The sequence below is a fragment of the Calliphora vicina genome, chromosome 3, assembly GCF_958450345.1.
Source record: "Calliphora vicina chromosome 3, idCalVici1.1, whole genome shotgun sequence".
Lineage (NCBI taxonomy): Eukaryota > Metazoa > Arthropoda > Insecta > Diptera > Calliphoridae > Calliphora > Calliphora vicina.
Window position 1 is genome coordinate 46,726,723 of NC_088782.1, and position 72,089 is coordinate 46,798,811.

Consider the following 72,089-nt stretch of genomic DNA (forward strand, 5'->3'; position numbering starts at 1 on the left):
ACTATTACTGGTTCTTGTTTAAGTTTGTTGTGTGTTTCTGTCTATCGTAGAGTTTTCTATGTCCTTAAAAAAAATAGTGAGCCTGTGGCTCATAATGGCTACCGGCATAAACGGGCATTGTATTCAACAGCCAGGGCTGTAAGCAAAAAAAAAAAAAACACAAAAAATACAATAAAACGTGACCCGTTTTAAAGCAGAACCCACCGAAAAAAATGTTTTGGGATAGAAAAAAACGCAGCACTATTGTTTTTATGCTTATTTTGTAGTCATGTTTTTTATATATAAAAGAACGCTGAGTTGTTAGTTTTATTACTTACAACTACTGGCTTTATAGTGGCAAATAAAGTTTTCATGTAAAAATAACGAGTTGAATAATGTATGTTTTTTCCATTAAAAGGTTTCTTTTTTTTTGTAATATTAATAAACTGTGTGAATATTACTAAGGGTTGTAATGAATTTTAGTTGCTTTTTTTTGTTTGTAATTATTATTAATGACCAAAAGTGATTTTCTCTTGAGTTAAGTTAATGTAATTGATAATTTTGAGTTTAATTTTTTATTATTTTAAGTATGTATTAATCTGTTGAAATAATCCATTCCAAAATGGTTAGAAAACTCGATTTGTTATTTCATATTTCAATGCAAAGTTATGTGTTTATTCGGAGTGTTCAGTGAATCAAAGACTTTTTTATTGCAGACCCATTTTGCTTCTTCAGAAAAAGTAAAACGAAAAATTTCCTTCAGAATTGTTTTCTTCAGGGTGTAAAAGTACTCATTTTCTGTTAAGCTTCCAAAACATTTAATTTTTCTTCAGCCAAACTTTGGTAACTACAATCTATTATATCACTGAGTGTTATTTTTTGAGTCATGGAAAAAGACACTACGTTGTAAAAGACCAACAAAAAAGATCCGTGTGTCCCAGTTTTGTACAAAGTCATGCACTTTTTTTATGGGCCCTCAAAGATTTGGGGCCTCGGTGTCATTTTTGCAAAAAAAGTGATTATATTCTCAGGCTCATATCTTGCAAACAGTTCGGAATTTTTTCTCTGAGGTAAAGTTGTAGTCCTTGTCTAAGAAAACAAAAATTGTGAACATATAAAATCAAAACATGTAAAAAAGTAAGGTCGGTCAAGCCCAACCATATAATACCCTACACTAAGTAAAAGAGCAAAAACATTTTTCTTTTAAAATTTCAATAATTTATATTTTTGAGTGATTTTCGTAAGTGGGCCTTATATGGGAGCTATGACCAATTATGGACCGATCACCACTATGTTGAACTATGTTGAATTTTGTGAGTATACCAACATTTTTAAGCGATTTATGCACGTTAAAGTGATTTTCGGAAGCGGGTCTATATGTGAGCTATGACTAATTATGGACCGATCGTAACAAAATTTGGTGACATGAATTTTGTGTATATAAAACTTATTTGGAGCGGAATTTGTGGAGATACATATATAAATTAAACATTTATGACCGATAAAGTCCAATTTCGGGAGGACATTTGTATAGGGGCTAGGTGAAATAGTGGACCGATTTCAGCCAGTTTCAATAGGCTTCGCCCTTTCGCCGAAAGAATAATATGTACCAAATTTGATCGAAATATCTTCAAAATTGCGACCTGTACTCTGCGCACAAGGTTTACATGGACAGACAGCCAGCCAGCCAGACGGACGGACAGGCGGACATCGCACAGGTAGACATGTTATATATCAGTGGATAGAGGATTTTGTCTACTTTTCAAAAATGTATATAACTTTTGACAATTAAAAAATTCATGGAATCATTTTTTGAAAAATATGACAAAAAATGCTTATTATTGAATTTTGCATAGATACAAATTTTTTTTTTTTTTGTTTTTTGGCTATAATATCCATAATAGGGGCGGGATTATCTGAACCCTTTACAAGATAACTAAGAACTTATTGGGCCATCTAAAATAGGTTACTATATTTTGATGTCAAGTATGCGATTTGAGAATTTTTGCCCTAAATTTTAATTTTACATAAAAAATAGACATTTTTTCAATGGACCTGATCCCGTCGGTATCAAAAATTCTAAATATTTTTTTCATTTAAAATATTTGGCGTAAAGTTAGCTTTTCAAAAAGTACAAATTCATTATACATCCTCTTAGAAAATTTTATAATAAAAGTACGTTTTTCCCAAAAAAATTGCGAAAAATCGCTTTTTTATATTCAAATACAAAAAACTTTGAACTCAGTCATGATTTTTAAACACTTCTTTCTTTATTTGATATATAGATCTATTGTTAATCCTATAAAAGAAAAATGGATAAAATCGGAGAATATTTGGAACCGCGGTCGCCAAAAAACTGCTGTAGGGTGGGTAAAAATGTTGAAAATTAAATTTTCAAATGCGAATATCTCCTAAGCTATAAGAGATAATTAATAGCTTTTATATAGTGCTCGACGAGGAGATTCTGTATATGTAATTTCTTTTTAAATCGGAACACAAACGAAGAAATAGGATCATTTTAAAAATTGAACATACCCGAGGTGTCCTACTTTGGGAACCCCTGGTTCCGCTCTGGGTGGGGTCATGAGGTTTAAATTCAAAACTTAAATTCGACTACACTTCCTCTTTGCGCATGTGAAATTTCATTCAAATCGGTGTAAGGGTTTAGAAGTTACAGATTTATTTCCCTCTTTTTTATTCTCATACCACTGTGCATCGTTTAATCGACTCAGAAAGTGATTCTAAGTCGATCGGTATACTTTAAGGTGGGTGTTAGACTAATATTTTTGGGCGTTACAAACATCTGCACAAACGCATAATACCCTCCCCACTATGGTGGTGTAGGGTATAAAAACTTCATCTTCATCAAAAAAACTTTAAAAAATTCTCTATGAGGGCTACAACTTTGCCTCAGAGAGTAAATCAAAATTCCGAAATGTTTGCAAGATATGAGCCTGAGAAAATGATCACTTTTTTTGCAAAAATTACACTGAGGCCCCAAATATTTTGGGGCCCATAAAAAAAGTGCATGACTTTGGGTAAAACTGGGAGACACGAGTCTCTTTTGGACTTTTATCTTTTATTTTTTTCGTGTTGCACTGTGTATTTCTCCTTGATGAAACCTCTTGTCTAAACGAAAGTTTAAATGAAACTGATCATGACACTTTAAATAAACTCTCATTACACAAATCTTTTACCTGAGACAACAAATTGTACTGGGAATATGTTCCCATAAATTTCTTAAAGTTTTTTTTGTCCTTGTTGTTACGGCAAACGGAAGAGTATGAATATTTGTATAACTAATTAAAATAACAAAAGAAAAAGGATGATGATAACAAAAAAAAAAGAAAAAGGGCATTTGCATTATCATTAATAAACGATTTAGCATGAAGATGTTTGGTGGATTGTTTGCTTCCTTTTCTTCGTTAGCAGTTTTATTTTTGATTTTGACAAAGGAAGGAAATGTTTTTTTTGAACACACACAAAGTAAAAGGGTTTTTTTTATTGTCTAGTTTCTTCATAAAATGTTGAAAGTGTTATTTTCTTAAACAATTTTGTACATGACATGAAACAGCAGTTAAACAATTAAATTTTTTTTTGGAATATTTTTATTTTTATACAAAAAGAATGTGACAGGATAAGAAAACAAATGTCCCGTTTAATAAAATCCATTTTTTATCAATCGGGTGAAAGGAATAAAAAAAGAGCAGCTTTTAACAAAATGTGTGAGAAAATAAATTTGTATGAAAGAAATTATATTTTGAATATGCAAATTTTGAATTATGGAATATTAATAAGGATTTTTTTGGAAGGGAAGAGAAGTCAAAAAAAGTTTCCGTCATCAAATAAATATTTTAAATCAAAACATAAACTAGTTCATAAGATTTTTAACTGATTTTGTTAATTGATCATTGCTATGAATCTTGAAATGACAATATTTGAGAGTTTTGTTTGTAAGTGAAAGCTACAAACATCTATTAATCCCTTAAGCAGCTGTTAATAATGCAAAAAATTCAAAAAACAAACAATGAGAAATAAAACAATTTTCAACACTTTTTATTACTTTTGCAAATAAACAATGTGTAAAACACAAATAAATCAAAAATGAAAGTAATTTGCATAAATTTTGCATTAAAATAATAAAACTGGGCCTTAGAAAAGAAACAATGAACAAAAAGTAATTTAAACAAAACCAGGCATTACAAAATTTATTCATTGTATTTATTTGTGTGCAAATATCCTTTTTTCATTAACTATTCAAGGATACAAGGATAACAGTCAATTCATTCCCTAATCAAATTAGCAACAGTTGGGCAAAAATTATTGTGCACACACACTTTCACTTATAAACTCATGCAAACCTTGCAGTTTTGCAATTAACCCTGCAGTTTTACAAGTATACTAGGATGTTTGCAATAATTGCCAACAATTGGTTATGTTATACATCCCAGGTAATTTAATGTAAAGTTAATTGTCACTTTAGTGTCTCTAGGTAATCTAAAGTGTAGTCACTTTAATTTTTTTATAACCACCATCAACAAGATGGGAGATATATTGATTTTGTCATTCCAACACATCGAAATATTCATCACAGACCCACGGAGGTGTATATATTCTAGACCCTTTGCAATTCTGAGATGACCTAGGTATGTCCGGCAGTCTGTAACTTTGTCTGTCTGTTGAAAAGGAGCTGTTGATAAGGTTTGCTTGATCAATATCGGTCCATGATTTCACCTAGACCCCATACAAATGTTCCATCGGAATACTGTGTGATCATCATAAATATCTTGATTATGCGGCAGTCGTGATACAATTTTGCACAAATGCTTTCTAAGTACTCTGAAATTATGTTGTAAAGTATGGCGAAAATCGCGAAACATTTCTCCCTTGTCCGCATACAAGGTCCCCCAGAAAATCATGAACATTCATAAATATCATACAATAATCAATATCGTGATGAAATTGGACATAAACAAGTTTTATATGAACCTAAATCTTTCTACCAACTTTTGTGAGGATGAGTTCACAATTGATATATCAGAAAAATATTTTATTGTCACATATTGATAGTGGGTATACAAGATTCGACACAGCCGAATATAACACTCTTACTTGTTTGATACTCCACTTTAAAAGTTTGTTATTTTACTCACCAGAAGTAATCTATTCTATACACAATTTTCACTTAAAGTCACTTTGTAATCGAAAAAAAAAACTTTGACTTTATGGATAAAACAGTTTGTTAACTAAGACTTTTTGAATTCTTACATTAAAAGCCATAGCCGCTATATCGTTAAAGTTACATCTGTCGAATTGACTGTCATATCGACCCCTTAGCGCCAAATTATCGTAAGCGACAAAACACAAATTTTACAGGAGAAGGTTTTTTCGATTACAATTTTCAAATTTATACATAGAATTAAAAATTTTATGATGCGATATATTATAATTTTGTTCAAGCTATTTCTCTATAAAAATATTTATAACTTTTGACAAATAAACATTTTTTGAATGGACCTGGTCCCCTCGGTAACAAAAATTTTTAATTTTTTTTTCATTTAAAATATTTTATGAAAACTTAGCTTTTAGAAAGTATAAATTCTTTATACATCCTCTTAGAAATTTTTTGCGATAACTTAAAAAGAAAAAAAGTTATTTTTTCCCAAAAAATTTGCGAAAAATCGGCATTTCAAAATTTTTTTAATTCAAATGCATATAACTTTGGACTTAGTCATTATTTTTAAACAGTTCTTTTCTTGTTTGACACATACGTATGTTGTTAGTCCAATGAAGGAAAACTGGAGAAATTCGGAAAATATTTGGATACGCTGTTATCAAAAAACTGGAGTAGGTCGGGTAAAAATGTTGAAAATTTAATTTTCAAATGCGAATATCTCCTAAGGTATAAGAGACAATTGATAGCTATGACTAGTTCTTTTGTAGCACTCGATGAAAAGATTTTATGTGCGTAATTTTTTTGAAATCGGAACACAAACGAAGAAATAGAATCATTTTAAAAATGTAATATACCCGAGGTGTCCTACTTTGAGGACCCTTGGTCGCGGCCCTGGTGGGCCCATGAGGTCCACGTTCAGAACTTAAACTCGAGAACTCTTCTTTGTGCATGTGAAATTTCATTCAAACCAATCTAACCATTTAGAAGTTACAGTTTTATTTCCCTCTTTTTTGTCTATACCACTATGTGTCGCTTACGATAAAATTCATTTACTGTAAAATGTACACATCGACTTACGATAGAATCTTACCCCCTATAATTTTGAAGTTATTAACAATTTTGATATTCTGAGAACTCTAAAACATCAATCGGTTCATAAAATTTTAATTTTGGCTATAAAAAAAAAATTAGAAAATGTCGCTTACGATAATTTGACGCTAAGGGCTCGATATATTCAGTTTGTTTTGGCAAATCTCCATGGACGGATGTAGTTTTTATCAAAATGAGTGTTCTGTTCGGGCGCTTTGCCCATTTTACGGCGAGACCAATTTCTGGAAAAAGTCACTGTTTAGTGTGGTTTTTCGGCTGTCCGATGATGCCGGTCAATATTTATTTGAAAACGACGTTAACTAGGCTATCACCGACAACGGCAGTCGCTATAGGTCAATGAATTGGATGATATGGACACCAACAGCATAGGATGTCTTTGCGAGCCCCATACAATTCACGACACATTGGACATTCTATCCCATATCCCGTGGAGGTTATGTGAACTTTCTACCGATATCACTTGTAGGGTTTATTAAGTCGCAGATCTATGCGAATATGCCATAAACCACAGCGACCCTCAAAGTCAAAATAACCCATGTCATCGGTCAAATTCATACTGCACCACCCAGTGAATCCGGGGCGGATGTTATATTCCATACAGAACGAAATCGATATGCCTTTCATATGAATAAAAATTTCGATGTTATCTCACACACACTTTCTTTTATTTAAATTTAAAAAGAGGAAGCGTTTAATAAAAGATATTTTATATTTGTCAATGGGGCGTATGATTTATATTATTTTGACTAATTTTATAAAAACTCAATTTCAGTCGGGTAAAATTATAAAAAAGACTAATGGAATGTTTTACAAATATGTTAACAAGAGATTAGGGAATATCATTAGTAGATTTTAAAGAGTTATGAAAGGATTATTCAAAATATTGAACAAATCTTAACAAATGTTTTAAAAATTAATTAATTTCTAAAAAGTTTTGAAATATCCCAAAATTGAGATTTTTTAGTTTTTTGTCTATAATACCCATACCAGTGTCGGTGTTATCGGAACCCCTTACAAAATAAATAAGAACATGTTTGGCCATCTAAAATGGGTTACTGTATTTTGATATAGACTATGCGATTTTAGAATTTTTGCACTAAAGTTTAATTTTACGTAAAAAATGGTAATTTTTCGATGGACCTGGTTCCCTCGGCTTCAAACATTTAAACATTTTTTCCATTTGAAATATTTTATGTAAATTTAGTTTTTCCAAAAGTATAAATTCCTAATACATCTTCCAAGAAATGAAAAATGGAGAAAATCAGGAAATATTTGGATCCGTTGTTATCAAAAAACTGGAGTAGAGTTGGTAAAAATGTTAAAATATAATTTTCAAATGCGAATATCTCCTAAACTATAAGAGATAATTGATGGATACGACGACGTTTTTTTGTATTGCTCGATACGAAAAAATGTAATTTTAACATATGCACTTGATGTGTGCTAATTTGGGGACCCACGTCCGCGCCCCCGGTGGGCCCATGTGATCCATATTCAAAATTTAAACTCGACAGCACTTCATCTTAAAATGTAAACATTGACTTATGATAAAATCTTACCCCCTATATTTTTGAAGTTACTAACAATTTTGATATTCTGAGAACGCTAAAACATCAGTCGGTCCATAAAATTTTAATTTCTGCAATAAAAAAATTTAGAAAATGTCGCTTACGATAATTTGGCGCTAAGTGCTCGATATGAAATTTAATTTAAATTTCTAATGTTTAGTTCTTTTCAAGGTAAACAAGTAAGAAAGTATGGTCGGTCAAGCCCGACCATATAATTTTTCTTTTAAAATTTCAATAATTTATATTTTTGAGTGATTTTCGGAAGCGGGTCTATATGGGAGCTATGACTAATTATGGACCGATCGTAACAAAATTTGGTGGCATGAATTTTGTATATATAAAACTTATTTGGAGCGTAATTTGTGGAGATAAATTTATAAATTAAACATTTATGACCGATAAAGTCCAATTTGGGAAGGACATTTACATAGGGGCTAGGTGAAATAATGGACCGATTTCAGCCAGTTTCAATAGACTTGGTCCTTGGGCCGAAAAAATAATATGTACCAAATTTGATCGAAATATCTTCAAAATTGCGACCTGTACTATGCGCACAAGGTTTACATGGACTGCCAGCCAGTCCATGTTTTTTATACCCTACACTCCCCACTATGGTGGTGTAGGGTATAAAAAAGGTGTAATTTGCTCAAAGATTTAAACAATCGAATTTCGGTAATTTACACTGAAAATATAAAAATTGTATATGAATTTTGAGTTGTTCACGAGAAACCGATTATTGAATTGTCGCTATGTAACAAATAGGTGAGTTCCCTGAGAGAACAAGTACCTACAACTGTTACATTAAGGTGTGACGAATCTGGAAAAACCTTTTAAAAAATTATAAATATTTTTAGGTAAAAAAAATATTTTATAAAAATTTATTAGTGAAAAAAAATTTTTGTCATAAAATTTTTCTTTAATTTTTTTTTTAAAATTATTAAAAAACAATTTAGACAAAAAAATTTTTTGATGAAAAAAAATTCCGGTTAAAATTTTTTTTTCCGATTTTGACCCATTTGTAGGTCTGACTTACTAAGGGGTTTATACGTATCATTATTGTCTATATTAATGATTTAGTAATCCAGATATAGATAAAAATTGGTAAAAGAATCGAGGTTGTCCTGGATTTTCTTATATCTCAGCCATTTCTGGGCCGATTTTCTCGCTTTTAAATAGCAACATAACCGGGTCTATAGAGGATATATTGATGTATGAATAATCAGGCTATTAGGACTGATTAGTAACTGATTCTATGTAACCTATACGTTGACTACTTTGGACCAGCTATCAGCCTGTTACTTTGTAATCTATGTAGGGTCAATTGACTTCCGCCTAGGACAATGGTAGAATACGAAATCAGTGGTAGGCACTCCTAACCACCGGGATCTGAAAATGATTGGTTATGTACATGTAAACAACACGAATTTGAATTTTCTCTTTAAGAGTACCCAGAACTGCTGGGTACTCTTAGAATATGTAGATGTATTTATTATGTAAATGTTAACACTTTCACTTTAATAAACTGCGTGTTGTTTTTTTGTTTTTTTTTGAGCTGTGCAAAAAAAAATATTTAAACAATTTGCATAAAAGTTACAAAATTAACATAAACTGTTATTGTTTTCGCAACAATTTTAATGTTTCTCTGGAAAACTGTTATAGCAGAACTACAATAAATCTATTATCCTTTTCTACATCCTTTGTGTGCAATTGCGGCAACCACACACTGTGGCCTGACTTTTGTTGCAAAATTTTCATTTGAATGTGTTGTAATAATAAAAGTGTGAATGGTGTGTATTGTTTGTATTGTTATCAGTTTTAATTTTCCCTTTACAATGTTTTTTTTTTTTGGCAAATCAGGGTGTTGTTTACCATTGTTGCAAACATGTAAAGTTAAAAATAAAGGTGTTGATGTTTTGTAACATTTTGTATTTTAATTTTTGTTTGTTTGTTTGATTTCAGAAAAAGTTAAGATTTCCCTATTGTTTGATAACAACTGGAAACAATAGTTTATGTTTAGTTAAATAAGATAATTTATGTTAAGGATATAATCTGGGTTTAATTGAATATTTTAAATAAATTAGGAGCAAGTATGTACATTAGGGTGGCCCTTAATAAACGAAAGTTGGATTTTGGCCATTCTCACCCTCCAGTTTGGTGAACATTAGTAAAAAAATCATCCTGAAAAAATTGTAGGTAAATCGGTTGGGGATAAGACGTGCCGCAAGCCCTCTGAAGTTTTGAGATGCATCTATAAAAAGGGAAAAATGCATTTTTTTTCAGCTTTTGTAAAAATTTTGCCATTAAAAAATTACTTTTGTAATTTAATTTAAAAGAATCGAAATGTGTACGTAATTGTCGTTCTAATGAGACATAAAAAACAGAAATTGGTCAAAAAATGTTAAAGTTATTAAAAATTCGCCTGGCCATTAACGTGTCTCAGGCCACTAGAACAAGAAATGTAGGAACAAAATTAACATATTTTGATAAATACTAAAATAAAAGCTCATTTCCACTTAAAATATGTCCATATTTACTTGTATATGAGTTTTTGTCTTCGTAGGATTCCGTTAACCTATTCTTAGGTATGAACAAAAAAAATCAAAATTTTTTAACGGCAGTTTCAAAACTCCATTTTCAAATTTTTAAAAATTTTGTTAAACAAATTTCAGAATTTTTTGATCATCTCATTGGGATTTATTAAGAATATAATAGGGAATAAAAATGTGAAAAAATTATAAAAATATGTCTTATAGTTTTTCCGTACCTGCGATTTAAATTTTGAAATTTTCGAGAAAAACCAATTATTTGGCAATTTTTTGGCGAATGAGCTATATTTCCTTACTCTTATGAATTTTAAACAAAACTTATTCAGAATATTATAGTACAGATAATTCGAAATGTACTCTGAAACTTTTACTAAAATCGGAAAACGTTAAACCTTAAATCGTGAAGGTCAAAGGTCAAATTTTTCAATATTTGGAATTTTTCATGGAGAGATAGCGAAATATTATATACTTTTGGGCCGATTTTGATGAAACTTAAGAAAAATATAACATAAGCTCCAGGGTTTATAATAAGAGCACAAGAATGGAAATTAACGCTTAATGGCACTTGGGGTTAAAATGACACCAAACTTTTAAAATCATAATTTTTTTATAGTTTTAGAAGTTTGGTGCCATTTTAACACCAAGTGCTATATAGGGTTAATTTTAATTGTTCTCCTGTTTTTGTAAATACTAGGCTTTGTGTTATATTTTTGTTAAATTTCATCAAAATCGGCCCAAAAATATACAACATTTCGAACATTTCGAAATCTTTCCAAGAGAAATTCCAAATATTAAAAAATTTGACCTTTGACCTTCACGATTTAAGGTTCAACGTTTTCCGATTTTAGTAAAAGTTTCAGAGTATATTTATAATTATCTGTACTATAATATTGTGAATAAGTTTTGCTTAAAATTCATAAGAGTAAGGAAATATAGCTCATTCGCCAAAAAATTGCCAAATAATTGGTTTTTCTCGAAAATTTCAAAATTTAAATCGCAGGTACGGTAAAACTAGTGGAGGTATTTTCATATTTTTATTCCCTATTATATTCCTAATAAATCCCAATGAGATGATCAAACAATTCTGAAATTTGTTTAACAAAATTTTTAAAAATTTGAAAATGGAGTTTTGAAACTGCCGTTAAAATTTTTTATTTTTTTGTTCATACCTAAGAATAGGTTAACGGTATCCTACGAAGACAAAAACACATATACAAGTAAATATGGACATATTTTAAGTAAAAACGAGCTTTTATTTTAATATTTCTCAAAATATGTTAATTTTGTTCCTACATTTCTTGTTCTAGTTGCTGAGACACGTTAATGGCCTGTCGAATTTTTAATAACTTTAAAATTTTTTGACCAATTTCTGTTTTTTATGTCTCATTAGAACGACAATTACGTATACATTTCGATTCTTTTAAATTAAATTGCAATAGTAATTTTTTAATGGCAAAATTTTTACAAAAACTGAAAAAATGCATTTTTTCCCCTTGTAAATGCATCTCAAAACTTCAGAAGGCTTGCGGCACGTCTTATCCCCAACTGATTTACATAAAATTTTTTCAGGATGATTTTTTTACTAATGTTCACCAAACTGGGGGGTGAGAATGGCCAAAATCCAACTTTCGTTTACCAAGGGCCACCTTAATGTACATTAGAACGGATAACCAAAAAAAAGTTTGGTCACACTCTGAAAATTGATTTTTCTTCATTATAACCTGTATCAGTGGTCGGCAAAAATGGCATATGAATCGTGGTTTGTTCGTGTTTTGCTCCTGGTGGCTATGAGTATTAAAATATGTTTTTCTGCATTTATTCCTCATATTTTCAAATTGTTCAGAGTTGTATTCCCCTTTTGGATTTTCAATAAAATATGGACAATTCACTGCATTATTTTTTCTTATATATTTTAAATTTACATTTTTGTCAATATTTAATACTTGTACACATGTACGAAAGTACTTTTTTCCATTATGTTATTTATTTTTTTTCATGTTTAAACGCCATTTAATGTGTTGCTTGGTGCTAAAAGCATTTTCATTTCGTTTATTTTGCCGTGGCTGCTGCTGCTGCTACCGCTGCTGCTGATGTGTTGGTTCAAAAATTTTGAAAAATTAAGAAAATGCTGTTGTTTCTGTTTTTGATTGTCTTCAATTGCAGATGGCTTCGAGGGCGTTTTGTTTAAATAACGACTTGTCTTACGACAGTTTAATATTTTTTTTCTTTCATTTTTTTTTCATCTTAATTTTTTACGTCTTCTTCGTAATTTTTTTGTGTGTTCTTACTGCCATTAAAGTATGAGAAATAAAAATGGTATTTTTAATGTTTGAGGAATGAAACACAAGACAAGAAAAACCGACCATTTGGAGAATCAGACTTATTTTATGTGTGGATAAAAATTTATGATGCCAGACTGAGGAATAGCATAATTTTTGAAATTGAAATTGGAAAATTTAATAAGTTTCAACATTTCTATGTGGAAAACAGGAGCAGAGTACTAAAAAAAATTAATATTAACAAGTAATAGTGTTAAATTAGGCTGTGCCGGATCCTTCATACGCACCACCAAGAGTTTTATGGTTGTTTATTGCAGGGAAATTGGGTACCATTGGAATTGAAGCCGAGAATCCATGAAAGACGATTTCGCATGTGCGAAATGAAGTTTGAACGCTATAAAAGTAAATCATTTTTGCACCGAATCATTACTGAGAAATGGATACAATACGATAATCCGAAGCGTAACAGAACGTCCAACCAGCCGAATGTATAATGAAGTTTCGCCTCAACTGCCTTATAGTCCAGACCTTACACCGTCCGACAACTATTTGTAGTGAGAGAGCAGAACGCTCTCTCTGGAATACGTTCTTGGCCACCAAAGATGATCAGTTCTTTTGGCTCGGAATCCATATGTTGCCAGAATTATGGGAAAAGGTCATAGCTAACAATGGCCAATAGTTTGAATAAATTTAAATTGTACAAATGTTTCAAAACAAAAGCTACAAATTTGAAAAAATCCCGCATAAACAGAGCTTGTATTTTTATTAATGTCAGGCTCAATAAGTCCGTGAATTTTTGAGTTTCCCGCCTCTTAACTGAAAGGGCAAAACTGCTTCTGTATACAGCTCTTTGTCAGTTAACTCCTGTCAAAATCAGAATAATTTGCGTCATTTACCATCACTCAAACCAAGGCTAAACTTGATTTCTACTATGGGAACTCTAAATATTATGGGAAATCCCTCAATTTCAATGGAAAAAAATTGGTTTACAGAATTTCAAGCACGGTAGATGTCGAACGTTCTGGACGCCCATTTGAGTACTCTACAACCGAAACAATTGAACAAATAGCGATACGATGGTGTTGTCCGATTAAAGACTAAATGTGTGAGAGATTGTGGAAGCATCTCACCCGACTCATTGTTTTCAATTTTGAATGATCACTTGTGTATGAGAAAGCTTTCGGCAAGATGTGTTGCAGCGTTTGCTTACAATCGACACAAACGCAATCGTGTGATAACTTCGTAGGAGTGTTTGGCGTAGTTTAACAGCAATATGGATTTTTTGGTCCGTTTCGTAACCGTGGATGAAACGTGGATTTACCGCAAAACACCAGAGACCAAATAGCTGTCAAAGCGGTTAGTTTCTTGGTGTGAATCGGTGCCAAAGTATGCCAAGGTGGTTTTCTCAACCAATAAAGTCATGGGGAATATTATGCCAACTTATTGGGTAGTTTTGTGGGGTTCAGAAGTGGTGAGAATCATCGCCCTACTCCCGGATTTAGAACCGAGTGACTATAAATCTAATTTTTTGGAAATTATAAAAAAACTGGATATTGACAAAGTGTATAGAGCTCAAAGTGTGTCGAAAAATAAAATAATTTTTTTCCAAAAACATGTGTTTCATTCAAAAGTGCACGGACTTATACATATACAAAGAAAACCGCAAAACGTTTTTGAAAAATATCTAATTTTTTGGAGGTTGTCCGATTTTGCCCATTTTTAATACCAAAAATTTTAGCTTTTAGCAAAGAATATTTTATCACCCTACGTACTTTTCCCGACGCCCTATTTTATAAGGACCCAGAATATTTATTCTTTTTTGGTTCTACGACCAATATTTCGATATGTTTACCTTAGACTATGTAAATGAGCTAAATCATATTTCTCTTAAAATGTCAATCATTTGTTTTCGTAAGTGGGCCTTATATAGGACCAATTACGTACCGATCGTTATCACATTATGTCGTGTAATTTATTTCTATATAAAACCACTTTCTGTTAAATTTTATTGCATACCAACTTTATTAAGAGATTCATGCTTGTTAAATTGATTTACCGGAAGTTGGCCTTGTATGGGAGTAATATCCAATTATGGATCGAACTGTATTAAACATATTTGTGTTGATATTTTTCTGGATATCAATATTTTTGGGCGTTAAAAACACCAGCACAAACGCATAATACCCTCCCCACTAGGTGTAGGGTATAAAAATATTATCTTATATTCAATCAGTTCTAGGATACTTTCACGAACTAGAGATTTTACCTATTCTTTATGATGACAAATAGTACCGTAAATCCTTTTATATTACAAAGAGTCTATCTGATAGCACATACCGCTTACGAAGAGTCAGTTATATGACTATATAACTAGTTATTTGTACATGTACGCGTGCTAATTGACCTCAAATAACCGATTACCTTTAAACAAACTTTCCTCCGACAACTCTCCAAATCAAAATCTAGGTGGACAAAATTATGAAAATCGGTATATTCAGAATTTGAAAAAACTAAGTTTTTTCGAAAGCTGATAATCTGCTCTCTTCCCATACAAATGGGTTTTTCAATTGGACATTTCGTTTTCTCGACAGAAGCGCCAGAAGTTCAACAAATTTTGAATCATATTTTCGTTAATTTTTTTTAATATTTTACTGCTTTATTAAATTAGATATATCTCAATGGTTTTACCATATAGAAATTCATACTTCAAAACATAGATAAACATTGATATAGGCTTTTATTAAATGTATATCTTATATTTATGGACCTCTCCATTTTCCTATTATAGTCCTTTAAACTTGGTTCTCAAATATACTGATATTTTTTTTTTCTATGAATGTTATATAGCTTGCCAAAAAAAAAAGACCGTCGAAGTCCGTCCAATGACTATATACATCATTTAAAGAAACTTCTGGGGAATGTCTTTGTAAAAAAATTGTAGCCGCCGAAATACTTTTTTTATTTTTTACGGAATGGAATTTTTAGAAATATTTCTTTATTATTGATTTTTATATATCTAGACCCTACTGTAATTTGAAATATAGTAAATGAGGGTATTCATTCGACTAATAATCGTTCGATTAATCGAATAATTTCTTTCGAATAATTATTCGAGCAATTTAAAAATTGCCATTTTCGAATAACGAATAATTCGAACAATTTTATGTAGAATAATCGAATAAAACGAATAAATGTTCATATATATTTAAATTTATTAAATTGCTTAAAATTTGTTTTGCACAAAAATAGTATTGTTTCTGAAATTTAACAAATAACTAAAGACAAAGGGACTTTCGATCATTGTAGATGAGTGTTCCGATAGCTCCTTTTATAAATATATAAATATTACTGCAAGAAGTTACAATTCTAAAAACAAATTTTTGAAAATTTTTAACTTAGGACTTGAACCAATGAAAATAAAAGGTACGGAATAAAATATTTGAATCGAAATATTAGAAGAATTGCAATTAATAATCAAAATTTTAACTTAGATTAAAGTGGAGTTGAATGTGATGGAGAATGTGATTTTGAAACGGTCGTCGAAAGTGATATTGAGGATGACATTTATAATGATTACATTGAAATAGATGAAGGCCATGATCTTAAAATATATGTATATAAGTGATGTTATTAACCGCGTACGTAAGTATTGCAAAATATTTAATAAATCGAATAATAAACACAAATATTGCAAACTAACGTTTTGTTGCAAGAAAAGCATGGAGTTCGTCTTATACATGATTTTGAACATCGTTGAACATCTTTGTCTAACATGGTAATAAACTTTTTGCGTATTTGTAAATGCGTCAATCATGCACTGCCTGACTTCAAATTAGCCACGTTTTCTGACAATGATATCAAACTTTGGACAGCAACGATTCGGACGCGTTGATAGATAGAACTTGATGTATAATACAATATGTTATAAATAATTTAGAAATAGTGAATAATTAATTTACTAAAGAATAAGTTGATCAATTTAAAACCCGAACTAATGAATGACATAAAAAAGTTCTTAATACGTTTATATTGTGTTTGAATTCAGGATCATGTCCAACTAGCTCCCGATTGTTTGGGAGTTAATCTGATCAGAATATTTCTGTTGAAAACTTAATAATGAACTTTGTTTTTGAATGTTTTTTAACATTATCAGTACTTTAATTGTTAACTTTAACGTTATTTTTGTTTTTCTTTAACAATAAAATATTAAAAAACCTACATCAAAACTTCATTCTTTACTTTTTTAAAAAAATTTAATTATTTCATTAATTTTAAACGTGTGATCGAATTATTCGAACAAGTTAAAATCTCTTATTCGAATTATTCGTTTTATTCGAACAATACAAAAATCGAATAATTCGAATACCCTAGTAAATACAGATCTTTTTAAAAATTTAGTTTTAGAAAGACATAAAAAGTATTTTTTTTTTAATTATACCCTCCACCACCATAAGTGGTGAATGAGGGTATATATAGGTTTGTCATTCCGTGTGTAACATTGAGAAATATTCATCTGAGACCCAACAAAGTATATATATTATTGATACTTACGAAATTCTAAGACGATTGAGCCATGTCCGTCTGTCTGTCTGTCTGTGTAAAACACGCTCACATTCAAAATACGCAAACAAACTTAGTAGAGTTACAAGAAAAATGTTTATTATTGTCCTAAACAGTTTGGTATTGAAAATCAGCAAAATCGGTACAGTGGAACCAAAGTTATGAATTAAAATGTGGGACAACCTCAAAAAAAAAATTGATAATTTTCACATATTTTTAGACATTTTTTGTAAATATATTGCAGCTAATATCATAAAATTTTGCACTCGTTACTTTTATGACAAAAGGAGTAACTCTGGTGAAAATTATAAGAATCGGTTCAAAATTTCTCCTAGCCCCCATACAAATATCTTTCCGAAATATGGTTCTATGGTCTATAAATGCCTACAGAATAGAAATATCCATATAAAATTCAGCAAAAATAAGTTTCGTGGTAAAAGAAATTATATTACAAAATTTATCGTGGATCGGCCCATATTTGACCATAGCCCCCATATAAAGTACACTTCCGAAAATCTCTTAAATAAGCATAAATGTTTTATAAATGTCGCTATCAAGTTGAAATTCAACATAAATAATCCCCATATATACCAAAATCGCGGTACCTAATTCTATGAAGATCGGCCGATAATTGGTTATAGGTCCCATATAAGGACCACTTCCGAAGAACACAATAACCTACATAAATATCTAAAAAATATCAATATCAAAACAAAATTTCACACAGATCCGTAATTTATAATTAGAAATTATACTACAGGATTTTGTGAATATCGGTCCATATTTGACCATAGCTCCCATATATAGTCCACTTCCAAAAATCAGTTAAGTACATTATAAATACATTTATCATGCTAAAATTCAAAATGGAATTACGCACAGATCAGTAATTTGTATCCAGTAATCATACTTCTGGATTTTGTGAATATCGGTCCATATTTAACCATAGCTCCCATATAAGGTCCACTCCCGAAAATTACTAAAATCCTCATAAATTTCTTACAAATATAGTTATCAGGTTGAAATTCAAAACAAATTTATTCAATATATACGAAAGTCGATGTACCAAATTTTATGATGATAGGCCCATAATTGGTCATAACCTCCACATAAGAACCACTTCAGGAAAACAAATATCCATAAAAATCTATACTCAACCAAAATTTTACACCGATCAGTAATTTGTATCCAGGAATCGTACTACAAGATTTTTTAAATATTGGTCCATAATTCGGCATAGCTCCCATATAAGGTCCACTCTTGTTAATAGCGTTATTTATATGAAATTCTACAAAAATAGCTCTTAAATACTTAGGACCATAATAGGTCATAGCATCCATATATTAAACCAAAATAGTACACAGATCAGTAATTTGTATTCAAAAATCATAATACTGAATTTTGTGAATATTGGTCCATAATCGGCCACAGCTCTGATATAAATACATAAATATCACGTAAAAATATTTTATGACAATCGAATCATAATAGGTCATAGCTCCCACATATGTCCCACAACCAAATATTTTGAAATTTGTCTAAATATATTTGTATACTCTGTTTCTTCACTTAAGGTTAAAAAGGAAAAATGTTGATCCAAACGTATTAACTAATTATTAAGTATATAAATTGTTAAATTGCTGAATTAGATACAATTTTTTGTACATTTGAAATAAAATATCTTCTGCGTAAGCTAGGCTTTCTAACAATTGTTATATTATTTCAGTTTTTATACCATCATATTTAGGTGGAGGGTATTAAAGATTCGGCACGGCCGAATATAGTACTCTTACTTGTTTTTTATTAATGTTTTTTACATGTATATCTAGACCCTACTGTAACTTGAAAAAAAGTTTATGTTGATCTTTTAAAGATTTTTTTTGGCATCGGAGATACCAATTCTATATAAAAAGAATTTTGTCCACCTAGATTTTGATTTGGGACCCCAGTGTTCTGGTGGGAAAATTAACAAACTGAGAATTGACATTACGCTATGTTACATGGGATGTCAGTATACTTTAGCAAAAATAAATAAATTGTATGAGAATTATATCATCACAATTTGTATAAAACCGGTATGTACGAATTAAAGTTTAAAGTGACTACACTCTAGATTACTTAGAGGCACTTAAGTGACAATTGAATTCTCGCTAGATTACCTGGGATGTATAAAGTAACCAATTGACCCAAAATATATAAATTAGAGTCAGCCAAGTGGTGGGACATTAATGACAATTACTGTATATAAGGGATACATTGACTACTTGCATAACTGCTGGGATATGTCAATTAAATCGTGAATTAATATTTTTAAATCTGGTATCACTGCACTCAAATATACAAATATTTTATAGGATATTTAAATTGTACCGTTAATGACGTTGGACAAAACCAAAAAACAAGGCAACTACTTACACACATACAATGTACGTTAAATATTAGGATGTATGTATGTGTACTTAGCATTTCCAGGATGGGGTGTCTGATGTGGGTTGATTTCATTCTGGTTTTACGGCCATAAATTTGCTCGTTACCATGTTTATGTTTAATGTGTTTTTCTCTTAGATCTTAGTTTTCATCTGGTTTGTTTTGTTTTTTTTTTGTTGTGTTACTCATAATTTTCCTTATTGTAAAATTAAGTGATGAAGAGCAGGAGATGAGGCTGATGATGTCCATGTTCGACCATGTTGCTTTAAAGGACTTGGCTGTAGGAGTGTGAGTATTTTTGTTTTTTTGCTGGGCATTTTACTGTAATTAGATGTAACGGATATTGTAATTGGTGTTAAATTGCTTGGTGACTACATGTTAATACTTGTGGGCTAAAAAGAAATACACTGCTTCTGTTCTTGTTCTCTTTATTATTATTATTGTTGTTTTATTATTTGATTTTCATAATTGTTTTTCTTGTTTTCTTTCCAAAATTTTCTGGTAAATTTTCTTGTCGTGCTTCCAATTCATATTGTGTTTTTTATTTTAATGGTTTCCTTAAGGTTTCTGTTTGATTTTCACTAACTGCCAGTAATAATTATATTAATTTAGTGTAATAATTGTTTATTTACAACACGAATTATATTTATAAATACATTTTTTTTATTGAAAAGAAAAATTTGTAATTTACACAAACAAATTAAATACTTATTAAAGGCAGTTGGGTGGATATGCCTTAAAACCCAATAGGAAATGTAAAAAATAAATTGTTAATTTAAACAAAATTTTGTTTAAAATCATTTCTTTAAAAGTTGAATGACCTTTATTTAACATTCTTACACTCTCTCACCAACAATATTTGCATAAGTTTTACATCAAACAAGATTAATTAAATTCAATGAAAAGAACAGAACAGAACAGACTCCAAGAAAGAGTTTTTCCTTTCAAGTCTCTTGGTTGTTTTTTATCTCGACTTTCTAAAAAACCATAATTTTCTTCTACCTGTGAGTTTTCGACGTGACTATTTAAAATTCATAACATGTTCATGCGCTCAATTTCCTTTGATTTACAAAGTAATTACCAGATGAAAAACATGGTCAAATTGTTAAATATTTTAATATAGAGTGAAGGAGGGTGGTTAGAAAACTGAAATAAAAAGGAATAGTAGACATAGAAGGATTTATTCTTACACAAAATGCTGGGAAAGTTTGTTTTTGTGGTTATTGCTCAAAATATCTAAAGGAATAATTAGCAAGTGAAATTTAAGAAATACGAAATCATTGACTGAGAAAATAAACAGCAATGGCAAAGAGTAACAAAAATTACCCGTATTTAAATAAAGGGATAATTATTTATTTGAACTTGAAGAATATTTTATTTGAAGCTGAAATAATTCAAATTCTTGATAAATGCTTTGAAACCTTATAAAAGTTGTCAGTATAACGACATTATCTGTTAAAGCAGCTAACATATAGAAATATAACATTCTAGTATTGTCCGTTAAATAAGATAATTCATGAAACTACTAGAAGTTGACACTGTGTATATAAATGGTTGCAGCGGGTTGAAATCAGGCAGTTTATTGTAAGCGTTATTAGACTGATTTTACATCAACTGTATTAGCAGTGTATTGGTGTACATTTTAAAGTGTGTAATATATGTAAGTTTGTGTTTTAAAAGAGAGTGACTGTGTAAATTTAAGTAAATAACGAGTTGTTACAGAAAAGAATACGGGTTATTTAAAGGAAATAAACCACCGTTTTTAAAAGGTAAAAACGTAAAAATTGCTGTCAGAAGTGGGATTGCAAAATAAAAAGCATGCAGTTTGACTAGATTAAACTATAACAACTCAAGAAAGAATTGAGTAAGTTGGAGCTAGCGACAGCAAGTGACAAAGCAGAATTGCAAAAGAGGCTGATAGATGAATTCAAGTGGCTCTTATGAATTTGAGTATAAAGAATAGAAATGTAACCGTACAGCATGGATTTAAGCACAATGTTTGCTGCTATTGTGAAACAAATTTAAACAACTTCAAAAACCATGGAACTAAAATGTAATGAAGTTCAAGAAAATTCTAAAGCCTACAACGAGAAACTTTTAACTGAAGTCAAAGAAGAGTTTCAAGAAACTTTTAAAGTCAACAATGAGAAACTGTTATTTGAAATTGAAGCGAAATTTCAAGAAAATTCTAAAGCTATGGACGAGAAACTTCAAGAAATTTCTGAAATGATAAACAGCAGAGTGTGTGGCCACAAAGTATACAGAGGCGACAAGGCAAAAAAATATATTTGTCTCTTTCGCTCGAAACAATTTCAACTGGTTTGGTTTTGTGCTTATTTATATAGTTGTTTGTTTTAACGCACTGTCTGTATTAAACCGCAAATTTGTTTTCTCTTTCTATCGAAACAATTTCAAAAAAAGCTGATTATAGTGTTTTTGAACTGTCAAATTTGACACCTCTGTATACTTTGTGGAAAGTGGTCTAGAAAAACAATCCAGAGATGTTAAAAAGAAACAATCTGACTTAGCGAAAGGCATAGAAATACAAGCCAAAGATGTTGATACAAAACTGTCCGCCTTAGAGAGTGGCATAGAAACACAAGCTAAAAACTACATAATCTGGAAATGAAAATTAGTAATCCTCAATGATAAGAATTATTCCAGAAGCATCTAGTAGAATAAAGGCTCCTAGTTTTGATGGCCGCACCGTTGCCAAGAGAAATTTGTGGAAAAATAAAGATAAAGCTACAGAGCTGATTTTGGCCTCGAAAGTAAATGCAGCAGAAGTTTTGGAGTGCGTACCAATGAGCTGCTGGAATAATTATCTGCAACTTAGGTATGGTAACGAGCAAAATAAAGAAATATACCGAATGGAATTGCGTGGTAAAGTGCAGAAAGCCAATGAGACGATGCTGGACTTCGCGATGGATATTGAACGTCTAGTACTCATGTCTTATCCAGGCAAAACACATATGATGAAGTATTCATGAACTTGCTGTAAAACAAGCGGCACAAGAAACCGCCAAGATAATCTCCACACAGCAAAATATGCAAGGTGCCAGATCTTGAAGTTGTTGCTGAGAAGAGGAGAAATGTTGTGAACGCTGTTAAAGAGGCAGTTATGAATGAATTAGATGATATGCGTAACAGGGCAAAATTCCTCCAGCCGAGACATTTCTTCAGGTTTGGAAACAAGAAATAGTCAGTCGGGGCTAAATCCGGGGAATATGTTGGAAGACGGAGGATTTCGTAACCTAATTCATGGATTTTTACCTTGGAAACTGCACATGTGTGCCATATTACGGAGACTTCAACTCGACGTCCAGAACGTTCGGGATCTTCTGTACTTGTACGTCCACAACGAAATTCAGTAAACTACCTTTTACCATTGAAATTAATCAATGGCTGTCAAACACGAACTAATTGAAGCAGTTTGTTAAAATTTTGACAGCAGTCAACTTACAGATGCCTGTTGACAGATGGAGTGTTACCCTTTCAGTTAAGAGCCAAGAAATTCAAAAAGTCGCGTACTTATTGGCCCAACCTATTTGGCTATTGATTAAAAATCTAAGAAATTAAAGTCACCTATTTTTGGACTCGTACAAAATATTGATTTCAAATCTTTCTCGTGTGATCGGAAGGAACGTTTTCTAAACAAAAGAGTTAATTCTAGTGGAATTCGGCTTAAAATTGTTTCCGATATTTCTAAAATTTTAAATCGGAGAACACTATTTTGACAACACATAGCGCCGCTCCTGAAGAGTCTTTGGGTTCCCTCTTTAAACAATAAACTCGAATGCTCCTCTGTCATCCCTGAAGTGTCCTATTTTGACACACCATAGCGCCGCTGCTGAGGGGTCTTTCTCTGCTACCCCTCTGTGAAATTGCATATTAATATGATCAGCCCGTTAGGAATGACAGATTGATTTCCAAATTCTTTTAATTCTGCCCCACGGAGTAGTGCTCATATGTAACAAATTATACATGTAAAATGCATGAAAAAGTGAAACTACTAATTCTTTACATTATTTACATCATGTCAAAAGTATGCAAACATTGTCTAATTTCATTGCAACAGCTTTAAACGTATGAAAAGTTCTTAAATAAGATGAAATTTCAATTGTTTATATTACTAACATTGAGTTTACCTCACGTAAGTAATTGAAAATATTGGACAATTGTTTTGCAATTCTTTATACTTTATTTAGTGATGTAAAATGCTAAGAAAAGCGAACATAATAATTATTTATATCATGTAAACAATATGCTACAAATGTCTAATTTCGATACATATTCTTTACAATACTAGTCAAATTAGTATTAGAACCAGCCAGTCCTACTTGAACCTTTTCTCATTGTACCCATGTCTTGCAGTGATAGCTCTTGATTGTAGACATTATCCAGCTACTGATACATATGTCATATCTCTCGTCTACATCCCGTTGAATTGCCTTGGTTGTTAAGTTATCGACATTTTAGACATTGAGGTTTACACCATGTAAACAATTTAAAATATTAACTTTTTGTTTTTAGTTGTTATATGGTCAGATAAAATGCTTAGAAAAGTTAAATTACTAATTCTTTACATTATTTACATTATGTCAAGAATAAGTAAACAATGTATAATTTCCTTTAAATAGCTCAAACCGGATGAAAAATTCATAAACTAGATGAAATTTCAATTGTTTACATTATTAGCATTGAGTTTACATCATGTAAACAATTGAAAATATTGGACAATTGTTTTTCAGTCATACAAATGCTTGGAAAAGTGAAACTACATTATTTACATCATGTGAACAGTAGGTAAACAACAAATTATAGTTGGAAAAGTGAAAATACTAATTTTATACATTATTTACATCATGTCAACAGTAGGTAAACAACAAATTATACTTTGTCCCTAAGTAATAACTAATTTAAATCGCTATTTACAAGCGTGTTAGGTAAGCATTTTCTATAAATCAGCAGCTAAAAATAATGGGTTAAAATGACAAATGATTATATCGGCATTTTTCTATGTTTGCGTTCTTTAGTAAATATGTTATTCTGCACGTTTTGCATTTATGATACCTGAGGAACTACGTTCTTTAGGATACTTATCGTTTAATGTCAACTTGAAGATAAGTTTTTCTATTTTGAAAATCGGTAAAAAAAAAACTTGATGCAGACGTTCTTTAACACTTGGGAAATAGTCTTGGATTTTCCCTTTCCAAAACTATTTGCATATTTATTTTGAATAAACAGGAAGAATCTCTTAATTAATCATCCTGTAATAATAAACAGCATGCAAAAAAAAACGTGTCTAAATTATATAATTGTGATATCTTCTTCTAATAATTATAAATACATTTCCTAAAGTAAACAAATTATCAGATCCACTGGAATATGATGATGTCACAAGGAGCTATAATAAACAAACAACGCCCTCTATGAATGAGTAGTAAAACGAATTATTAAAATATTTCCAATTTTATGTGATTGAAATCTATTGGAATTGTATACCATCATACATGGCACACTCTAAAAATCAGCGATTGTATAAAGGAGAGAATGAGACGGAGAGAAGAGAGCACGTTACACAGATCCTGCCTGTTGTTACTACCTGACTAAGCATCCTTGTTAAATGTCGAATTTTTTCTATTATTAATGAAATTTTATTATAATACTCTCACTCTGCGCTCGTTATGTAGACTCTGTTTAACTTTCCATTTCAGTTCGTATGTTGTTGCTATTGTTGTATTGGATCCTTAAGGCCTTAAAATAGACTTCCAATGTTTAGTTCTTATTTTCTTTTTTTTCAGTTTTGACTACTTGAGGGTAAAGTTTTGTTGTTGCTGCTTTTGGTATTGCTGTGCGTATGCTTGAAATGTAAAAATATTCAAGCAAAATGTATTGATATGTTGTTGTAGTAGTTGTTGCTTTATCACGAACGTATGAGTTTGGATATCTGTGTCTTTGAATAGTCGAAATATTAGAAAAAAAATGAGGGTTTTATTTATTCCTTATAATACTTTATTTTTTTTATAGCCACACCTTTCAGGGGTGAGTTTTTTTTTCATGTTTTTATATTCAGCCTCTCTGAACTTTATCCTGGGCAAGAGTGTGTGTTTTTTTGGTTGTGTACTTTTATTTTTATTTGTTTGAAAATAATAAAAATAAAAGAACGGTTTTCTTGTTATTTTCTATAATATTTTCCCTAATTTTGTTGTAGAATATGTATTTATGTAGATGAAGGTTTTATTTGAACACATAAATTTAAACGTATAAGTAATTTCGTATACCCTACATTAGGCAAAAATATCACACTGTAAATAAATAACTTTTGAAAATTCAAAAAAGCTCAACTATTTTTGTAAACATAATCTATCGATATTATCTGATACAAAAGTTTGAAAAATTCCTCCAAAAATTTTAGCTTAATCCTTGTAGCACACATTTGGTCATGTTTGTCCAACAATTTGTCTTCTTTTTTTATTTAACTTATTTTGTTTGTATTATTGTTTGTTTATTATAACGTTTATTCTTCATAGATTGGGGTGATTTCATCATTTATTTGATTTATTTTTCAGAAATTTCGTTTGCTTTTTTTCCCTTGCCTACAATATTATAATTTCTTTTATCATAGACATATCTGAATTTAAAGCAAATCTACTTCTTTATGAAAAATGTCAAAAACTTCAAAAGAAACAAAATGAAAAAAACAAGCTAAAATGCATGAAAATGGAAAAAATGTTCACATGAGTGAATTTGAAATATTTAAACGGACTGTATAAGATGATAACTTTTTTTTTTAATTTTTCTCGTTTTATAATGTTATTTGTTTATTTTGCAGATATGAATCTTTTGTGTTATTTAAGATATTTTGCAATAAAATAAAATATTTCTACATAAGACTGAACTAGAACTGAACTAGAACTGAACTAGAACTGAACTAGAACTGAACTAGAACTGAACTAGAACTGAACTAGAACTGAACTAGAACTGAACTAGAACTGAACTAGAACTGAACTAGAACTGAACTAGAACTGAACTAGAACTGAACTAGAACTGAACTAGAACTGAACTAGAACTGAACTAGAACTGAACTAGAACTGAACTAGAACTGAACTAGAACTGAACTAGAACTGAACTAGAACTGAACTAGAACTGAACTAGAACTGAACTAGAACTGAACTAGAACTGAACTAGAACTGAACTAGAACTGAACTAGAACTGAACTAGAACTGAACTAGAACTGAACTAGAACTGAACTAGAACTGAACTAGAACTGAACTAGAACTGAACTAGAACTGAACTAGAACTGAACTAGAACTGAACTAGAACTGAACTAGAACTGAACTAGAACTGAACTAGAACTGAACTAGAACTGAACTAGAACTGAACTAGAACTGAACTAGAACTGAACTAGAACTGAACTAGAACTGAACTAGAACTGAACTAGAACTGAACTAGAACTGAACTAGAACTGAACTAGAACTGAACTAGAACTGAACTAGAACTGAACTAGAACTGAACTAGAACTGAACTAGAACTGAACTAGAACTGAACTAGAACTGAACTAGAACTGAACTAGAACTGAACTAGAACTGAACTAGAACTGAACTAGAACTGAACTAGAACTGAACTAGAACTGAACTAGAACTGAACTAGAACTGAACTAGAACTGAACTAGAACTGAACTAGAACTGAACTAGAACTGAACTAGAACTGAACTAGAACTGAACTAGAACTGAACTAGAACTGAACTAGAACTGAACTAGAACTGAACTAGAACTGAACTAGAACTGAACTAGAACTGAACTAGAACTGAACTAGAACTGAACTAGAACTGAACTAGAACTGAACTAGAACTGAACTAGAACTGAACTAGAACTGAACTAGAACTGAACTAGAACTGAACTAGAACTGAACTAGAACTGAACTAGAACTGAACTAGAACTGAACTAGAACTGAACTAGAACTGAACTAGAACTGAACTAGAACTGAACTAGAACTGAACTAGAACTGAACTAGAACTGAACTAGAACTGAACTAGAACTGAACTAGAACTGAACTAGAACTGAACTAGAACTGAACTAGAACTGAACTAGAACTGAACTAGAACTGAACTAGAACTGAACTAGAACTGAACTAGAACTGAACTAGAACTGAACTAGAACTGAACTAGAACTGAACTAGAACTGAACTAGAACTGAACTAGAACTGAACTAGAACTGAACTAGAACTGAACTAGAACTGAACTAGAACTGAACTAGAACTGAACTAGAACTGAACTAGAACTGAACTAGAACTGAACTAGAACTGAACTAGAACTGAACTAGAACTGAACTAGAACTGAACTAGAACTGAACTAGAACTGAACTAGAACTGAACTAGAACTGAACTAGAACTGAACTAGAACTGAACTAGAACTGAACTAGAACTGAACTAGAACTGAACTAGAACTGAACTAGAACTGAACTAGAACTGAACTAGAACTGAACTAGAACTGAACTAGAACTGAACTAGAACTGAACTAGAACTGAACTAGAACTGAACTAGAACTGAACTAGAACTGAACTAGAACTGAACTAGAACTGAACTAGAACTGAACTAGAACTGAACTAGAACTGAACTAGAACTGAACTAGAACTGAACTAGAACTGAACTAGAACTGAACTAGAACTGAACTAGAACTGAACTAGAACTGAACTAGAACTGAACTAGAACTGAACTAGAACTGAACTAGAACTGAACTAGAACTGAACTAGAACTGAACTAGAACTGAACTAGAACTGAACTAGAACTGAACTAGAACTGAACTAGAACTGAACTAGAACTGAACTAGAACTGAACTAGAACTGAACTAGAACTGAACTAGAACTGAACTAGAACTGAACTAAAACTGAACTAGAACAGGACATTTTAATGCTATTTTAAGTACAACCTACGAAATTATTTAATTAAGAGTAAATCGCTTTAGATATCATCCATTTCCAAGAAATTCACCAGCATCATCATATAACTATAAATAGCTTTTGTCAATTGCAGAGCCGTATTCATAGATAAGGGCATCATGTGACCTATGGTCAATGTTTTTGGTTTTTGGGCCTTTCTTAACATCAAGATAATTAATTTTTGTTCTGGCACAGACAGTTCATACCACAAACAATCGCAATAAATTATATTGATTACTTCGTCATTCTGTAATTTAAAAGGATCAAAAGCAATACTCGAACATTTATTTATATTAAAAGGCATATACTTACAGATATTTCCACCAAATTACCAAGTCCACAATATGCATACAACATTATTATGCTGTATAGCAAATAGGCAAAGGCTGCTGGCCAACTGTGAATGACAATGCAAAAAATGGTGCAGCAAATGCTCACCACCGAAGTTAAAATTTGAACAAATATAACATCATAATAGACTTCTTCAACTTGTTGAACGAATCTGATTGAATGTTATTATTATTACATATTATTACTTAAGTACTACAAAACTGTCTTCATTATTTACTTACTTATTGTAATTTTTATGCCATTCAACAATTTCCTTTAACAAAGGCATTGTTTTCTTTGGGTTGCGAGCCTTAAGAGCCACCTGATTCAATTTCTCACATTTAATCTTTATAATATCCTTCAACAAGGGTATATTTATGATGTATATAAAAATAAACATGTCGCTCGCAAAATTTCCAAAAGCTCCCAAACAGATAAGGAAAACATGGAAAACATTATGCAGAACATAGCCAAACTGAGTTGATGGATCTATGCCGGGCAATAAGAATTGCATAACAAACATTTTCTCATTATACAAAATGCCATAAAGCAGGGGATACAAAACGATGACTGACGCAAGACTTATATAGATCCACATGACAGTTTTTAACAGTTTGGAGGCCAAATCTGTACGATATCGTAGAATCATTAGATAGCTCTTATCATTTTGATACTCCTTATAAATATTGTCCAGTTTCTGAAGCATAGAAATCATAACCAAACGACGAGAAATGCTCGAAAGCAATTTGCTATAACCCTGCAAATAAATCTTTGAAAAGCAGCACCTCATTCAATTAAAATGCTCACCCACTTGCACTGCACTTCCCGCTAAACTGAGGGCCTGTAAAAGAACTTTCCAATCTCCATCAACCACCATTCCCATGTAAATGGTATAAATTGTGCAGCCAAAAAAGGCATTAATCGCAAAAAGCACGGCCCATGTATATAAGGACATTTTGTAGTTCAGGTCTAAAACATCCGCACCACACAAAGCGGACATCAATCTTGTGATTTTCATTATTTTCTTAAAACGATCTACACAATTCTTAGCCATAACATTAAGCTGTATGTATTGGGAAATGCTCAAACTGTACTAAACAAGTTTTAACCTTTAATGAAATGTTTTGTAACGTCTTGAAATATGTAAAATGTAAAACACCGTTAGAAAATATCAGATTAAATTTAATAAAAATCATACTCACATCATGTTGCTCCTGTTTAACTAGAACTAAACTAAAAGTGAACAGAACTAGAACAAAACTAGAACTGAACTAGAACAGAACTAGAATAGTATGATTTTAAAAAAAATTTTAATTTTTACCAGTGTACTTAGAATTTCTTAATTGTTTGACAATGCAAACATTAAATGATTCTTCTTTGACATGGCACTTATATTACTTACAATGTATTAAGTTAACACAATTATAAATGAAAATGTGTGCAGCTTTATGACAGTAATAATTTTATTAAAAATTTATATACAGCAAAATATTCTTGCAATATTTTTCTCTCAAGAATATAGACATTTAAATGCGTAATTGTTTTACGAAGATATGTATGTGTCAATATTCATATGTTTCAACACGTGTTTTCATTTCGATTTTAAAATTTTCTAAATTATTAATCTTCTGCATAAAGAAGATCCTACAAGATTGAATTTGTTGTCAAAAGTAAGAATGTTTAAATTTCAAAGAAGGATGGTGATAATTCTCTTTAACAGTTTTAGGTTCTTTCATTGAATCGAGTCTTGTACAATCCAAATTATTCGTATATTTAATCAGATGAAGATTAAATTTTGTTTTTGTGTTTTTTTATTTCACATTTCCACCATTTTATTCCAGCATTTTTTATTTTCAAATACCGAAAAACAGGGGAAATGTGTTCCAAAAACTGAGTTTTTTTGTACAAAAGTGCCTGCCTTTGTAATTATTTAGGAAACATAAACGGTTATACAAATATGGAGCTCTTTCATGAATCGGTGCTTTAGCTTTTTTAAAATTTTTTACTCAAACCGAATTTTTGTTTTTAAAATTGGCCATTTTTGGATAGGCGTAGATGGTGCTATGTCCGCTTAAGTGATCCAAATTTTATTTTACACGCTTTCGCATTAAGTTATTTTCCCGAATCATATACAAATTGTATATAGACCCAAAGAAAATTGTTTTCTACAAATGAAAATATATACATTAGAGTGACAGCCGATTTTTTTTTAGATTTCAAAGAGTGCCGGGTGGACTATTGTGACACTAGGCCTAAAAGTTAAGTGCTGAAAATTTTAGCCAAATCAGACAACGATTTCTGGACGAGCATCGAGGTCAAAGTTCAGATATATGCTAAATTTTACTATTTATATGGAATAAATAGGTAAATCTCTTTAACTTTCTACATTCATATCGTTGTAATGAGATATAAATGACAAAATTTGGTTAAAAAATGGTAAAGTTATTACAAATTCGCCAGACCATTAACGTGTCTCAGGCCACTTCAACAAGAAATTTAGGGAAAAAAATTAACATATTTCGAGAAAAATTAAAATAAAAGCTAATTTTTATTTAAAATATTACCCTATTTACATGTGTATGAGTTTTTGTCTTGGTAGGATACCGTTAACCTATTCTTAGGTATGAACAAAAAAATAAGTTTTTTTTAACGGCTGTTTCGAATCTCCATTTTCAAATTTTTAAAAATTTTGTTAAACAAATTTCAGAATTTTTTGATCATCACATTGGGATTTATTGAGATCATAATAGGGAATTAAAATATGAAAAAAATATGTCAATACCTGTTACAGTTTTTCTGTACCTGCGATTTAAATTTTGCGATTTTCAAGAAAAACTATTTTTTTGTCCATATTTTGGCGAATGAGCCCAATTTTTTTACTGTTAAACATTTTAAGTAAAATCTATTCATAATATTATAGCCCTGGTAATTTAAAATATAGTCTGAAAGCTTTACTAAAATCGGATAACGTTAACCTTTAAATCGTGAAGGTCAAAAGTAAAATTTTTCAATATTTGGAATTTCTAATGAAAATATAGCAAAATGTTATATATTTTGGGACGATTTTAATGAAACTTGAGGAAAATATAACATAAAGTCCAGAATTTAAAATAACAGCACAAAAATGGAAATTAACCCTTAGCCGCACTTGTGGTCCAAATGACCCTCAACTGACCCCAAGTGCAAAAGCTTTATTGGACATTTTATGATTTTTACACATATATGAAGGTTAACCGGTTTTTTCAATGTCGGTTAACCGACAAACCAGTTTTTTAAAAAAGGCCAATTTTCGGTTAACCGACAAACCGGTTTTTTAAAAAGTCGGTTTTTTATAAACACTACTTAGGACCATAGAACAAACGCATAGAACGGAAGGAGAGAGTAAAATATTACTCTCTTCTCACACATACGGGTGATACAAAAACAAAATACATGTAATGTAATACATTCTCATGAATTATGTTTCTGACAACAGACTTAGGTTTTTGGCTCTCAGTTACCTATCTACTTGTCGTCTATGCTTAGGACCTTTAGATTGATATTTTAGTAAAATTAAATAATTTTATAAAATTTTGGGACTTCATTTACCTTAAAAACTAAAAAAAAATTCGTTAAGAATTAGTGTGCTGAATTGCCAATAATTGAAAAATTCACAGAAATTTATTGTTGGGGGATAGGCTAGTTCCTATGCGCATTTCATTGGTAGCTTAGGCCAGATCATCAGGAAACCTTTTCCCAAAAGGCTTACAAATAAAACACTAGAATGAATGAGAATCAAGACTAAAAACTGGCAATTTTCTTTATTTTGATTTTCTTGCGAAAACAATAAAGCAATTTGTTTTATTTTTGTTTTGTTTCTTCTTTACCCACTTACAAACTACAGTTTGAGTTGAAAAGAAACCAACCAATTGTAGTAGGGAATGTAAGAAAAGATAAACTCACTGTTTATTGTTGGTGTTTTGTTTAAGCTTTGACATTTTTACAAATAAAGCTTGAGTGTCTGTAATTCTCATTTACTCTAGTGTTTTATTTGTATTTTCTAAAGCCTTTTGGGAAAAGGTTTCCTGATGATCTGGCCTAAGCAACCAGTGAAATGCGCATAGGAACTAGCTTATCCCCCAACAATAAATTTCAGTGAATTTATCAATTATTGGGAATTCAGCACACTAAGTCTTAAGAAAAAAATTAATTTTGTATTCCCGTATTACTTTTTGAAAAAAATTTTCATATGGCGTTTTTTCGTGGATCGGTGCTTTGCCTTTTTAGAATTTTTTGCTCAAACCGAAATTTTTTTTTTTAATTGGCCAAGTTTGGATAGGACTGGGGTGTGATATGTCCGCTTAAGTGAGCCAAATTTTCCTTTACACGCTTTCTCATTAAGTTATCTTTTAGCCTTTTTTGGGAAAAAACGTAAAAAATACTGCCCTTTTTACAAGTTCCAACTTTGGATGCGTATAACTTTTTATAGGGAAGAGATAACTGTTTATTTTATTTAGAATTTTATCGCCAATATAGCTGATTTTTTAAAAATTAATTTCGACCCTCCGTAGGCCCGCCATATCTAAAAAAACCATAAAAAGATGGAGCAAAATTAAAAAAAATAAATCAATAAACCTGAATATCTCTTCAGCTAATAGATATAATCCACTTTTGTAAGCGTATTTGTAGATCTTCTCAAGGACTATTTATATTCAAAATTTCAGCTCATTCGGATCATAAATGGATTTTTGGCGATTGTTTTAAAAATTTTTAGACCCGTGGTGACCAATTTTGAGGGCCTACGTACTGGCCCCCATTAGAGGTAGGAAGCTGAACAATGTGAATGTGAAATTTCGTAACAATACCCCTAATACTTCCCAAGATACCGAATTATTTCCAAAAAAAAAAAAAATTTCTAAACCACTGTGCATGGCTATAGCTATATATTAAGCCTTATCATGTAAAGCGTATTCGTTTTACAACAACGACAGTTTCGTTCTAGATTAAAGAAATTATTAAACCTGTTTCATTAATCTAGTACGAAACTGTCGTTGTTGAAAAACGCCTACGCCTTATATGATAAGGCTGAAAGGCATTTGAAAATTAAAATTTTTGATTTTTTACCAACCTTGGACTGCTTTTTTGCTAATAACGGATCCAAACACTTTTGAAACAAATTTATTAATAACACTATACAACACCAAAAAAAATTACGAGGTCCGACAAATAAATTTTGATAGAGGAGACAAAAAAAAGTCACGTGTATCGGCGTTTTGAAAGTTTACATCTGAATTTCATTTGAGGATAATATTTTTGCGGAACATTTTAACCCCATAAATCCCTGCTGTCATGGTGTTTTTTGCTCATTTGTAAAATAAGGACAAAAAAGACCCATGCTTTGAGGATTTATAGGGTTAACATATTCTACAAAAATATTCTCCGTAAGATTTTACATAACTTTGCTGAAGATTAACAATAAGAATGTGCCAGAATTGGGAAACTTTAACCCCCCTCAAATGAAATTCAGATGTAAACTTTCTAAATGCCCATACACGTTTCTATTTTTTTTTGTCTCCTCTATCAAAATTGTTTGGTATTGTTAAGTGTTATTAGTCTGTACAAATATCTCTTTCATTTCAGTATAGTCTCATTGGTGATTATGTCAAGATATCTTATATGTATTGCAAAGATGTTTTAAATTATGTTACTTTAGGTTAGTTCTGAAATCTTTGAAAAATTCAATTTACAATGTGTGCACACACTAGATATTCCAAAGAACTTTAAAAAAAAAATTAAACCCAATAAAAGGGTACTGAAATATTTAGAAAACAACTTCACATTTTAAATAATTTTCTTCATGTTTTAAATTGTACGAAATATGTTTCTTTTGAACATGAAAATAAAATATTTTTGCAAAATTTATTTTACAGAGCAATCCGAATACGTATTTCCTGAATAATGTGCATGCTCTATATCCCGATAAAGATCCCAGCAGTAATCTACCATCATATGGTGGTACCGTCTTCCTTGATATCGTTCCTACATACTCGTGTATGTTGTTGAAATCATTCACTTTGCTCCTCACTAACAGTGTATTTGCTTCATAGCCATTGTGTTATTGATTATAAATTTTATATATAAACCCAATTAATTTGGATGGACAATATCTCTAAAATATTGGTAGAAAATAACTTAAGTTATATTCGTTATCACCGGATAAAAATATATAAGGATCTGTTATTTTGACTTTAAAAAATTTACAAAAAAAAGTTTTAAGCTGTGAAAAAAGTAGAAATAAATCAGTAACTTCTAACGGATAGCCCATGGCTATATAGGAGATGTTTATAACTTTAAGTTTTGAATTTGGGACAAAAAACATTGCTATAGCTATATATTATCTCTAATATTTTACGAAATTTGAAAATTAAAATTTTAGACTTTTTACCAACCTTGGACTGCTTTTTTGCTAATAACAGATCCAAACACTTTTTTTTGAATTAGCAACAAATTTATTAATAATCGTAAGAAAGAATTGTTTAAAAACCTCTACTGGTTTTTAACAATTCTTAGACAAAAATACTTACATACATTAATTTTAAATTGTACAGAAAAATATAAATAATAGGGTGGGTAGATTTTTTCACTAAAAATTGTATAGCAGAAACGCATTCTACGGAAAATTCTAAGAAATTTTCCTCAAGAAACCATAGGTCTAAAATCAAATCCAATGATATTTCAGTATATATGGTTTCTTTATTTATGGTTTCTTGGGGTAAATTTCATAGAATATTCTGCAGATTGCTTTTCTGCTATACGATTTTTTACATTTTGATTGTCCATACAAATCGACCCAGCCTAAAAAATAATCTATTTACATTTGTCTGAAAGACAACATCTCGGGAAATATTCTAAAAGCAAAATAATATCAAAATTCGTATTATTGCATAATGCAAAACCTTCCGAATTGGACCTATTTTTGATGTAAATTTCAAATTTAGACAACATTTTCTCTAATGACATAGCAGCTTTCAAAAAGTTAAGACCAGTTTTGTATGTCACAATATGTTCTTCAATATTGTCTTTTTTACTTTTTAGATTTGGATCGAAGGTTTCTATAAAGTGTAAAATTTTATTAAAAACGATTCATAACCAAAATTTTTATTGCATTTTAAAAATTAAAATAAAAATTATGTTAACTTTCAGAAATATTAGTGCATGAGACCGGCGACAGCATTGATCAAAGTCAAATTTGCATCACCATTGGCGGGTTAAAAATAAAACTAAAGCACTACCAAATGATTTATTTATAGATCAGTTTAGATATCATCCGTTTCCAAGAAATTCAACAGCACCATCATATAACTATAAATAGCTTTTGTTAACTGCAGAGCCGTACTCATAGATAAGGGCATCATGTGACCTATGGTCAATGTTAGAGGTTTTTGGGCCTTTCTTAACATCAAGATAATTAATTTTTGTTCTGGCACAGACAGTTCATACCACAAACAATCGCAATAAATTATATTGATTACTTCGTCATTCTGTAATTTGTATATACATATTTATAGGATTTTTTTACTTATATTATAAGGAATAAACTTACAGATATTTCCACCAAATTACCAAGTCCACAATATGCATACAACATTATTATGCTGTACAGCAAATAGACAAACGCGGCTGGCCAACTGTGAATGACAATGGAAAAAATGGTGCAGCAAATGCTCACCACCGAAGTTAAAACTTGAACAAATATTACAGCATAATAGACTTCTTCGACTTGTTGAACGAATCTACTTGAATATTATGGATTATTTACTGCAAAACTATCTTCATTATTTACTCACGTATTATAATTCTGATGCCATTCAACAATTTCCTTTAACAGAGGCATCGTCTTCTTTGGATTGCGTGCCTTAAGAGCCACCTGATTCAATTTCTCACATTTAAGCTTTAAAATATCTTTCAACAAGGGTATATTTATGATGTATATAAAAATATACATGTCACTTGCAAAATTTCCAAAACCTCCCAAAATCATAAGACAAACATGAACAACATTATGCAGAGCATAACCAAATTGAGTTGATGGATCTATGCCGGGCAATAAAAATTGCATTACAAATCCTTTCTCATTATACAACAAGCCATAAATCAGAGGATATACGACGATGAAGGACACAGTAATTATATAGATCCACATGACAGTTTTTAACAGTTTGAAGGCCAAATCAGTACGATATCGTAGAATCATTAGATAGCTCTTATCATTTTGATACTCCTTATAAATATTGTCCAGTTTCTGAAGCATAGAAATCATAACCAAACGACGATAAATGCTCGAAAGCAATTTGCTATAACCCTGCAAATAAATCTTTGAAAAGCAGAACCTCATTCAATTAAAATGCTCACCCACTTGCACTGCACTTCCCGCTAAACTGAGGGCCTGTAAAAGAACTTTCCAATCTCCATCAACCACCATTCCCATGTAAATGGTATAAATTGTGCAGCCAAAAAAGGCATTAACGGCAAAAATGACGAGCCATGTTAACAGGTTCATTTTGTAGTTTGCTCTTATTACATCCGCACCACACAAAGCGGACATTATTCTGGTGACGTTTATGATTTTATTAAAACGATCTACACAATTGTTAGCCATAACTTTAAGCTGTATGTATTGGGAAATGCACAAACTGTACTAAACGAGTTTAAACCTTCAATAAAATGTTTTGTAACGTCTTGAAATAAAATGTAAAACACCGTTAGAAAATATTGGATTAAATTAAAAATTATACTCACATCATGTTGCTCGTATTAAACTAAAACTAAACTAAAAGTGATCTTGAAATTAACTAGAACCGAACTTGTGTTATTAATTAATTGAACTAAAACTCTAGATTGTGCTACGACTTTAATAAATTGATGTCATCATATAAGCATTAACAGAAAACTAAAGCACTACAAAATGTATGTAATTGATTATAGATCAGTTTAGATATCATCCGTTTCCAAGAAATTCAACAGCACCATCATATAACTATAAATAGCTTTTGTCAACTGTAGAGCCGTATTCATAGATAAGGGCATGATTTGACCTATGGTCAATGTTAGTGGTTTTTGGGCCTTTCGTATCATCAAGAGAATTAATTTTTGCTCCGGCACAGACAGTTCATACCACAAACAATCGCAATAAATGATATCGATTACTTCATCATTCTTAAATTTACATATAATATATGTTAACACATATGTATGTATATATAGAATCAGATGCTGATATACTTACAGATATCTCCACCAAATTACCAAGTGCACAGTATGCATACATCATTACTACGCTGTACAGCAAATACGCAAAAGCAGCTGGCCAACTGCGAATGACAATGGAAAAAAGGGTGCAACAAATGCTCACCACCGAAGTAAAAACCTGAACAAATATCACACCATAATACACTTCTTCGACTTGTTGTGCGAATCTACTTGAATATTATAGATTATTTACTGCAAAACTACTTTCATTTATTAACTTACGTATTATAATTCTGATGCCATTCCACAATTTCCTTTACGACAGGCATCGTCTTCGTTGGATCCCGTGCCTTAAGAGCAATTCGATTCAATTTCTCACATTTAATCCTCAAAATATCCTTCAACAAGGGTATATTTATTATGAATATAAAAATATACATGTCACTCGCAAAATTTCCAAAAGCTCCCAAACAAATAAGAATAACATGGAACACATTATGCAGAACATAGCCGAAATGAGTTAATGGATCTATGCCGGGCAATAAAAATTGCATTACAAACACTTTCTTATTATACAACATGCTATAAATCAAAGGATATACAATAATAGTAGACGCAGGAATTACATAGATCCACAAGACAATTTTCAACATTTTGGTGGCCAAGTCAGTGCGATAACGTAAAGTCTCTAGATAGTCTTTATCTTTTTGATACTCTAGATATATATTGTCCAGCTTTTTATTCATAGAACTGATAACCAAACGCCGATAAATACACAAAATTAATTTACTATAACCCTGCAAATAAATCTTTATTGACGGAAGTCCCTTGCAATTAAAATATATTTACACACTTGCACTGCACTTCCGACTAAACTGAGCGTTTGTAAAACAACTTTCCAATCTTTGTCCACAACCAGTCCAACATAAATTGTATAAATTGTGCAGACAAAAAAAGCATTAATGGCTAAAATTACGGTCCATGTTAAAATGTTCATTTTGTAGTTTGGGTCCACTACATCCGCACCAACCAAAGCTGCCATTGTTCTTGTGATACCCACGATTTTATTATAACGATCAAAGCAACTTTTAGCCATGACTTTCAACTGAATTGATGAATGCAAAACTTGTACTAATTCAGTTTGAACTATTAACAATATGTTTTATAGTTTCTTAAGATGCTAAATGTATTTACATGTGAGAAAATATTATGGTAAATTTAACATCAGATGAACTAGAACAGAACTAGAACAGAACTAGAACAGAACTAGAACAGAACTAGAACAGAACTAGAACAGAACTAGAACAGAACTAGAACAGAACTAGAACAGAACTAGAACAGAACTAGAACAGAACTAGAACTAGAACAGAACTAGAACAGAACTAGAACAGAACTAGAACAGAACTAGAACAGAACTAGAACAGAACTAGAACAGAACTAGAACAGAACTAGAACAGAACTAGAACAGAACTAGAACAGAACTAGAACAGAACTAGAACAGAACTAGAACAGAACTAGAACAGAACTAGAACAGAACTAGAACTAGAACAGAACTAGAACAGAACTAGAACAGAACTAGAACAGAACTAGAACAGAACTAGAACAGAACTAGAACAGAACTAGAACAGAACTAGAACAGAACTAGAACAGAACTAGAACAGAACTAGAACAGAACTAGAACAGAACTAGAACAGAACTAGAACAGAACTAGAACAGAACTAGAACAGAACTAGAACAGAACTAGAACAGAACTAGAACAGAACTAGAACAGAACTAGAACAGAACTAGAACAGAACTAGAACAGAACTAGAACAGAACTAGAACAGAACTAGAACAGAACTAGAACAGAACTAGAACAGAACTAGAACAGAACTAGAACAGAACTAGAACAGAACTAGTGTGATTTTTAATAAATATTAATTTTTTACCAGTGTACTTAGGAACTTTTTAATTGTCTGAAAATGCGAACATTAAATGATTCTTCTTCGACATGGCACTTATATTACAATGTATTAGTTTAACACAATTATAAATGAAAATGTGTGCAGCCTTATAACGGTAATAAAGTTATTAAACATTTATATATTATGAAACTTTGTTGCAATATTTTACTCTCAAGAATATAGATATTTAAATGCGTAATTAATTTTCGAATACTTACATACATACATTTGTAAATATTCATTTGTTTCAACACGTGTTTTCATTTTGATTTTTATATATATATGTATGTTAAATGAGCAGAAAGAAGATCCTATAGGATTGAATTTTTTGTCAAATGTGAGAATGTTTAATTTTCAAAGAAGGATGATGATAATTTCCCTTAACAGTTGTAAGTTTTTTCACTGAATCGCTTTTTGCACAATTCAAATTATTTCTATATTTAATCAGATGAAGAAGATTTTTATTTCTTTTTTTACCACTTTATTCAGTATTTAGTAGGGTATTCAATTCATCGGGTTTCTGATTTAATCGGTTAATCGAGCAAATAATTAATCGAGGTTTAGATTTAATCGGTTAATAATCGGTTAATTTCAAATTATTCGATTAACCCAATAAATTTCCATTTTAAATTGAAAAGAAAAAAATGAATTTTGTGTAGCATTTTGTTAATAAAAAGAACAAAAACATAAAAAACAAACAAAACATAACATTTCAACAAAACAATAAATAAACATGTGAGTTTTTTTAGGATTTTAGGGAGATCTTCTGAAATAATCTTTTTAAAAAAAGCATATAATTTAAATGATTTCTTTTTAAACGATTTTATTTAGTTTTAATAAAACTTGACTTGAAAGAACTCGAAAGTAAGGCATGATAAAGAATATCCAATTTTGAATACTTTAATAGTTTCTTTAAGTTGTGATAAAAGACTCGTTTCAGTAATGTCTTCAGTTTCGTCTATTATCAAATCGTCCTCCGACTCATTAGGACAAAGGGGACATTTCCAATTTCTTAGTGTCAGTTTTCGTACTATACTCCAGAAAACTATTGCTAGAAGGGAATGTTTACGAGTTAAGAAATAAAATTTGTGTCTTTAAAACTATATTTCTATATGAAGTGCAAAAAATAAATTTATTTATTTCAAGTCTAGAGAACAATATATTCCTTTCAGACTAATACTAAAAATTTCGGTTAATCGGTTAATCGGTTAATCGACACAAATTAATCGGTTTATTTGTTATTTGAAAATCGTCAATTTTCAATTAATCGAACAGTTAACCGACCAAAATTAATCGGTTAACCGATTAACGGTTAATACCCTAGTATTTAGTGATATTTTGTGGTACGTATTTGGAAAAGATTGTTGATCAGAGATGGAAAATGAAAAATGTGTGTGGTATCAAAATAATATTCAAATTGTTCCTTTTCTAGAGTACTAAAATAAAACATTTATATTTAATAATTTATTTTCATACTAGCTTGACCCGGTGCGCTTCGCTACCCCTGTCGTAGTGAAATAAAAAAATATGAAAGGATTCTATGCAAAAATAAATGAATATAATTAATACCGGAATTTCTTGTCTGTGTATGTAGAAATCTTGATTATTTTCTTAAAATATTCGATTTCAGTGATATAAAATCAATTTAGAAGGACTCTACATATAACAGTTGTTTAGATATTTGATACCACAGTTACAAATGATCTGATACCACACATTTGTAACTGTGGTAACGAAATAAATCCTTCAAAGTTTTACGACTTTCTCTAATAAAGTTCATCAGATATTCGATAACATGTCCAGTTCCATGTCCACTATTAATAACCCCCCCGTTTTCATATAAAAAAATGTTTCGGAGAAAGTTTGAAGAATCATGCAAGTTTAGTTACTCAGATATTCAAAATTGACTAAGTACCTTGTATGGAAGTATCCATACCCACTGTTCCTATTCCAGCCATATTTAACTAAACTCCTTACAGTGATGAGAAATTAATTCACACAAAGTTTCAATACTTTTACCGTTACTATTCTCCAAATATACTAAATTAATTTTTTACTTTCAAGTGGTCGAATTCCGTCCATTTTCAGACAATTTATGTAAAGTTTGATGAATATTGTAATTATGGTTTTCAAGTTGTTTTATCCTTACCTTTTTGGTTAAACCGTATGCAGTGATAAGAAATTGATTTGTATAAAGTTTGAAGACTCACAATTATAGTTCTGCAGATATTCGAAAATACTTGCATGGGAGGGTCCTCGGCCACTAAATTAATTTTCAGCCGGACTATGTAAAACTATAAGTGAGATATTCGGACAATGTTTGATGTATATCGTAATTATAGTGCTCTAAATGTTTAGAAATAACTATTTTCTTTGTATGTAAGGTGACTCACCCCAGTTTCGATCCATCCTAATTTTCTTTGAACTTCATGCAGTGATAAGAAATTGAAGAACTATAATTTTGCAATTATAGTTCTTCAGATGTTGGTAATAAACAATTTACATTGTATGGGAGTTGCCACGCCCACTAATTCAATACAGACATGTATATGCCACGCCCATTTTAAGGCAAGCCGTGCACAATGGTATCAAAGTAAATCCCGCGAAGTTTTGTGACTTTCACAATGTTAGTTCACTATTAACTTTGTATGAAAGGTCGCGCGCCCACTTAAAATTTCAAAATAAAAATAGTCTATTGATCGTTTCAAATATATAGGAATATAGGGTAAAAATATCAAGAGGGGCGGACAAGTGTTTTTGGTTCGTATAAGGTACAAACAAACAGACATAAATCTGGATAAACACAAAATTCCTAATTTTACCCGTTTTTACCCTGACTTCCAAAATGCTAGTTGCTTTGTATTTGAACAAAGTATATTGTTTAATAATGCCGGCATACAAAATGCTTACTGTGTATACTATTTCAAAATGCATTATGTTCATTTCATATCGTAAATGTAAACAAAGTATATAGTTGCATTGTTTAGGAAGTTTAAATATGTACATAATTAAAATACCGTAGGAGAACTGCATATAAACTTTGCATTGATACATTTTGGAAGTCAGCCGTACTTTCTAAATACATATTTTTGTGACTATAGTGAGCTAAATTAAACATGTTTTCTTTTTAAACAATTATTAAATTTTTAACAACTAAAGGTACCTATTTATCCCGTTTTCCCCTTTTTATCCCTTTATGGCCCAAGTTGTGAAAAAGGATATAGCCTGTTCAATCATATTGAAGCTAGTTTTAGATATTAAATAGAAAACCTGCATGAGGAATAGAAAGTCTATGTTAGCTATAAAATAATCTATTAATTTAAAGTTTATGTGTGACATTAGTGTGGCCCTTAATAAACGAAAGTTGGATTTTGGCCAATCTTACCCCCAGTTTGGTGAACATTAGTAAAAAAATCATCCTGAAAAAATTTTAGATAAATCGGTTGGGGTTAAGACGTACCTCAAGCCCTATGAAGTTTTGAGATGCATTTACAAGGGGAAAAAATGCATTTTTTCAGTTTTTGTAAAAAGTTTGCCATTAAAAAATTACTTTTGCAATTGTCGTTCTAATTAGATATAAAAGATAAAAATTATTTAAAAAATGTTAAAGTTATTAAAAATTCGCCAGGCCATTAACGTGTCTCTGGCAACTAGAACAAGAAAGGTAGGAACAAAATTAACATATTTGGATAAATATTAAACTAAAAGCTCATTTTTACTTAAAATATATCCATATTTACTTGTATATGAGTTTTTGTCTTCGTAGGCTACCGTTAATTTTTTTAACTACAGTTTCAAAACTCCATTTTCAAATTTTTAAAAATTTTGTTAAACAAATTTCAGAATTTTTTGATCATCTCATTGGGATTTATTAAGAATATAATAGGGAATAAAAATGTGAAAAAATTATGAAAATGTCTCTTATAGTTTTTCCGTACCTGCGATTTAAATTTTGAAATTTTGGAGAAAAACCAATTCTTTGGAAATTTTTAGGCGAATGAGCTATTTCCCTACTCTTATGAATTTTAAGCAAAACTTATTCAGAATATTATAGTCCAGATAATTCTAAATATACTCTGGAACTTTTAATAAAATCGGAAAACGTTAACCCTTAAATCGTGAAGGTCAAAGGTCAAATTTTTCAATATTTGGAATTTTTCATGGAGAGATAGCGAAATATTATATACTTTTGGGCCGATTTTGATAAAACTTAAGAAAAATATAACATAAACTCTAGGGTTTATAATAACAGCACAAGAATGGAAATTAACGCTTAATGGCACTTGGGATTAAAATGACCCCAAACTTTTAAAATCATAATTTTTTTATAGTTTTAGAAGTTTGGGGTCATTTTAACACCAAGTGCATTTTAATTTTTCTGCTGTTTTAGTAAATACTAGGCTTTGTGTTATATTTTTGTAAAATTTCATCAAAATCGGCCCAAAAATATACAACATTTCGAACATTTCGAAATCTTTCCAAGAGAAATTCCAAATATTGAAAAATTTGACCTTTGACCTTCACGATTTAAGGGTTAACGTTTTCCGATTTTATTAAAAGTTCCAGAGTATATTTAGAATTATCTGGACTATAATATTCTGAATAAGTTTTGCTTAAAATTTATAAGAGCAAGGTAATAGAGCTCATTCGCCTAAAAATTATTGGTTTTTATAATTGGTTTTTCTCGAAAATTTCAAAATTTAAATCGCAGGTACGGAAAAACTATAAGAGACATTTTCATAATTTTTTCACATTTTTATTCCCTATTATATTCTTAATAAATCCCAATGAGATGATCAAAAAATTCTGAAATTTGTTTAACAAAATTTTTAAAAATTTTAAAATGGAGTTTTGAAACTGTAGTTAAAAAAACTTATTTTTTTGTTCATACCTAAGAATAGGTTAAAGGTATCCTACCAAGACAAAAACTCATATACAAGTAAATATGGACACATTTTAAGTAAAAATGAGCTTTAATTTTAATATTTATCAAAATATGTTAATTTTGTTCCTACCTTTCTTATTCTAGTTGCCTGATACACGTTAATGGCCTGGCGAATTTTTAATAACTTCAACATTTTTTGACCAATTTCTGTTTTTTAAGTCTCATTAGAAGACAATTACGTAAACATTTCGATTTAGTAATTTTTTAATGGCAAACTTTTTACAAAAACTGAAAAAAATGCATTTTTTCCCCTTGTAAATGCATCTCAAAACTTCAGAGGGCTTGAGGTACGTCTTATCCCCAACCGATTTACCTAAAATCCAACTTTCGTTTACTAAGGGCCACCCTAGTGTGACATATGATTATGCAAGTTAATGTAGACGAATGCACGATCAGGTCATCGACTGTTACATGGAAATGCACGCTGTAATTTTGATTGTGTGTTTTATGGGTATCATAAAATACACAATTTATTACCAGAATGTTTTCTGATTAGACTTTCCACATGCATTGTTTTATAGTTGATAAATATTTTATGTTAGTTTGTAAGAGATCAAATATTATATAAGTAAGTGATTTTGTAAATAAAATTTAGGACCCTTTCTGGTCCAAGTATTGAAAAAAGAAATAGCCTATTGACACTTCTAAGTAACGATCTATTTACGTGCCAAATTTCAATAAAATCGGTTCAGCCATTTAGGCGTGATGCTCAAACAAACCAACAAACTTACAAAGCCATTTATATATTTATATAGATATGGATTTATATGGATTAGCAAGGCTTTGTGTTGCAAATTATCTGTGAAAATAATGGTATATGGAATATTTTCTATAGAACATACTGATATAACTACTAAAGATTTTCTTTTGAAAATTCTGTTATACTGAAGATTTTCTATAGAAAATACTGTTTGTTATACACATGATTTTCTATAAAAAACAGTAAGCTACAGGAATTTGTAAATTACTGTTTATACATAAAATACTGTAAATTGTTTGAGAGTTTCAAATGACTCTCGGGCATACCATGGTAATTTTCATTATAAAACAATATCAAAAAACTACGATCGTGATGTTATTTGATGAGCATTACTTTGAGTAAAAAGTAAATTCGCATACACACGTGATTATAGCCAGAAATGGAACCCGCCTTTAGGACTCAAATCTGTTTATTTCCATTGTATAAATAATTTGTCTCTATATCTTTTAAGTTTCAAAGATTACCAAAACCTACGGTGAATATGTTTGATATCCTTAAATGTCGCCATTGTTGCTGCTGCTGTTGTCTCTGCTGATGATGACGATGATGATGATGATGAAGTGAGTTTGTCATTTGTCTTGCGGAATATAAAATTAAAGGGAAATTTGATTTATATTAAAATCAACAAATAAAGTAAAAGTACTAAACAGAAAATCGCACATAAAAGAAAAAAGAGGAAATCTAAAATAAGTAAAAGAAAGTCAGAAATTCAAATCAAGCATATAAAATATGCCATTTAGAAAAAATGAAGTAAAATGTAGTAGAGTTTAATCAAAATTCTAGGGGGAGACTCACTCTCACTTTAGAACATATACGATTAATTTCATATTTCTATTACCATTATTACAGAAAATTCAAAAATTACCGCTACAATATATGTATAAAAGGTACCAAAAATCAGGCATATAAGCTTTACTTCATGTTTCTAGGTTCATTGGTGAAGAAATTACAAAAAGTACCATTAGAATAAAGAAAAAGTACCAAAAAGTCTCCCCCTAGAATTCTCACTCACTTAGGACCATATATGTTTAATTTCATGTTTCTAAGTCCATTGTTATAGAAATTAAAAAAAAGTACCATTAGAAGATCAAAAAAGTACCTATAGTTCAGTTCACACATTTTGGTACCTAAATATTATCCCCTATTCCTAACACTAACTTCACTAAGATGCATATCAGCTAACTTTAATGTCTATAAGTGTAATAATTAAAATATTAAAAAAGTACCAGTAGGAAAAAAGTACCAATTTGCCTTTTCCTTCTTGAACACCCCTAAAGCTTGAAATTTAAAAATACTCCATTTTGCCAAAATTGTTTATGCTACAGACATGTCTCTAAATATTATAATCTGTGTTAATGTGCCCAAGAAAAAATATGTTTTAAAAAAAGTACCAAAATGTTTACCCGGATTTGGCCCAATAAACACCTATTCACTCGAGTTCCAAATGACATCCTGTTAGTTAATTTTTGTATGAATCCAGGAGCCAATGTTAAAACAATTATCAAAATTGGCTTAATAATTTCAAATAAAATGTATTTTCCCGATTTTATTCCCTTTTTGGTAACTTTTTTTATCCCCATTGCGGTATTAGAATTTTATTCAAATAAAAATCTGCAGCGTGGTGGGAGTTCATAATAAAATATTCGTATGTCTATGTCAAATTATAGAAAAACATATTTTATGAAAAAGTACCAAAAATAAACACAATTTTTATCCCTTAAGGGTTCGAATTTCCAAAAAGTACCAAACTTATATTTTTTATTTTTTGATAAGTAAAGAATGCGATTTAAAATTTGTTTATATGTTTATTGGTTTAAAAGATACATAGGGTGCCAATAAAGTAACAAAATACAGTTTTTACCCATTTTCTCACCTAAACGGTTCGAATTTCGAAAAAGTACGAAACACCTGTCAGCTTTTTTTTAAAAAGGAGTAACATGCAATTTTAAGTTTTTTTTGTATCTTTATTAGTTTTTAAGATATAAGGTTACCGAATTTACCCATTTTTACCTTTCTTATCGGATCGTTTTGGGGAGGGAGGAACCCACAGTTAAAATTTCATGATTCTATCTTCAGTCGTTTGGGCTGTGCGATGATGAATCAATCAGTCAGTGAGTCAGTAACGCTACTCTTTTATATATATAGATCAAAGATCGAGCTCCTTTTCTTGATTGAACGCTTATTGGACAAGTTATTAACGAATTTAGATATTTTGAGTTTTTATATAAAAAATAGATTTTTGTTCTGAAATATGAGTGATCACAGATCGAGCTCCTTTTCTTGATTACAGGCTTATTGTCCAAGTTATTAACAAATGTAGATATTTTGAGTTTTTATATAAAAAATAGATTTTTGTTCTGAAATATGAGTGATCACAGATTGAGCTCCTTTTCTTGACTGAACGCTTATTAGCCAAATTATTAGAGAATTTAGATATTTTGAGTTTTTATATAAAAAATTGATTTTTGTTCTGAAATATGAGTGATCACAGATCAAGCTCCTTTTCTTGATTGAACGCTTATTAGCGAATTTATATATTTTGAAATATGAGTGATCACAGATCGAGCTCCTTGTCTTGATTAAACGCTTATTGGGCAAGTTATTAGCGAATTTAGAAATTTTGAGTTTTTATATAAAAAATCAATTATTGGTCAGAAGTATGAGTGATCACAAATCAAGCTCCTTTTCTTGATTGAACGCTTATTAGCCAAGTTATTAGCGATTTTAGATATTTTGAGTTTTTATATAAAAAATTGATTTTTGTTCTGAAATATGAGTGATCACAGATCAAGCTCCTTTTCTTGATTGAACGCTTATTAGCGAATTTATATATTTTGAAATATGAGTGATCACAGATCGAGCTCCTTGTCTTGATTAAACGCTTATTGGGCAAGTTATTAGCGAATTTAGAAATTTTGAGTTTTTATATAAAAAATCAATTATTGGTCAGAAGTATGAGTGATCACAAATCAAGCTCCTTTTCTTGATTGAACGCTTATTAGCCAAGTTATTAGCGATTTTAGATATTCGATTAGATAAAAATCGATTTTTTTAGAATTTAGATAATTTGAGTTTTTATAAAAAAAATCGATTTTTGTTCAGAAGTATGAGTGATCACAGATAAAGCTCCTTTTCTTGAATGAACGCTTATTGGCCTAGATATTAGCGAATTTAGATATTTTGAGTTTTTATATAAAAAATCGATTTTTGTTCAGAATTATGAGTGATCACAGATCGAGCTTCTGTTCTTAGCGAATTTAGATATTTGGAGGTCTTGATTGAACGCTTATTGGCCTAGTTATTAACGAATTTAGATATTTTGAGTTTTTATATAAAAAATCGATTTTTGTTCATATCCCGATCTTTACCTTGGTTAATTTATACCTTTGCTTTAATTCTAATCTCTAAAACTTTATCCTGGATGTTTTAGGTTGTATAGTTTTACTTTTATTTGTTAGAAAATAATAAAATAAAAGAACTGTTTTTTTCTATCACATTTTCCTAATTTTATTGTATAATATGTATTTATGTAGATGAACGTATTTTTTGATAAAATAAATTAAATAAAAATCCAACACTAAATAGTACTTATTATAATACTTAGTCAATAAGCAGGTATTACACTTTATTTCTATAGCATCCTCCAGAAAAATGGAAACATAAATTCAAGCCATAATTTATTTTTTGTTTGTTTTCAAGTTTAAAATATAATTGCAATTACACTCAAGTCTAATTCCAACAAAATGTTCAAGTACTTGAATTTTTGGGGCTTTGGTGCTTATTGGGTATAATCAATTTGGTTTTTTTATAAATTTAATAACTAATTAATCAGCTGCTATTTCGCATTATTTAAAATTGTTCATAAAATAATCAGTTGCTTACTATACTAACTCGAACAAAAAAATTTTCCTTTTTTTAAACTTTTGTTTGTATTATTGTTTGTTTATTTGTTATAGCGTTTACTTTTTATAGATTGGGGTGATTTCATTTAGTTTTTCAGAATTTTCGTTTGCTTTTTTTTTTGCCAACATTATTATAATTTGTTTATCATAAACATATTTGTATCTAAAGAAGAATATTAAAAAAAATGTCAGACTTCAAAAGAAACAATATAAGAAAAAAAACTAACTAAAATACATGATAATGGGAAAATGTTCATATGAATGAATGTGAAATATTTCAGCGGACTGTGTGATTTGATAATTTTTGATTAAATGTTTTCCTGTCGTTTTATTATGTTATGAACTAGAACTGAACTAGAACTGAACTAGAACTGAACTAGAACTGAACTAGAACTGAACTAGAACTGAACTAGAACTGAACTAGAACTGAACTAGAACTGAACTAGAACTGAACTAGAACTGAACTAGAACTGAACTAGAACTGAACTAGAACTGAACTAGAACTGAACTAGAACTGAACTAGAACTGAACTAGAACTGAACTAGAACTGAACTAGAACTGAACTAGAACTGAACTAGAACTGAACTAGAACTGAACTAGAACTGAACTAGAACTGAACTAGAACTGAACTAGAACTGAACTAGAACTGAACTAGAACTGAACTAGAACTGAACTAGAACTGAACTAGAACTGAACTAGAACTGAACTAGAACTGAACTAGAACTGAACTAGAACTGAACTAGAACTGAACTAGAACTGAACTAGAACTGAACTAGAACTGAACTAGAACTGAACTAGAACTGAACTAGAACTGAACTAGAACTGAACTAGAACTGAACTAGAACTGAACTAGAACTGAACTAGAACTGAACTAGAACTGAACTAGAACTGAACTAGAACTGAACTAGAACTGAACTAGAACTGAACTAGAACTGAACTAGAACTGAACTAGAACTGAACTAGAACTGAACTAGAACTGAACTAGAACTGAACTAGAACTGAACTAGAACTGAACTAGAACTGAACTAGAACTGAACTAGAACTGAACTAGAACTGAACTAGAACTGAACTAGAACTGAACTAGAACTGAACTAGAACTGAACTAGAACTGAACTAGAACTGAACTAGAACTGAACTAGAACTGAACTAGAACTGAACTAGAACTGAACTAGAACTGAACTAGAACTGAACTAGAACTGAACTAGAACTGAACTAGAACTGAACTAGAACTGAACTAGAACTGAACTAGAACTGAACTAGAACTGAACTAGAACTGAACTAGAACTGAACTAGAACTGAACTAGAACTGAACTAGAACTGAACTAGAACTGAACTAGAACTGAACTAGAACTGAACTAGAACTGAACTAGAACTGAACTAGAACTGAACTAGAACTGAACTAGAACTGAACTAGAACTGAACTAGAACTGAACTAGAACTGAACTAGAACTGAACTAGAACTGAACTAGAACTGAACTAGAACTGAACTAGAACTGAACTAGAACTGAACTAGAACTGAACTAGAACTGAACTAGAACTGAACTAGAACTGAACTAGAACTGAACTAGAACTGAACTAGAACTGAACTAGAACTGAACTAGAACTGAACTAGAACTGAACTAGAACTGAACTAGAACTGAACTAGAACTGAACTAGAACTGAACTAGAACTGAACTAGAACTGAACTAGAACTGAACTAGAACTGAACTAGAACTGAACTAGAACTGAACTAGAACTGAACTAGAACTGAACTAGAACTGAACTAGAACTGAACTAGAACTGAACTAGAACTGAACTAGAACTGAACTAGAACTGAACTAGAACTGAACTAGAACTGAACTAGAACTGAACTAGAACTGAACTAGAACTGAACTAGAACTGAACTAGAACTGAACTAGAACTGAACTAGAACTGAACTAGAACTGAACTAGAACTGAACTAGAACTGAACTAGAACTGAACTAGAACTGAACTAGAACTGAACTAGAACTGAACTAGAACTGAACTAGAACTGAACTAGAACTGAACTAGAACTGAACTAGAACTGAACTAGAACTGAACTAGAACTGAACTAGAACTGAACTAGAACTGAACTAGAACTGAACTAGAACTGAACTAGAACTGAACTAGAACTGAACTAGAACTGAACTAGAACTGAACTAGAACTGAACTAGAACTGAACTAGAACTGAACTAGAACTGAACTAGAACTGAACTAGAACTGAACTAGAACTGAACTAGAACTGAACTAGAACTGAACTAGAACTGAACTAGAACTGAACTAGAACTGAACTAGAACTGAACTAGAACTGAACTAGAACTGAACTAGAACTGAACTAGAACTGAACTAGAACTGAACTAGAACTGAACTAGAACTGAACTAGAACTGAACTAGAACTGAACTAGAACTGAACTAGAACTGAACTAGAACTGAACTAGAACTGAACTAGAACTGAACTAGAACTGAACTAGAACTGAACTAGAACTGAACTAGAACTGAACTAGAACTGAACTAGAACTGAACTAGAACTGAACTAGAACTGAACTAGAACTGAACTAGAACTGAACTAGAACTGAACTAGAACTGAACTAGAACTGAACTAGAACTGAACTAGAACTGAACTAGAACTGAACTAGAACTGAACTAGAACTGAACTAGAACTGAACTAGAACTGAACTAGAACTGAACTAGAACTGAACTAGAACTGAACTAGAACTGAACTAGAACTGAACTAGAACTGAACTAGAACTGAACTAGAACTGAACTAGAACTGAACTAGAACTGAACTAGAACTGAACTAGAACTGAACTAGAACTGAACTAGAACTGAACTAGAACTGAAGTAGAACTGAAGTAGAACTGAAGTAGAACTGAAGTAGAACTGAAGTAGAACTGAACTAGAACTGAACTAGAACTGAACTAGAACTGAACTAGAACTGAACTAGAACTGAACTAGAACTGAACTAGAACTGAACTAGAACTGAACTAGAACTGAACTAGAACTGAACTAGAAATGAACTAGAACTGAAGTAGAACTGAAGTAGAACTGAACTAGAACTGAACTAGAACTGAACTAGAACTGAACTAGAACTGAACTAGAACTGAACTAGAACTGAACTAGAACTGAACTAGAACTGAACTAGAACTGAACTAGAACTGAACTAGAACTGAACTAGAACTGAACTGAACTAGAACTGAACTAGAAGTGAACTAGAACTGAACTGGAACTGAACTAGAACTGAACTAGAACTAGAACTGAACTAGACTAGGTTATTAATTAAATACTAGGTCAAAATACGACCACTTTTAAAACGCTTTTATGGAAAGAATTTTTAAACATTTATATTGTGCATACCTAGAGAAAAAAAACCTTTTAAACCATATATGTTTCAGCAATATATGTGGACAATAACATTCTTAAAGTGTGCTACAAAAAAATGTGTGGACTATTTCTATATAAGATAATATAGCTCTAGATTTTAATACTATTTTAATAATAAATCACTTTAGATATCATCCGTTTCCAAGAAATTCACCAGCATCATCATATAACTATAAATAGCTTTTGTCAGCTGCAGAGCCGTATTCATAGATAAGGGCATGATTTGACCTACGGTCAATGTTTTTGGATTTTGAGCCTTTCGTATCATCAAGAGAATTAATTTTTGCTCCGGCACAGACAGTTCATACCACAACCAGTCACAATAAATGATATCAAGTACTTCATCATTCTGTATCTTCCATATTTAGCTAAAAAAATTAAAAACAATACATATAAACGCATATAAAAAGCATTTACTCACGGATATATCCACCAAATTACCAAGTCCACAATATGCATACAACGTTATTGTGCTTAATATCAAATAAGCAAAGGCGGCTGGCCAACTGCGAATGACAATTGAAAAAAGGGTGCCGCAAATACTCACCACCGAAGAAAAAATTTGAATAAATATGATTCCATAGTAGACTTCTTCAACTTGTTGAACAAATCTGATTGAATATTAAGGATTATTTACTATAAAACTATCTTCATTATTATCTCACTTATTATATTTCTGATGCCATTCCACAATTTCCATTAACAGTGGCATCGTCTTCTTCGTATCCCTACAATTGAGTGCCACCTGATTCAATTTCTCAAATTTAATCTTCAAAATATCCTTAAACAAGGGTATATTTATAATGAATATACAAGTGTACATGTCACTTGCAAAATTTCCAAAACCTCCCAACATCATAAGGCAAATATGAACAACGTTATGAAGAATATAACCAAATTGAGTATATGGGTCTATGCCGGGCAATAAAAATTGCATTACAAACATTTTCTGATTATACACCAAGCCATAAATCAGAGGATACATAATAATTATGGACACAAGAACTATATAGACCGCCATTACAATTTTCAATATTTTGGTGGCCAAGTCAGTGCGATAACGCAGAATTTTTATGTAGTCCTTATCATTTTGATACTCCTTGTATATATTGTTCAGTTGTTCATCCATAGAAATCATAACCAAACGACGATAAATACACAATGTTAATTTGCTGTAACCCTGCGAATAAATGTCTATTAACAAAATTTCCATTTAATTGACATATTCACCAACTTGCACTGCACTTCCAGCTAAACTGAGGGCCTGTAAAAGAACTTTCCAATCTCCATCAACTACCATTCCCATGTAAATGGTGTAAATTGTACAGCCAAAATAGGCATTAATGGCAAAAATTACTAGCCATGTTAACAGGTTCATTTTGTAGTTTGGTTTTATTACATCTCCACCACAGAAAGATCCCATTAATCTTGCCGTTTTTGTAATTTTCTTAAAACGGTCATAACAATTTTTAGCCATAACTTTAACCTGTGTCGGGGAAATTGCAAATGGTACTGCTCCATTTTGAAATTTTAACAAAATGTTTTAAAGCATTTTAAGATTATATGGATTATACTGTGAGAAAAAAATTATGTTAAATTTAACAAAAGAACTAGAACAGAACTAGAACATAACTAGAACAGAACTAGAACAGAACTAGAACAGAACTAGAACAGAACTAGAACAGAACTAGAACAGAACTAGAACAGAACTAGAACAGAACTAGAACAGAACAGAACTAGAACAGAACTAGAACAGAACTAGAACAGAACTAGAACAGAACTAGAACAGAACTAGAACAGAACTAGAACAGAACTAGAACAGAACTAGAACAGAACTAGAACAGAACTAGAACAGAACTAGAACAGAACTAGAACAGAACTAGAACAGAACTAGAACAGAACTAGAACAGAACTAGAACAGAACTAGAACAGAACTAGAACAGAACTAGAACAGAACTAGAACAGAACTAGAACAGAACTAGAACAGAACTAGAACAGAACTAGAACAGAACTAGAACAGAACTAGAACAGAACTAGAACAGAACTAGAACAGAACTAGAACAGAACTAGAACAGAACTAGAACAGAACTATAACAGAACTAGAACAGAACTAGAACAGAACTAGAACAGAACTAGAACAGAACTAGAACAGAACTAGAACAGAACTAGAACAGAACTAGAACAGAACTAGAACAGAACTAGAACAGAACTAGAACAGAACTAGAACAGAACTAGAACAGAACTAGAACAGAACTAGAACAGAACTAGAACAGAACTAGAACAGAACTAGAACAGAACTAGAACAGAACTAGAACAGAACTAGAACAGAACTAGAACAGAACTAGAACAGAACTAGAACAGAACTAGAACAGAACTAGAACAGAACTAGAACAGAACTAGAACAGAACTAGAACAGAACTAGAACAGAACTAGAACAGAACTAGAACAGAACTAGAACAGAACTAGAACAGAACTAGAACAGAACTAGAACAGAACTAGAACAGAACTAGAACAGAACTAGAACAGAACTAGAACAGAACTAGAACAGAACTAGAACAGAACTAGAACAGAACTAGAACAGAACTAGAACAGAACTAGAACAGAACTAGAACAGAACTAGAACAGAACTAGAACAGAACTAGAACAGAACTAGAACAGAACTAGAACAGAACTAGAACAGAACTAGAACAGAACTAGAACAGAACTAGAACAGAACTAGAACAGAACTAGAACAGAACTAGAACAGAACTAGAACAGAACTAGAACAGAACTAGAACAGAACTAGAACAGAACTAGAACAGAACTAGAACAGAACTAGAACAGAACTAGAACAGAACTAGAACAGAACTAGAACAGAACTAGAACAGAACTAGAACAGAACTAGAACTAGAACTAGAACTAGAACAGAACTAGAACAGAACTAGAACAGAACTAGAACAGAACTAGAACAGAACTAGAACAGAACTAGAACAGAACTAGAACAGAACTAGAACAGAACTAGAACAGAACTAGAACAGAACTAGAACAGAACTAGAACAGAACTAGAACAGAACTAGAACAGAACTAGAACAGAACTAGAACAGAACTAGAACAGAACTAGAACAGAACTAGAACAGAACTAGAACAGAACTAGAACAGAACTAGAACAGAACTAGAACAGAACTAGAACAGAACTAGAACAGAACTAGAACTAGAACTAGAACTAGAACAGAACTAGAACTAGAACAGAACTAGAACAGAACTAGAACAGAACTAGAACAGAACTAGAACAGAACTAGAACAGAACTAGAACAGAACTAGAACAGAACTAGAACAGAACTAGAACAGAACTAGAACAGAACTAGAACAGAACTAGAACAGAACTAGAACAGAACTAGAACAGAACTAGAACAGAACTAGAACAGAACTAGAACAGAACTAGAACAGAACTAGAACAGAACTAGAACAGAACTAGAACAGAACTAGAACAGAACTAGAACAGAACTAGAACAGAACTAGAACAGAACTAGAACAGAACTAGAACAGAACTAGAACAGAACTAGAACAGAACTAGAACAGAACAGAACTAGAACAGAACAGAACTAGAACAGAACTAGAACAGAACTAGAACAGAACAGAACTAGAACAGAACAGAACTAGAACAGAACTAGAACAGAACTAGAACAGAACTAGAACAGAACTAGAACAGAACTAGAACAGAACTAGAACAGAACTAGAACAGAACTAGAACAGAACTAGAACAGAACTAGAACAGAACTAGAACAGAACTAGAACAGAACTAGAACAGAACTAGAACAGAACTAGAACAGAACTAGAACAGAACTAGAACAGAACTAGAACAGAACTAGAACAGAACTAGAACAGAACTAGAACAGAACTAGAACAGAACTAGAACAGAACTAGAACAGAACTAGAACAGAACTAGAACAGAACTAGAACAGAACTAGAACAGAACTAGAACAGAACTAGAACAGAACTAGAACAGAACTAGAACAGAACTAGAACAGAACTAGAACAGAACTAGAACAGAACTAGAACAGAACTAGAACAGAACTAGAACAGAACTAGAACAGAACTAGAACAGAACTAGAACAGAACTAGAACAGAACTAGAACAGAACTAGAACAGAACTAGAACAGAACTAGAACAGAACTAGAACAGAACTAGAACAGAACTAGAACAGAACTAGAACAGAACTAGAACAGAACTAGAACAGAACTAGAACAGAACTAGAACAGAACTAGAACAGAACTAGAACAGAACTAGAACAGAACTAGAACAGAACTAGAACAGAACTAGAACAGAACTAGAACAGAACTAGAACAGAACTAGAACAGAACTAGAACAGAACTAGAACAGAACTAGAACAGAACTAGAACAGAACTAGAACAGAACTAGAACAGAACTAGAACAGAACTAGAACAGAACTAGAACAGAACTAGAACAGAACTAGAACAGAACTAGAACAGAACTAGAACAGAACTAGAACAGAACTAGAACAGAACTAGAACAGAACTAGAACAGAACTAGAACAGAACTAGAACAGAACTAGAACAGAACTAGAACAGAACTAGAACAGAACTAGAACAGAACTAGAACAGAACTAGAACAGAACTAGAACAGAACTAGAACAGAACTAGAACAGAACTAGAACAGAACTAGAACAGAACTAGAACAGAACTAGAACAGAACTAGAACAGAACTAGAACAGAACTAGAACAGAACTAGAACAGAACTAGAACAGAACTAGAACAGAACTAGAACAGAACTAGAACAGAACTAGAACAGAACTAGAACAGAACTAGAACAGAACTAGAACAGAACTAGAACAGAACTAGAACAGAACTAGAACAGAACTAGAACAGAACTAGAACTAGAACTAGAACTAGAACTAGAACAGAACTAGAACAGAACTAGAACTAGAACAGAACTAGAACAGAACTAGAACAGAACTAGAACAGAACTAGAACAGAACTAGAACAGAACTAGAACAGAACTAGAACAGAACTAGAACAGAACTAGAACAGAACTAGAACAGAACTAGAACAGAACTAGAACAGAACTAGAACAGAACTAGAACAGAACTAGAACAGAACTAGAACAGAACTAGAACAGAACTAGAACAGAACTAGAACAGAACTAGAACAGAACTAGAACAGAACTAGAACAGAACTAGAACTAGAACTAGAACAGAACTAGAACTAGAACAGAACTAGAACAGAACTAGAACAGAACTAGAACAGAACTAGAACAGAACTAGAACAGAACTAGAACAGAACGAACTAGAACAGAACTAGAACAGAACTAGAACAGAACTAGAACAGAACTAGAACAGAACTAGAACAGAACTAGAACAGAACTAGAACAGAACTAGAACAGAACTAGAACAGAACTAGAACAGAACTAGAACAGAACTAGAACAGAACTAGAACAGAACTAGAACAGAACTAGAACAGAACTAGAACAGAACTAGAACAGAACTAGAACAGAACTAGAACAGAACTAGAACAGAACTAGAACAGAACTAGAACAGAACTAGAACAGAACTAGAACAGAACTAGAACAGAACTAGAACAGAACTAGAACAGAACTAGAACAGAACTAGAACAGAACTAGAACAGAACTAGAACAGAACTAGAACAGAACTAGAACAGAACTAGAACAGAACTAGAACAGAACTAGAACAGAACTAGAACAGAACTAGAACAGAACTAGAACAGAACTAGAACAGAACTAGAACAGAACTAGAACAGAACTAGAACAGAACTAGAACAGAACTAGAACAGAACTAGAACAGAACTAGAACAGAACTAGAACAGAACTAGAACAGAACTAGAACAGAACTAGAACAGAACTAGAACAGAACTAGAACAGAACTAGAACAGAACTAGAACAGAACTAGAACAGAACTAGAACAGAACTAGAACAGAACTAGAACAGAACTAGAACAGAACTAGAACAGAACTAGAACAGAACTAGAACAGAACTAGAACAGAACTAGAACAGAACTAGAACAGAACTAGAACAGAACTAGAACAGAACTAGAACAGAACTAGAACAGAACTAGAACAGAACTAGAACAGAACTAGAACAGAACTAGAACAGAACTAGAACAGAACTAGAACAGAACTAGAACAGAACTAGAACAGAACTAGAACAGAACTAGAACAGAACTAGAACAGAACTAGAACAGAACTAGAACAGAACTAGAACAGAACTAGAACAGAACTAGAACAGAACTAGAACAGAACTAGAACAGAACTAGAACAGAACTAGAACAGAACTAGAACAGAACTAGAACAGAACTAGAACAGAACTAGAACAGAACTAGAACAGAACTAGAACAGAACTAGAACAGAACTAGAACAGAACTAGAACAGAACTAGAACAGAACTAGAACAGAACTAGAACAGAACTAGAACAGAACTAGAACAGAACTAGAACAGAACTAGAACAGAACTAGAACAGAACTAGAACAGAACTAGAACAGAACTAGAACAGAACTAGAACAGAACTAGAACAGAACTAGAACAGAACTAGAACTAGAACAGAACTAGAACAGAACTAGAACAGAACTAGAACAGAACTAGAACAGAACTAGAACAGAACTAGAACAGAACTAGAACAGAACTAGAACAGAACTAGAACAGAACTAGAACAGAACTAGAACAGAACTAGAACAGAACTAGAACAGAACTAGAACAGAACTAGAACAGAACTAGAACAGAACTAGAACAGAACTAGAACAGAACTAGAACAGAACTAGAACAGAACTAGAACAGAACTAGAACAGAACTAGAACAGAACTAGAACAGAACTAGAACAGAACTAGAACAGAACTAGAACAGAACTAGAACAGAACTAGAACAGAACTAGAACAGAACTAGTGTGATTTTTAATAAATATTAATTTTTTACCAGTGTACTTAGGAACTTTTTAATTGTCTGAAAATGCGAACATTAAATGATTCTTCTTCGACATGGCACTTATATTACAATGTATTAGTTTAACACAATTATAAATGAAAATGTGTGCAGCCTTATAACGGTAATAAAGTTATTAAACATTTATATATTATGAAACTTTGTTGCAATATTTTACTCTCAAGAATATAGATATTTAAATGCGTAATTAATTTTCGAATACTTACATACATACATTTGTAAATATTCATTTGTTTCAACACGTGTTTTCATTTTGATTTTTATATATATATGTATGTTAAATGAGCAGAAAGAAGATCCTATAGGATTGAATTTTTTGTCAAATGTGAGAATGTTTAATTTTCAAAGAAGGATGATGATAATTTCCCTTAACAGTTGTAAGTTTTTTCACTGAATCGCTTTTTGCACAATTCAAATTATTTCTATATTTAATCAGATGAAGAAGATTTTTATTTCTTTTTTTACCACTTTATTCAGTATTTAGTAGGGTATTCAATTCATCGGGTTTCTGATTTAATCGGTTAATCGAGCAAATAATTAATCGAGGTTTAGATTTAATCGGTTAATAATCGGTTAATTTCAAATTATTCGATTAACCCAATAAATTTCCATTTTAAATTGAAAAGAAAAAAATGAATTTTGTGTAGCATTTTGTTAATAAAAAGAACAAAAACATAAAAAACAAACAAAACAAAACATAACATTTCAACAAAACAATAAATAAACATGTGAGTTTTTTTAGGATTTTAGGGAGATCTTCTGAAATAATCTTTTTAAAAAAAGCATATAATTTAAATGATTTCTTTTTAAACGATTTTATTTAGTTTTAATAAAACTTGACTTGAAAGAACTCGAAAGTAAGGCATGATAAAGAATATCCAATTTTGAATACTTTAATAGTTTCTTTAAGTTGTGATAAAAGACTCGTTTCAGTAATGTCTTCAGTTTCGTCTATTATCAAATCGTCCTCCGACTCATTAGGACAAAGGGGACATTTCCAATTTCTTAGTGTCAGTTTTCGTACTATACTCCAGAAAACTATTGCTAGAAGGGAATGTTTACGAGTTAAGAAATAAAATTTGTGTCTTTAAAACTATATTTCTATATGAAGTGCAAAAAAATAAATTTATTTATTTCAAGTCTATAGAACAATATATTCCTTTCAGACTAATACTAAAAATTTTGGTTAATCGGTTAATCGACACAAATTAATCGGTTTATTTGTTATTTGAAAATCGTCAATTTTCAATTAATCGAACAGTTAACCGACCAAAATTAATCGGTTAACCGATTAACGGTTAATCGATTGAATACCCTAGTATTTAGTGATATTTTGTGGTACGTATTTGGAAAAGATTGTTGATCAGAGATGGAAAATGAAAAATGTGTGTGGTATCAAAATAATATTCAAATTGTTCCTTTTCTAGAGTACTAAAATAAAAAAATCATATTTAATAATTTATTTTCATACTAGCTTGACCCGGTGCGCTTCGCTACCCCTGTCGTAGTGAAATAAAAAAATATGAAAGGATTCTATGCAAAAATAAATGAATATAATTAATACCGGAATTTCTTGTCTGTGTATGTAGAAATCTTGATTATTTTCTTAAAATATTCGATTTCAGTGATATAAAATCAATTTAGAAGGACTCTACATATAACAGTTGTTTAGATATTTGATACCACAGTTACAAATGATCTGATACCACACATTTGTAACTGTGGTAACGAAATAAATCGTTCAAAGTTTTACGACTTTCTCTAATAAAGTTCATCAGATATTCGATAACATGTCCAGTTCCATGTCCACTATTAATAACCCGCCCGTTTTCATATAAAAAAATTTTTCGGAGAAAGTTTGAAGAATCATGCAAGTTTAGTTACTCAGATATTCAAAATTGACTAAGTACCTTGTATGGAAGTATCCATACCCACTGTTCCTATCCCAGCCATATTTAACTAAACTCTTTATAGTGATGAGAAATTAATTCACACAAAGTTTCAATACTTTTACCGTTACAATTCTCCAAATATATTAAATTAATTTTTACTTTCAAATGGTCGAATTCCATCCATTTTCAGACAATTGATATAAAGTTTGATGAATATTGTAATTATGGTTTTCAAGTTGTTTTATCCTTTTTGGTTAAACCGTATGCAGTGATAAGAAATTGATTTGTATAAAGTTTGAAGACTCACAATTATAGTTCTGCAGATATTCGAAAATACTTGCATGGGAGGGGGTCCTCGGCCACTAAATTAATTTTCAGCAGGACTATGTAAAAATATCAGTGGGATATTCGGACAATGTTTGATGTATATCGTAATTATAGTTCTCTAAATATTTAGAAATAACTATTTTCTTTGTATGTAAGGTGACTCACCCCAGTTTCGATCCATTCTAATTTTCTTTGAACTTCATGCAGTGATAAGAAATTGAAGAACTATAATTTTGCAATTATAGTTCTTCAGATGTTGGTAATAAACAATTTACATTGTATGGGAGTTGCCACGCCCACTAATTCAATACAGACATGTATATGCCACGCCCATTTTAAGGCAAGCCGTGCACAATGGTATCAAAGTAAATCCCGCGAAGTTTTGTGACTTTCACAATGTTAGTTCACTATTAACTTTGTATGAAAGGTCGCGCGCCCACTTAAAATTTCAAAATAAAAAATAGTCTATTGATCGTTTCAAATATATAGGAATATAGGGTAAAAATATCAAGAGGGGCGGACAAGTGTTTTTGGTTCGTATAAGGTACAAACAAACAGACATAAATATGGATAAACACAAAATTCCTAATTTTACCCGTTTTTACCCCCTGCAGGTAGACTTTTGAAGAGGTAGGCTGACTTCCAAAATGCTAGTTGCTTTGTATTTGAACAAAGTATATTGTTTAATAATGCCGGCATACAAAATGCTTACTGTGTATACTATTTCAAAATGCCGAAAATGAGCATTTTGAACGCAGTAAAAAAGCAATCACGCATCGGTTTTATAGTTGATGTTTTCTTTGACAATTTTTTATTTACGCACACAAATAAAAAAGAAAAGAATATAGAAAATGGCCGACTCAAAAATGGAAGTAATATTATATTTTTTGGATAAAAAAACTTAATATAAACACCAAATAAATACTTTTATATATTTTTCAGTGAATAAAATTATAATTTGCATTATGTTCATTTCATATCGTAAATGTAAACAAAGTATATAGTTGCATTGTTTAGGAAGTTTAAATATGTACATTAGAGTGACAGCCGATTTTTTTTTTTAGATTTCAATGAGTGCCGGGCGGAATATTGTGACACTAGGCCTAAATGTTAAGTGCTGAAAATTTGAGCCAAATCGGGCAACGATTTCTGGACGCGCATCGAGGTCAAAGTTCAGATATATGCAAAATTTTACTGTTAATATGGAATAAATAGGTGAAACTCGTTAACTTTCTGCATTGTTTTCTAGAAATATGTAGATTTATTTATATTAATGAATATTACATTAAAAACAATTTTTGGAAATTAACCCTGTATCTCCTTTGGTTCAAAATGACCCAAAAACTGTATTATCGCCAAAATTAGAGAAAAATGCAAATTTTTCAGTTTTTGAAAAAATTTTGCTACTAAATAAATACTTTTGCAATTGAATGCAAAAGAATCGAAATATGTACGTAATTATCGTTGTAATGAGATATAAATGACAAAATTTGATTAAAAAATTTTAAAGTTATTACAAATTCGCCAGACCATTAACGTGTTTCAGGCCACTTGAACAAAAAATTTAGGAAAAAAATTCAGATATTTCGAGAAAAATTTAAATAAAAGCTCATTTTTACTTAAAATGTGTCCATATTTACTTGTATATGAGTTTTTGTCTTCGTAGGATACCGTTAACCTATTCGCAGGTATGGCCAAAAAAAATAATTTTTTTTAACGGCTGTTTCAAAACTCCATTTTCAAATTTTTAAAAATGTTGTTAAACAAATTTCAGATTTTTTCGATCATCACATTGGGGTTTATTGAGATCAAAATAAGGAATAAAAATATGAAAAAATTATGTCAATACCTCTTACAGTTTTTCCGTACATGCGATTTAAATTTTGCGATTTTCAAGAAAAACTAATTATTTGTCCATATTTAGGCGAATGAGCCCAAGGAAATTGTTATAAATTTTAAGTAAAACCTATTCATAATATTATAGTCCTTGTAATTTTAAATATGTTCTGAAAGTTTTACTAAAATCGGAAAACGATAACCTTTGAATCGTGAAGGTCAAAAGTCAAATTTTTCAATATTTGGAATTTCTAATGAAAAGATAGCGAAATGTTATATATTTTTGTGCCGATTTTAATGCAACTTAAGGAAAATATAACATAAAGTCCAGAATTTAAAATAACAGCACAAAAATGGAAATTAACCCTTAGCAGCACTTGGGGTCCAAATTACCCTCAACTTTTAAAATCACGAAAAACACAACCATTTTGACCCCAAGTCCACTTAAAGGTTAAAATACATTTTTTCACTGTTGTTGTAAATGCTAGACCCCAATATATATTTTCCTCAAGTTTCATGAAAATCGGCACAAAAATATATAACATTTCGCTATCTTTTCATTAGAAATTCCAAATATTGAAAAATTTGACCTTTGACCTTCACGATTCAAAGGTTATCGTTTTCCGATTTTAGTAAAACTTTCAGAACATATTTAAAATTACAAGGACTATAATATTATGTATAGGTTTTACTTAAAATTTATAACAGTAAGGAAATTGGGCTCATTCGCCTAAATATGGACAAATAATTAGATTTTCTTGAAAATCGCAAAATTTAAATCGCATGTACGGAAAAACTGTAAGAGGTATTGACATAATTTTTTCATATTTTTATTCCTTATTTTGATCTCAATAAACCCCAATGTGATGATCGAAAAAATCTGAAATTTGTTTAACAACATTTTTAAAAATTTGAAAATGGAGTTTTGAAACAGCCGTTAAAAAAAATTATTTTTTTTGGCCATACCTGCGAATAGGTTAACGGTATCCTACGAAGACAAAAACTCATATACAAGTAAATATGGATACATTTTAAGTAAAAATGAGCTTTTATTTAAATTTTTCTCGAAATATCTGAATTTTTTTCCTAAATTTTTTGTTCAAGTGGCCTGAAACACGTTAATGGTCTGGCGAATTTGTAATAACTTTAAAATTTTTTAATCAAATTTTATCATTTATATCTCATTACAACTATAATTACGTACATATTTCGATTCTTTTGGATTCAATTGCAAAAGTATTTATTTAGTAGCAAAATTTTTTCAAAAACTGAAAAATTTGCATTTTTCTCTAATTTTGGCGATAATACAGTTTTTGGGTCATTTTGAACCAAAGGAGATACAGGGTTAATTTCCAAAATTTTTTTTTTAATGTAATATTCATTAATATAAATAAATCTACATATTTCTAGAAAACAATGCAGAAAGTTAACGAGTTTCACCTATTTATTCCATATTAACAGCAAAATTTTGCATATATCTGAACTTTGACCTCGATGCGCGTCCAGAAATCGTTGCCCGATTTGGCTCAAATTTTCAGCACTTAACATTTAGGCCTAGTGTCACAATATTCCACCCGGCACTCTTCAAAATTTTAACAAAAATTTTTTTCCATACAACTGATTGTCACTCTAATGTACATAATTAAAATACCGTAGGAAAACTGCATATAAACTTTGCATTGATACATTTTGGAAGTCAGCCGTACTTTCTAAAGGTCAAATTTTTCAATATTTGAAATTTTTCATGGAGAGATAGCGAAATATTATATACTTTTGGGCCGATTTTGATAAAACTTAAGAAAAATATAACATAAACTCTAGGGTTTATAATAACAGCACAAGAATGGAAATTAACGCTTAATGGCACTTGGGATTAAAATGACCCCAAACTTTTAAAATAATAATTTTTTTTATGGTTTTAGAAGTTTGGGGTCATTTTAATACCAGGTGCTATATAGGGTGCATTTTAATTTTTCTGCTGTTTTAGTAAATACTAGGCTTTGTGTTATATTTTTGTAAAATTTCATCAAAATCGGCCCAAAAATATACAACATTTCGAACATTTCGAAATCTTTCCAAGAGAAATTCCAAATATTGAAAAATTTGACTTTTGACCTTCACGATTTAAGGGTTAACGTTTTCCGATTTTATTAAAAGTTCCAGAGTATATTTAGAATTATCTGGACTATAATATTCTGAATAAGTTTTGCTTAAAATTCATAAGAGTAAGGAAATAGAGCTCATTCGCCTAAAAATTTCCAAATAATTGGTTTTTCTCGAAAATTTCAAAATTTAAATCGCAGGTACGGAAAAACTATAAGAGACATTTTCATAATTTTTTCACATTTTTATTCCCTATTATATTCTTAATAAATCCCAATGAGATGATCAAAAAATTCTGAAATTTGTTTAACAAAATTTTTAAAAATTTGAAAATGGAGTTTTGAAACTGCCGTTAAAAAAAACTTATTTTTTTGTTCATACCTAAGAATAGGTTAACGGTATCCTACCAAGACAAAAACTCATATACAAGTAAATATGGACACATTTTAAGTAAAAATGAGCTTTAATTTTAATATTTATCAAAATATGTTCATTTTGTTCCTACCTTTCTTATTCTAGTTGCCTGAGACACGTTAATGGCCTGGCGAATTTTTAATAACTTCAAAATTTTTTGACCAATTTCAGTTTTTTAAGTCTCATTAGAAGACAATTACGTAAACATTTCGATTCTTTTAAATTAAATTGCAAAAGTAATTTTTTAATGGCAAACTTTTTACAAAAACTGAAAAAAATTCATTTTTTCCCCTTGTAAATGCATCTCAAAACTTCAGAGGGCTTGAGGTACGTCTTATCCCCAACCGATTTACCTAAAATCCAACTTTCGTTTATTAAGGGCCACCCTAGTGTGACATGATTATGCAAGTTAATGTAGACGAATGCACGATCAGGTCATCGACTGTTACATGGAAATGCACGCTGTAATTTTGATTATGTATTTTATGGGTGTCATAAAATACACAATTTATTACCTGAATGTTTTCTAATTAGACTTTTCACATGCATTGTTTTATAGTTGATAAATATTTTATGTTAGTTTGTAAGAGATCAAATATTATATAAGTAAGTGATTTTGTAAATAAAATTTAGGACCCTTTCTGGCCCAAGTATTGAAAAAAGAAATAGCCTATTGACACTTCTAAGTAACGATCTATTTACGTGCCAAATTTCAATAAAATCGGTTCAGCCATTTAGGCGTGATGCTCAAACAAACCAACAAACTTACAAAGCCATTTATATATTTATATAGATATGGATTTATATGGATTAGCAAGGCTTTGTGTTGCAAATTATCTGTGAAAATAATGGTATATGGAATATTTTCTATAGAACATACTGATATAACTACTAAAGATTTTCTTTTGAAAATTCTGTTATACTGAAGATTTTCTATAGAAAATACTGTTTGTTATACACATGATTTTCTATAAAAAACAGTAAGCTACAGGAATTTGTAAATTACTGTTTATACATAAAATACTGTAAATTGTTTGAGAGTTTCAAATGACTCTCGGGCATACCATGGTAATTTTCATTATAAAACAATATCAAAAAACTACGATCGTGATGTTATTTGATGAGCATTACTTTGAGTAAAAAGTAAATTCGCATACACACGTGATTATAGCCAGAAATGGAACCCGCCTTTAGGACTCAAATCTGTTTATTTCCATTGTATAAATAATTTGTCTCTATATCTTTTAAGTTTCAAAGATTACCAAAACCTACGGTGAATATGTTTGATATCCTTAAATGTCGCCATTGTTGCTGCTGCTGTTGTCTCTGCTGATGATGACGATGATGATGATGATGAAGTGAGTTTGTCATTTGTCTTGCGGAATATAAAATTAAAGGGAAATTTGATTTATATTAAAATCAACAAATAAAGTAAAAGTACTAAACAGAAAATCGCACATAAAAGAAAAAAGAGGAAATCTAAAATAAGTAAAAGAAAGTCAGAAATTCAAATCAAGCATATAAAATATGCCATTTAGAAAAAATGAAGTAAAATGTAGTAGAGTTTAATCAAAATTCTAGGGGGAGACTCACTCTCACTTTAGAACATATACGATTAATTTCATATTTCTATTACCATTATTACAGAAAATTCAAAAATTACCGCTACAATATATGTATAAAAGGTACCAAAAATCAGGCATATAAGCTTTACTTCATGTTTCTAGGTTCATTGGTGAAGAAATTACAAAAAGTACCATTAGAATAAAGAAAAAGTACCAAAAAGTCTCCCCCTAGAATTCTCACTCACTTAGGACCATATATGTTTAATTTCATGTTTCTAAGTCCATTGTTATAGAAATTAAAAAAAAGTACCATTAGAAGATCAAAAAAGTACCTATAGTTCAGTTCACACATTTTGGTACCTAAATATTATCCCCTATTCCTAACACTAACTTCACTAAGATGCATATCAGCTAACTTTAATGTCTATAAGTGTAATAATTAAAATATTAAAAAAGTACCAGTAGGAAAAAAGTACCAATTTGCCTTTTCCTTCTTGAACACCCCTAAAGCTTGAAATTTAAAAATACTCCATTTTGCCAAAATTGTTTATGCTACAGACATGTCTCTAAATATTATAATCTGTGTTAATGTGCCCAAGAAAAAATATGTTTTAAAAAAAGTACCAAAATGTTTACCCGGATTTGGCCCAATAAACACCTATTCACTCGAGTTCCAAATGACATCCTGTTAGTTAATTTTTGTATGAATCCAGGAGCCAATGTTAAAACAATTATCAAAATTGGCTTAATAATTTCAAATAAAATGTATTTTCCCGATTTTATTCCCTTTTTGGTAACTTTTTTTATCCCCATTGCGGTATTAGAATTTTATTCAAATAAAAATCTGCAGCGTGGTGGGAGTTCATAATAAAATATTCGTATGTCTATGTCAAATTATAGAAAAACATATTTTATGAAAAAGTACCAAAAATAAACACAATTTTTATCCCTTAAGGGTTCGAATTTCCAAAAAGTACCAAACTTATATTTTTTATTTTTTGATAAGTAAAGAATGCGATTTAAAATTTGTTTATATGTTTATTGGTTTAAAAGATACATAGGGTGCCAATAAAGTAACAAAATACAGTTTTTACCCATTTTCTCACCTAAACGGTTCGAATTTCGAAAAAGTACGAAACACCTGTCAGCTTTTTTTTAAAAAGGAGTAACATGCAATTTTAAGTTTTTTTTGTATCTTTATTAGTTTTTAAGATATAAGGTTACCGAATTTACCCATTTTTACCTTTCTTATCGGATCGTTTTGGGGAGGGAGGAACCCACAGTTAAAATTTCATGATTCTATCTTCAGTCGTTTGGGCTGTGCGATGATGAATCAATCAGTCAGTGAGTCAGTAACGCTACTCTTTTATATATATAGATCAAAGATCGAGCTCCTTTTCTTGATTGAACGCTTATTGGACAAGTTATTAACGAATTTAGATATTTTGAGTTTTTATATAAAAAATAGATTTTTGTTCTGAAATATGAGTGATCACAGATCGAGCTCCTTTTCTTGATTACAGGCTTATTGTCCAAGTTATTAACAAATGTAGATATTTTGAGTTTTTATATAAAAAATAGATTTTTGTTCTGAAATATGAGTGATCACAGATTGAGCTCCTTTTCTTGACTGAACGCTTATTAGCCAAATTATTAGAGAATTTAGATATTTTGAGTTTTTATATAAAAAATTGATTTTTGTTCTGAAATATGAGTGATCACAGATCAAGCTCCTTTTCTTGATTGAACGCTTATTAGCGAATTTATATATTTTGAAATATGAGTGATCACAGATCGAGCTCCTTGTCTTGATTAAACGCTTATTGGGCAAGTTATTAGCGAATTTAGAAATTTTGAGTTTTTATATAAAAAATCAATTATTGGTCAGAAGTATGAGTGATCACAAATCAAGCTCCTTTTCTTGATTGAACGCTTATTAGCCAAGTTATTAGCGATTTTAGATATTTTGAGTTTTTATATAAAAAATAGATTTTTGTTCTGAAATATGAGTGATCACAGATTGAGCTCCTTTTCTTGACTGAACGCTTATTAGCCAAATTATTAGAGAATTTAGATATTTTGAGTTTTTATATAAAAAATTGATTTTTGTTCTGAAATATGAGTGATCACAGATCAAGCTCCTTTTCTTGATTGAACGCTTATTAGCGAATTTATATATTTTGAAATATGAGTGATCACAGATCGAGCTCCTTGTCTTGATTAAACGCTTATTGGGCAAGTTATTAGCGAATTTAGAAATTTTGAGTTTTTATATAAAAAATCAATTATTGGTCAGAAGTATGAGTGATCACAAATCAAGCTCCTTTTCTTGATTGAACGCTTATTAGCCAAGTTATTAGCGATTTTAGATATTCGATTAGATAAAAATCGATTTTTTTAGAATTTAGATAATTTGAGTTTTTATAAAAAAAATCGATTTTTGTTCAGAAGTATGAGTGATCACAGATAAAGCTCCTTTTCTTGAATGAACGCTTATTGGCCTAGATATTAGCGAATTTAGATATTTTGAGTTTTTATATAAAAAATCGATTTTTGTTCAGAATTATGAGTGATCACAGATCGAGCTTCTGTTCTTAGCGAATTTAGATATTTGGAGGTCTTGATTGAACGCTTATTGGCCTAGTTATTAACGAATTTAGATATTTTGAGTTTTTATATAAAAAATCGATTTTTGTTCTGAAATATGAGTGATCACAGATTGAGCTCCTTTTCTTGACTGAACGCTTATTAGCCAAGTTATTAGCGATTTTAGATATTTTGAGTTTTTATATAAAAAATTGATTTTTGTTCTGAAATATGAGTGATCACAGATCAAGCTCCTTTTCTTGATTGAACGCTTATTAGCGAATTTATATATTTTGAAATATGAGTGATCACAGATCGAGCTCCTTGTCTTGATTAAACGCTTATTGGGCAAGTTATTAGCGAATTTAGAAATTTTGAGTTTTTATATAAAAAATCAATTATTGGTCAGAAGTATGAGTGATCACAAATCAAGCTCCTTTTCTTGATTGAACGCTTATTAGCCAAGTTATTAGCGATTTTAGATATTTTGAGTTTTTATATAAAAAATTGATTTTTGTTCTGAAATATGAGTGATCACAGATCAAGCTCCTTTTCTTGATTGAACGCTTATTAGCGAATTTATATATTTTGAAATATGAGTGATCACAGATCGAGCTCCTTGTCTTGATTAAACGCTTATTGGGCAAGTTATTAGCGAATTTAGAAATTTTGAGTTTTTATATAAAAAATCAATTATTGGTCAGAAGTATGAGTGATCACAAATCAAGCTCCTTTTCTTGATTGAACGCTTATTAGCCAAGTTATTAGCGATTTTAGATATTCGATTAGATAAAAATCGATTTTTTTAGAATTTAGATAATTTGAGTTTTTATAAAAAAAATCGATTTTTGTTCAGAAGTATGAGTGATCACAGATAAAGCTCCTTTTCTTGAATGAACGCTTATTGGCCTAGATATTAGCGAATTTAGATATTTTGAGTTTTTATATAAAAAATCGATTTTTGTTCAGAATTATGAGTGATCACAGATCGAGCTTCTGTTCTTAGCGAATTTAGATATTTGGAGGTCTTGATTGAACGCTTATTGGCCTAGTTATTAACGAATTTAGATATTTTGAGTTTTTATATAAAAAATCGATTTTTGTTCATATCCCGATCTTTACCTTGGTTAATTTATACCTTTGCTTTAATTCTAATCTCTAAAACTTTATCCTGGATGTTTTAGGTTGTATAGTTTTACTTTTATTTGTTAGAAAATAATAAAATAAAAGAACTGTTTTTTTCTATCACATTTTCCTAATTTTATTGTATAATATGTATTTATGTAGATGAACGTATTTTTTGATAAAATAAATTAAATAAAAATCCAACACTAAATAGTACTTATTATA

General features: G+C 30.7%; 4 protein-coding genes across 4 annotated transcripts; all 4 read right to left on the reverse strand.

The window, feature by feature from the left end:
* Nucleotides 1-28,606: 28,606 nt before the first annotated feature.
* On the reverse strand, nucleotides 28,607-30,121 carry LOC135955438 (odorant receptor 67d-like). Its single transcript, XM_065505789.1, has 5 exons — nucleotides 30,117-30,121; nucleotides 29,726-30,002; nucleotides 29,157-29,671; nucleotides 28,897-29,086; nucleotides 28,607-28,831 (listed from the first exon to the last, which is right to left on the reverse strand). Exons 1-5 carry the CDS (start codon nucleotides 30,119-30,121, stop codon nucleotides 28,607-28,609), a joined length of 1,212 nt encoding a protein of 403 aa, XP_065361861.1.
* A 6,088-nt stretch (nucleotides 30,122-36,209) lies between these two features.
* LOC135955439 (odorant receptor 67d-like) lies at nucleotides 36,210-37,697 on the reverse strand. The gene is made up of 5 exons (XM_065505790.1): nucleotides 37,693-37,697; nucleotides 37,310-37,586; nucleotides 36,741-37,255; nucleotides 36,497-36,686; nucleotides 36,210-36,434 (listed from the first exon to the last, which is right to left on the reverse strand). Exons 1-5 carry the CDS (start codon nucleotides 37,695-37,697, stop codon nucleotides 36,210-36,212), a joined length of 1,212 nt encoding a protein of 403 aa, XP_065361862.1.
* A 187-nt stretch (nucleotides 37,698-37,884) lies between these two features.
* Nucleotides 37,885-46,363, reverse strand: LOC135955440 (odorant receptor 67d-like). Its single transcript, XM_065505791.1, has 5 exons — nucleotides 46,255-46,363; nucleotides 38,996-39,288; nucleotides 38,425-38,939; nucleotides 38,180-38,369; nucleotides 37,885-38,109 (listed from the first exon to the last, which is right to left on the reverse strand). Exons 1-5 carry the CDS (start codon nucleotides 46,361-46,363, stop codon nucleotides 37,885-37,887), a joined length of 1,332 nt encoding a protein of 443 aa, XP_065361863.1.
* Nucleotides 46,364-53,196: 6,833 nt separating this feature from the next.
* On the reverse strand, nucleotides 53,197-67,959 carry LOC135955441 (odorant receptor 67d-like). The gene is made up of 5 exons (XM_065505792.1): nucleotides 67,851-67,959; nucleotides 54,307-54,584; nucleotides 53,738-54,252; nucleotides 53,494-53,683; nucleotides 53,197-53,421 (listed from the first exon to the last, which is right to left on the reverse strand). Exons 1-5 carry the CDS (start codon nucleotides 67,957-67,959, stop codon nucleotides 53,197-53,199), a joined length of 1,317 nt encoding a protein of 438 aa, XP_065361864.1.
* Between the last annotated feature and the right edge of the window lie 4,130 nt (nucleotides 67,960-72,089).

Coding starts and splice junctions, on each gene's coding strand:
- LOC135955438 (XM_065505789.1), bottom strand. Junction 29,672..29,725: donor TAGCGGGAAGTGCAGTGCAA/GTGGGTGAGCAT, acceptor ATTTATTTGCAG/GGTTATAGCAAATTGCTTTC. Junction 28,832..28,896: donor GTAATTTGGTGGAAATATCT/GTAAGTATATGC, acceptor TTTAAATTACAG/AATGACGAAGTAATCAATAT.
- LOC135955439 (XM_065505790.1), bottom strand. Junction 37,256..37,309: donor TAGCGGGAAGTGCAGTGCAA/GTGGGTGAGCAT, acceptor ATTTATTTGCAG/GGTTATAGCAAATTGCTTTC. Junction 36,435..36,496: donor GTAATTTGGTGGAAATATCT/GTAAGTTTATTC, acceptor TACAAATTACAG/AATGACGAAGTAATCAATAT.
- LOC135955440 (XM_065505791.1), bottom strand. CDS start 46,363: ATGACAAACTCACTTCATCATCATCATCATCGTCATCATCAGCAGAGA. Junction 38,940..38,995: donor TAGTCGGAAGTGCAGTGCAA/GTGTGTAAATAT, acceptor ATTTATTTGCAG/GGTTATAGTAAATTAATTTT. Junction 38,370..38,424: donor TGGCATCAGAATTATAATAC/GTAAGTTAATAA, acceptor ATATTCAAGTAG/ATTCGCACAACAAGTCGAAG.
- LOC135955441 (XM_065505792.1), bottom strand. CDS start 67,959: ATGACAAACTCACTTCATCATCATCATCATCGTCATCATCAGCAGAGA. Junction 54,585..67,850: donor CATATTCACCGTAGGTTTTG/GTAATCTTTGAA, acceptor AAAATGGAGCAG/TACCATTTGCAATTTCCCCG. Junction 53,684..53,737: donor TGGCATCAGAAATATAATAA/GTGAGATAATAA, acceptor ATATTCAATCAG/ATTTGTTCAACAAGTTGAAG.